At 46.6% G+C, this 72089-nt stretch overlaps 1 protein-coding gene across 1 annotated transcript; it reads left to right on the top strand.

Moving 5' to 3' along the window:
* The first annotated feature begins 16111 nt into the window (after positions 1-16111).
* On the top strand, positions 16112-67990 carry LOC121291712 (guanylate-binding protein 1-like). The gene is made up of 10 exons (XM_041213205.1): positions 16112-16265; positions 20236-20437; positions 25161-25288; positions 29194-29303; positions 31884-32080; positions 34771-35013; positions 35515-35792; positions 37719-37931; positions 55988-56090; positions 66130-67990. Exons 2-10 carry the CDS (start codon positions 20245-20247, stop codon positions 66525-66527), a joined length of 1863 nt encoding a protein of 620 aa, XP_041069139.1. The 5' UTR covers positions 16112-16265; positions 20236-20244; the 3' UTR covers positions 66528-67990.
* The last annotated feature ends 4099 nt before the right edge of the window (positions 67991-72089 follow it).

Below are 72089 nucleotides of genomic sequence, written 5' to 3'. Positions count from 1 at the left end.
AGTTTAAAATTTGAGGTTTGGTTCCTGATAATTTCTCAAAACGGAATTTTCATTTTAAATGGTTTGACAACAATTGGCACTAATTCAAATGCTGCAAGCTTTTGTATTTGTAAATCTGTTCCCAAAATGTGAAACTAAGCTCAAGACCTTGACAAAGTTTGGCAGAAATCCAATTTTTGGCCAAGTAAATGAATCTGGGATAATTCTAAAAGATACGGGTCAGACACAATTTAGTGAGTTACTTTTGAGACAATAAAGTGTTGTTTGAGAAGAAGATCAGGAAAATGTCAATGCCTGATTTCTGTTTTTAAAACTGTTATGAGAATATTTTATTTATTTTAAAGTCTCTCCAGGCAACCTGAACAAGATAAGATGGTAGCAAGTGTAAAATGTTATGAGGCAAATATGAGAAAGAGTTAGGGAAAGAGGACACCATGTACAAACTATTTTAAGGGAAGTGAATTTGATAATCTGGTCATCAACTGAGACATTGGAAATGCACAGGCGAAGATAAGCAAAGATCTAGAGACAGAGATCCTCATTTACATGGAATAGTTAATATGGCCTAAAGAGCAAGGAAACATTATAAACAATTGAGGAAATAGAGAAACTGACCTTAAAAGAATCTTAGGATGATCATGGTCAGGGGAGAAAAAACTTAGAAGTAAAACTATGTGGAATCTGTAGTTCAGAAATTGAAATGTAAGGAGAAATAATACTTAACAACAATTTACCACAAGGTGGATATCGGTAAAGGGAAAGCTGGAAGAAGGCTAAATAGATGTATTACTGATTGTATTAATGTGCCTGCGAGCTACAAAAAGTAAGACAACAGGATTAATACTATGATGACAGACAGTTAAGCAGATCCCAGAGAGAACCATCACTGGAAGTGAAGATACTGAGCCATTGAAAGATAGGATAAGAAGGTGCATTGTGGAGTTGTGTAGGCAGTTTAAGGAATTGAGGTCCAATGTGGGACAGCAGCAGGAGACAGTGGACTGGAAGGAGTGGAGGGGGCCTATCCAGATGGATTCAGATCAGGGAACTCATTTCACAGGAAGAGTCATTAACGACATGTATAAGTTTAAATTTAAACAGAAATTCCACATTCCCTACCAGCCACAGAGCTCGGGGATGGTGGAAAGGATGAACTGAACTTAAAAAAAAATCATCACAAAAGCAATTCAAGAGACAGGGAATAGCCCAATACTTTAATGCGCCTTAGAGCTACCCCAAGCAGGATCGCCAGGTTCACCCCATTTGAAATAATGACAAGGAGAGCAATGCAGTTACCCGAGGGATTCATAGTAGGAGTGGGAGATGTAGGACCACTAAAAGGAAGGAAGTCACAGATCGACAGGTGATTAAGGATATGGAAACAGGCAAATCCAAAGAGCAACAATGGACCAAGTGGGGAATAAGGTGATGGTCAAGGTGAGCCCGCAGCAAACAGGCATGGACCATACCAGGTAATTATGACAGGTGATACATGTGCACTTGTAGATATGAGAATGGGAAGTAAATGGAGGCATTACACACAGTTAAAGATACATGGCTATTGACCAAGCAGTAACCCGGAGAATGGGAGCCGATGTTAATGTCTCCACAGATCTACGATCCAGGTTGTGGCCGTATCAGTACTGGCAACAAGGTCGGGGATCATCACTGCTCATCCCACACCGCAGGAGGAATTTTGGTACAACGCAGACAGTGCCGAATACGACACGCAACAGGGAATGATAAATACGTAACAGTAGGAGAACAAGTGCTTTCAAATTGTAGTAAGGGTTTGCTTCAGATCGAGCATGGGAGGTCCGCTACTACCCAGCTGCCTCCCACCTTTACTTTCACAGTCTGAGTAGAGATAATTGAAACCCCTCAAACCACACTGACTGACCCACCTTGTCCGACTATGCATCCAGGACCGACGAATGGCTTGGTGCTGGTTAATCAGAAGTTTTGTATGATAATGTACACCACGAGCTGGTACCCATAGTCTTGAACATATCTGGAATTGCCCCGCCCCAGTGGTGCTCAACCCATATAGAGCACTATATACGGCTGGAATGGGCCAGCTGACGACTGAAGCATCTCAGTTCGATGGCAAGATGTGATCAAGTTTGGGAGGGAATCACGGTAAGCGCAGCCTGATAAATGATGCCGCTATGATATTCAATACAGGGACATCAGTGGCTAATTCAGAACCTGGCAACTGCTGACCAGAAGGCCCGGACCCTGAGCTTTAAGCTTAAGGAGATTCTAGAGCAGGGACAGGGAATTCATAACACCCAATTAAACACAGACCAGGACGTGACACGGTTAATCCAAAGCCCGGCTACTGTGCTTGAAAGTCATGCGGGGACTATCAACAAACTGATTGAAATAGAGAAAAATATTTCAGACGAAGCGAGGAGAAATGATATTTGCAGCACCTTTGGATCTTGGGCCCTGGAACAAGCGAGAGAATTTAAGACAGATTAATGAAGGGGTAGTTCCCTTTTGAGTAACTAATGAACATTTATTTAATCTTTCATGACTCAAGGATCATGACTTGACCGGTTGCCAGCTCAGAGGTTTAACACGTATATAGAATGAATGTTGAATGTATAGTGAATAGCAATATGCTAATAGGCATTCTATTAGTAATACCTGTCATACCTATGTCAACACCCAGCAGGATGTTATTCAGAATAAAAAATATTGTGGTGATACGGGGGGATTACTATATTAAGTACCACGATATTCCACCATACGCAGTAGACATAGAAGGAAATATAGTTAGCACCACATTAGAAGGGTGTAGTACAGAGGCCACTGTAGTAGTATGTGCACATCCAATATATGAGACAGAGGAAGCGAAGTGTGGATCTAAAGCAGCAGCAAACTGTACAATGGAAACCATATGGGCTGCAAAAGAACCGACCCATGTTGCATATACAGGGAATGGGAGATATTGTATCACCATGTCCTAGTTATAAATTCAACATTCATTCTATATACGTGTTAAACCTCTGAGCTGGCAACTGGTCAAGTCATGATCCTTGTGACATGAAAGATTAAATAAATGCTCATTAATGGCAAGAAAGAATCCAGTACAGGAGCAACTGATTATGCCCCATCCACAATCATTCAGTGCGCCTACGCCCACAGGTCCCAGCAAGGATGGGGAAGGTGGAACTGGCTGAAATATACAAGAGGGGAACGACTACTATTCAGGTCATGGAAAACCTTAAACATAACCTGACACAGTATCTGAACCAGTTCTCGTACGAAATTCCATTATTACCAGAGCACCTAACCGCAATTCGGAGACAGGCTCAGCAGATATACAGAACTTACAATACACTGCAGCAACAGGTTAGAGCCTTAAAGAAGGATATAGACCAAGCAGATTCTTCCACATGGTGGGAGGACCTGTGGAATTGGGTCTCGAACATACAGATACACCCCTGGGTTCGGATTATCTCCCATGCCCTAGTTATACTTCAACTGATATTGTTTATCTATCTAACATACTTGATTCATCGCACCCGTAAGTCACAAAAAATTGTGGCGCTGGGGGAGTTTTAACAGGTGGAGAAGGAATTTGGCAAGTCAGAGGTTTAAATTAACGGACCAGATGATTCAGATGGTCTGACCTGTACTTTTTATGTACCAAAGCTGGATACCTGGCCAGTATCAATGGGTGGCAGTGTGTAAAGAAGGCGGACAGTACCACTGTAGTTGGCTACCTTGGACTAGGACAAGGGCCAAAAGGGGGGACTGTTAGGGGGGAATATAGGGATACATTAAGAACTTATTGAAAGGGAATGGACTACTTAAAATATCCAATGCCTGCAAGTACAGTTAAAGGCCAGACTGGACAGAGAAGAATCTGAACCTTGCACACCCTCAGAGCCTGTGACCATCAGCAAGGCCAGGCTGAACAGAGAGGAATGCAAATACGATAGGCTGGGTGTCTTAGGAGTCAGATTGGAGCCTTAGGTTGAAAAACAACCGAGATTGGGTCTGTTTATAGCAGATAGGGAAAGAACAGATGGTCCTAGTTGAGATGGGAGGGGAGGTCTCTGCTGGGGGTGAAAATAGGGACAAATGATGCCTGTACCTTGGTACCTTTGTTACTAGAGAGATGTCTGTTTAATATAAACCTATATGTTGATGAGATCGGAATCTGGAAACTGTTCTTGTACGTGATCAATAATGTATAAATATGGTGAATACTTGTGGTTTAGTAGAGTGCTATCTCAAGCTGCATTGGGATGGTTCTCTCCTTGCAATGCTCGAATAAACGATCGTGACCAGTACATGAGACTCCTGTGGACCGTTTGTCAAGGTGACCACAAAACTGATCCTTGGATTTGATCGCTCAGCATAAGTGATCCCTGGATTTGGTCTCTGATTGGTTCAGGTGGTGTGTGATCACTTTCTGACTGGTTTCTTAAGGGAGATGGTCATCTACTGAGGCATGTGGCGCTTCTCGCTGTCAAGTGAGGATACAAGCACAAACCAGTCACGTGATGCTAGTGTCCTACATGGATTACAGTTAAGGAGAATAAATATTGGATTAATCGATTAATGCACACATTACTAAACTACAAAAGCAGCCTGAACAGGTCCCTTCCCTGCAATGGATTAGATATCACAATATTCAGGATGTTAAATCATGACAGCGTTCAGGAGTTTCCAATGCACTGAATGTTACGTCATTCAGTGATTTCAGAAAGCTTTAGTAAGTCAAACTGGTGGCCCTTATGGAGAAATGTAGACCAATATCTTATTATTTATGATTTTCAAGTTTCATTTCCCAAGCTCTGACTCTGAGGTGTCTCTCCAAAGCTCCTGTCTAACATTCCAGACAGGAGTTTCGCTCCTCTAGCCAACACTGGGTGATACGGGAGTGGCAGAAGCTGTGTCCACACTCCAATAAAACTGCATCGGGAAGAAATCAAGACAAACTGAACAAATTGAATCCTCTGTAAAGCTCTCGACCTGCTGTCTGGAAGCCGTGTTCACACTCACCACTCCCAGATTCAAATGGCTTTAGTTTCGAGTTTCCTGTATTGCTGAAAGCCACCAGGGCAGTGATTTCCTGATTGTTGTGGGGTCTGAGTTACAGTTGGGTAGGTCTGAAGAAGTCTTAATAGTTATACGTAAGTTAACTGTAAGCCCTTACTGACTCTTAGAACTATTTGTGAATATACAATAAAGGGTATAAGCTCGGAACTGTCTCCATGCTTGCTGGTACACATGGCTCTGTCCAACACGAGATTGATTCTAGGTCATGTGCTCTCTTACATCACTGTGTGGCGGTACTGTACTCAGTTCCACATTAACCCTACATGCACCAGGCTCTAATACAACACTGAAGAAGTTTACTGCAGCACTCAAGGAATTATTAATATAAACTTGGTTCTGTCAGCTTTTACAGAAGGTTTAGAGGACACACGGTGTAGAATTGAAGCTCACTGCATGTCTGCCTTATCAGGAAACGTTAGATACTTTGCACTATGTAAACAGGGAGGCGGAGGGGGAGGGGCTAACCCCTGCTTGACACCCCCTTTGCAAAGTTGGGCTGCCTTCAACACAGCCGGGAAAGAGCCAACTCAGTCCAGAAAATCCTGTTTCACAAGCTGCCTATAACCAAAGGCCTTAAAAATAGATATCAAAATGTGAAGCCGGGAAATGCAGTCAATTTCACTGCAGAGTCAGGAATAGCACCTTGACTTCTCCTGATTGTGAAATCCTTTCCCGATCGCTGGCAACTGGTGACTGGAAGATCAGTGCAGGTAAAGTTCACACTGCTAACATTGTAATCACCAGGAGAGCCGAGGCCATGTAATTGCTGCTCATAATGCAGATCTACATCAGTTTCTAACAGAGAGAGGGAGGGGAAGTCACTTTCTGCAGCAAACAAAAGAGCAAAATTAAACCAACAGCCAAAAACATGCACATTGGCCAATCAGGAGACGGTTTAGAAGCAGGGGGCAGGGCTTGTATTTCCATGGGCTGTTCCAACTCATAACTGCAGGATTATGTCCATCAGGAATCGATGAACAGCCTGGCTCCTCTTTTAACGGATAAAGGGAGCCTAATTATGTGGCCCAATCTTCTTCTTGAGTTCTCTGCCCGACAGCGGGTCTGACCCATAGTGCCGCGACCTCCACCACGGGTGGGACAAGGAGGAAGGTCCTGAGTCCACCCCAGCTGGAATGGGGGCTCGAATCCCACGCGATTGGCACCAATCTGATCCACACCGGTATTCCAGCCAACCAGCCCCCTATCCCCACCCCACTCACAAAGGAGATAGGGACTTGATAGGGGAGACACTGGGAGGTTGTTTCCACTACTAGGACTAGGGGTCACAATTTAAGAATAAAAAGTCTATCGTTTAGGGCAGAGAAGAGGAGAAACCTTTTCTCTCAAATGGTTACTAGTGTGTGGAATTCTCTTCCTGAGGCGCTGGGTCATTGAACTTATTCACGGCTGAGTTAGACAGATATTTCACAGACAAGGGAGTCAAGGGTTATGGGCGGCAGACGAAGGTTTGAAACACAACCCGATCAGCCATTATCTTATTGAACAGCAGAGCAGGCTTGAAGGGCTGAATAGCCAGCTCCTGCTCTTAAGTCCTGTGAGTCCGAGCTGCTATGGCAACATAAACTTTTAAATGCATGGAGCTATGGATAATCATGGTACAAATTCCAAATTCCGTCCATCACATGTCCGATCAGGAACCTCTCCTACTCTTACCACTTGCTATTGCTCTACATTGGAAGGAGTTTTACAAGTTGCTAATCAGCCTGTTTGGCCAAGTTATGAATACATCTTCCTTGGTCATCAAGCCCATTGAATACAGATGACCTGTAAAATATTGTCGACATTAGTAAAAACCTTTTTTTTTGCAGTGAGAGGTTAGGATCTGGAATACTTTGCCTGAGAGTGTGTGGTGTTAATCGAGGCTTTCAAAAGGGAACTGGATCATTATCTGAAGAGGAAAGAATTGCAGAGCCACATGGAATAGGTGGGACTAGGTGAGTTGCTCTTTCAGAGAGCCAGCACAAACATGATGGGCTGAAAGGTCTGCTGGGCAGTAGCCATTCTATGATGAGGAAGGATGGGGGAAGCTGAGATGAAGGATAAAGGCTGACACTGGCTGGTTGGGCCTAAAGGTCTGTTTCTGTGCTGAATATTCAATGTAATTCATTGAGTGAACTCTGACCTACAATTTCATTTGTGAAGTGCAGCCACTTCTAGGTCAGACATGGTTGTTAACCCACCAGGAAAAACTCAGCAGGTCTGGCAGCATCTGCGGAGAGGAACGCAGTTAACGTTTCGAGTCTGAATGACCCTTCGACAGAACTAAAGCAAAATAGAAGAGAGGTGAAATATAAGCTGGTTTAAGAGGGAGTGGGTCAAGTAGAGCTGGATAGAGGGCCAGTGATAGGTGGAGATAACCAAAAGATGTCACAGACAAAAGGACAAAGAAGTGTTGAAGGTGGTGATATAATCTAAGGAATGTGCTAATTAAGGGTAGAAAGCAGGACAAACAAGGTACGATATAATATATATAGCTTTTTCTTTTCTTATTATGTTTCTGCTCTCACTTTCCCAATCCCAGGAATCTGTCAAAGAATAAATACAGCAAATGCAGGTTACTTCAGGAAAGAGTACAATTTATTAAGGGCTGAACTGTACAACAGCCATTGGGAGAGATCATCCAGATCTGCTCGAAGTTACAGTGTTCAACAAGCAGCATTTATACAGTACAATTACATGACTCCAGCATATTTGCACAGTGATCTTATTAACTTGAGTGATCTTATTAGCTTGCCCTTCTTTATTCTCTTATAGTTATATCTGTGTTAGCTAATTAATTTTGTTTACCCATACAGTTTCTCGATCATCCCTTATCTCTTCTAACATTCATTCCATGAAACAACATCTGTTTGTGTTTATTGTGTTAAGCATCCTTTTTATCTACTCTTTGCCTAACCTTTGACCTCAGGTCATTTCGCGTGCCCAGGCTTCTTGTTCTTATTTTTCTGTTCTTGCTTCCCTTTCTCATTTAACCCTTTAGGTGATTTTTCTTCCTCAAATCCCCAGATTTTGGGGGAACAGCAAATAGGATTTTAGGACAGGACTTATTGTCACAACCACACTGCCCCATTTCCACAGCCTATCTCTCAATTCCTCTCTCCTCCACAAACAGCTATTTGTGTCAGTCACCAGCCCCTAAACGCTATATCTCTTTTTGTTAGAAAGCGAATATTGCCTTCCCCTTTCACATCTGACTTCCTCAGTTTAACTTGGCACTCGACTGTTTCATCACAGTAAACAGTGTGCTGGGGATAAAAACAAAAAACTGCGGATGGTGGAAATCCAAAACAAAAACAGAAACAAAAATACCTGGAAAAACTCAGCAGGTCTGGCAGCATCGGCGGAGAAGAGCACAGTTGACGTTTCGAGTCCTCGTGACCCTTCAACAGAACTAAGTAAATATAGGAAAGGGGTGAAATATAAGCTGGTTAAAGAGGTGGCGGGGGGGAGGGGGGGTGGTGGGGTGCGTGGTGGTGGTGGGGTGGGTGGTGGGGCGGTGGGGAGGTGGGGGGGGCGGGGAAGGGGGGGGTGGTTTTATTGGGACAAGCAGCCAGTGATAGGAGGAGATAACCAAAAGATGTCAGACAAAAGAACAAAGAGGTGTTGAAGGTGGTGATATTATCTAAAGGAATGTGCTAATTAAGAGTAGAGAGCAGGAAGCAGGACAAGCAAGGTACAGATAGCTCTAGTGGGGGTGGGGTGAAATAATACTAAAAGAGCATAAAAGGTATAGATAAACAATGGGTGGAAATACATTTAAAAATAATGGAAGTAAGCGGGAAAAGAAAAATCTATATAAATTATTGGAAAAAGCAAAAAGGAGGGGGAAGAAACAGAAAAGGGGTGGGGATGGAGGAGAGAGTTCATGATCTAAAATTTTTGAACTCAATATTCAGTCTGGAAGGCTGTAAAGTGCCTAGTCGGAAGATGAGGTGCCGTTCCTTGCTTGTCCTGCTTCGTGCTCTCTACTATAAATTAGCACATTCCTTTAGATAATATCAGCACCTTCAACACCTCTTTGTTCCTTCGTCTGTAACATTTTGTGATTATCTCCTCCTATCACTGGCTGCTTGTCCCAACAAACCGCACCCCCCCGCCCCCTTAAACCAGCTTATATTTCACCTCTTTCCTATTTTTACTTAGTTCGGTTGAAGGGTCATGAGGACTCGAAATGTCAACTGTGCTCTTCTCCGCTGATACTGCCAGACCTGCTGAGCTTTTCCAGGTATTTCTGTTTCTGTTTTTGTGCTGGGGACAAAAGCCCCTTTATAATCTGCAAAGGTTTAAATCCAATGATTTTGAGAACCCTTGTTTGTTTCTGTAAAAGAAGCTCTGGCTCCTGAACCTTTTCAAGCAACCTTAATTGCTGTATTTCAGGTTGAACTGGCGGTGATGGTTCCACCATTGATAAAATGTTGACTCAGCCACAAGGCTTCATTCTACAATGACCAGAAAATCCAGTTGTTTGCACAATTGATTATAATCCTCCACCCAATTACTGAAGAAGGTTGTGAAATGTGCCTGCGAGTGTTTGAGCCAAACTTTAAATATTTGTGTTGGTAACGTATGAATATTTTCCTGGCTGTTTGTATTTATACACAAGCCACTTGCTCACAGCTGGGGCAGGATTTTATGTCCCTCAGGCAGGTGTCCGCCTGACCTGATTGGGTGTAAAATAGCGCGTGCTGACATCGGGCAAGTGTCCTGACGCCATCGCGCACTTGCACGATATTTTGGTCAGTGGGCGGGTGCGAGAGTTGGCAGTGCGCCCACCGACGATTAAGAGGCTTATTAAGGCCCTTAATCAAGTAACTGAAAGCAATTTTTCGCTGCCCAGCCAACTTTACATTGGACGGGCGAGTGAATCGGCCAGGGTGCCTTGGATTTTTCATGAAGCCTCATCCACGGACGGGATGAGATTTCCAACAGTAATTTAAATAAAAATTTTTTTTACACATAATTTTTAATAAGTTTCTGCTATCGTTACTGAGTTCAAAATCGGGGCATGTTTTTAACATTTTTAAAATGTTTATTTTCCATTTTAAAATTCTTCAGCTTGTGAGGCAGCTCCTTGCTTTCGGGAGGGGGGTGGTGGGTGGGTTTCAGTGCGTGACCCCCCCACTCTGTGCAGGCGCAAATTTTTGCGCTTGCAATCCTCCTGCCCCTACCCAAGCAATTCTTAACTGATCACCAATAATGTTTTAATGGTCAGAAAGTCAAGTGTCAGGGAAGTGGAAATTCCCAATATCCACTTCCTCTGTGTGTGTGTGTGTGTGTGTGTGTGTGTGTGTGTGTGTGTGTGTGTGTGTGTGTGTGTGTGTGACAGAAATCCTGAAGTAAATTCATTGCTTCCCATTGCGTGAAGATTTGTTCCTCTTCTTGCTCTATATCCCATTAACCTATGGGACATGCAGGATGACATCCATTGGAGGTGGGGACTGCTGCCGTCTGCTTCCTTACACAAGCGGCCACTCTTTGTTTACAAGTGTGGACGGTGAAGATCAAACATTTGAGGCCATCTCCCTTCCCCCCCTCCACCCCGGAGTCTACCACAATCACCCAAATGATTGCCTGCAGGACCCTGGCCCACCAGAGAGGTGAGAACAAAGGAACAGGAGGAGGCCATTTAGTCTCTCAATCTGCTCAGCTGTTCAGTGAGATCACGTGAGGGGCAGGTGGGGTGAGACCTGCCAACCCCAGAAACAGATGCTAGTAAGCCAATGGTGGGGGAGTGTGGTGGGGCTGGGACAGCAATGAGGCAGGCTGGTTAAAATACTTTGGCTCAGTTGTTAGGCACACTAGCTTCTCAGCACTCACACTCCCTCACCCCACCAACAAACGCCACATGGTGCCTCATACCCTCCATGCCAAGCCAATGTCAACTAATGCCCTCCACCTACCTTCCATGACCTCACATACCCTTCATGCCATCTCCATAGCCACTCACCCAGTATCCACCATTGGCAGACCTCAGGAGCCATGTGGAGATTAGACAGGCTTCTAAAAATCTAATGTAGCTCTCATGATACACATTTGATACTGACTCATTGACATTCATTCCCTCCACCACTGATGCACAGTGGCAGCAGCGTGTGCCATCTGTAAGGTGTCCTGCAGGAACTCATCAAGGCTAATGAGACAACACCTTCTAAGCCTGTTGCCTCTGCCACCTACAAAGACAAGGGCAGCAGAAACATAGGAACATCACCACCTGCAAACTCCCCTCCAAGCCACTCACCATCCTGGCTTCCAACTATATCACCATTCCTTCACTGTCGCTGGGTCAAAATCCTGCAATTCCTTCCCTAACAGCACTGTGGGTGTACCTACACCACAGGGACTGCAGCGGTTCAAGAAGGCAGCTCACCACCACCTTCTCAAGGGTAACTAGGGATGGATGAGAAATGCTGGCCCAGCCAGCGACACCCACATCCCATGAAAGAATAAAAGAAATCACCCCTTATAATTTTAAATTCAATGAAATAGATACCTAGGTTGTTTAATCTCTCCTCGTAGTTTAACCTTCAGAGTCCATGTATTATTTTAGTAGATCTACTCTGGACTGGTCAGTATAGGTGTGGAGCCCACATCTGCTCACAGTAACTCTGGATGTGGACCAACCAGGACTATTATAACTGAAGCATGACTTCTACCTTCTCTTAATCGAATTCTCTAGATATAAATCATTCCATTATTCTTTTGGATTGTTTCCTGTATGTGGTCTTGTTGTCTGCTATTTCTGCGAGCTTTTTGAAAGTACTCTGCTCTATCCATTTAGATCCAAAGTGTATGACCTCACACTTGCCCATGTCACAATCCACTTGCCACAGTTTGACTCATTCGCTTCATTTATCAATAGCTTTGTTATTTGAAGCTTCCAGTAGCACTGCTTATGATGCTGCCTATCTTTGGATATATGGCTCTCTCTATGCCATCAGGTCGTACAGTGAACAGTTGAGGCCCCAGGACAGATCTTTAAAGAAGATGACTAGACATAACCTGCTAGTTATAATAACTGCCCATCATCCTGATTCGCTGTCTCCTTCACTCAGCGAATTTCCCAACCAGGTTAATAATTTGAATTCCTTGAGATTCCTGTTTTAGGAGGGACTTTATCAAATGCCGTCTCAAAGTCCACATAAATACCATTCTTCAAACCACTGCTTTAGTCAACTCTTCAAAAAAATTCAATTAGATTCATCAGGAAGGATGAATTTATAAATCCATGCTGACTCACTCTGATCATTGGTTACAATGATGTTTCAGTCACTCTATTCTTAATAATAGACTAGAAACTCACTGGGTGGAATTTTGTGTGCCCGCTAGTAGTGGGATTGATAGGTGGCACGTGTGGACAATATGGTGCGGTATGGTTCATGGCAGTGGGAAGGCAGATCATGATCATCCACTCAGCCTGCCGACAGCGGGCTGCATTTCCCGCCAACGGTGGGTGGGGAGCTCATTGTAATACATCAGCATCTCATTAAAGGGCCACCCCGCCAGGGTCTTAGACCCCGCTGGATAGCTCGTCCATGTCAGCGGGAAAACACACCACTGGGTTTCACAACAGCACCCAGGCGACGTGCACTTGGTGGCCTTCAATTTGGGGGAACTGAGGGGAGTGAGCAGCAGCGTTCTCCACAGCTCAGCCAGGGTCACCTCAGGGGCTAGGCCTCAGGGGAGCCGGGTGGGTGGGGCGCGGCGCGGCAGGGTGATGTGCTACCCCGGCCCAGAGGCAACTGCTGCCCTGGTGCTGCATCCCATACGCATGTTTATTGACAATAGTGAACTGTATGTACAATGATTGACACGTGCCCAAGCTGTGCAACTACTTTCCCTTAACTGCCCTAACCCTGTCTTGGTGCTCCCCGGACATCCACAGCAGAGGTGGAGGCAGCCTGCTGACTGTGAGCGTCCTCTGGAGGGCCAAGACTTGGAGGGCCCCAGCCTGCTTTTGGAGGTCCTGCTGTGAGGCAGTGGAACCCTCCCCGGCCTGTGAAGTTGGGTCTGCGGAGGTCACATTTGGATGGGCCGGACACTCCCGGAGTCTCCTGGGTGGATGGCCCCGGGGTGTGCACCGGCTGATCCTCCTCCCTATGGGTGCCCGAGGGCTCCAGGCTGACGCCTTGAGGAGCAGGGACAGCTGGAGTGAGATCGAGCTGCCCGGCACCCCTCTCACATACACACTGTTGGAGGCCAACTCCATCAGTGATGGAGATCAGCCCACGCAGTAGTGCAGGAGCGACGTCCTGGACCAAGGTCTCCATGGCGGCCGCCAACCTGCCAGTGTTGCCCTTGGTGCGTTGCAATGCCAGCGCTATCACCTCAGCCTGAAGGTGGATGGACTCCTCCATCGTGCCTTGCAACCTGAAGAGTGCAGCGGACATCCCTTCCTGATGTTCCCGAGTTTGCCTTTGCAGCTCCAGCAACTGTGACATGGCCGAGTCCAGATGCTCCTCATCTGACTCGAGCTCAACAGGTTCCTGGCCTCCAGCTGCCCTCCGAATGCTGGGGACCTGGGAAGTCCCCGCCACTGCCTGCTGTGGATCAGACTGTGCTCTGTGCTCACCAGTATGTGATCCCGCGCATATTCTAAAGCCAGGTCCCACTGAAGTGTGTGTCTCTGCACTGGTGGAGAGTGTGGGTGAGCGTTGTGATGGAACTTGTAGGGGGACTTCAGATGTGCCTTCCGAACTGGCTCAGAGGCCCTAGGTCATGGGCTCCATCGGCTCTTGGAGTGATATGCCTGAGGAAGCAAGGGGAGATAATTAGTGCATGGCAGTGGCCTGTGAAAGGGGATACATCACTGAAGGCATGTATGTCTGATGGATGTGGCACTGCTAGATCCTCACTGACCTCGAAATGTAATAAATTCTCCAGATACAGGCATTTATTACCCATCCCTAGTTGCCCTGAGAAGATGGTAATAGGCTGTCTTCCTGAACCATTTCAGAGCCTAGTTGGGAGTTAACCAGGTTGGCATAGGGTTGGAGTAACAGGACAGTAATGAACTAACTGGCTTTTATGTGACAACCCAATAGTCACCTGGCCACTTTTACTGGTACCAGTACTTTTATTTCCAGAGTTTTGTTCAACTGGACTCAAATAGACTAGAGTGATGGCTTTGACTCTGTGATGCTCCATTGCTTTGCTGATCTGATCCCTATCTTGCTTCAAAGATACGAAGTCCATCGCATTAGGTTGACCAAATGTTTTGCTAAATTGAATTGCCCGTGTTTCAGGGTAACTTGACACACCCAACCAAATACCCATTCTGAGTTATTTTTCCTTTTCAGTGGTTGCCTGGCAACTAGGCACAGTCGGGGGGGAAATCCTTGGTTAAGGAAGAAGGTCTGATTATTTGGTTGACAGGGCCCTCAGCCATGTCCGGCCCATCTCCCACGCATCCTCCCTTACACCTTCCCCTCCCTCTCAGAGCCATGATAGGGTCCCCCTTGTCCTCACTTATCAACCCACAGCCTCCGCATTCAAAGGATCATCTTCTGTCATTTCCGCCAACTCCATGATGCCACCACCAAACACATCTTCCCTTCATCCCCCCCCACCATTGGCATTCCATAGGGACTGTTCCCTCTGGGACACCCTGGTCCACGCTTTGATCACCCCCAACACCTTATTCCCTTCCCATGGCACCTTCCCATGCAATCACAGAAGGTGCAAAACCTGTCCCTTTACCTCCTCCCTCCTCACTGTCCAAGGGCCTAAACACTCCTTTCAAGTGAAGCAGCATTTCACTTGCACCTCCTTCAATTTAGTCTACTGCATTCGCTGCTCCCAATGCGGTCTCCTCTACATTGGAAAGACCAAACGCAGACTGGGTGACCGCTTTGCAGAACACCTGCGGTCTGTCCGCAAGCATGACCCAGACCTCCCTGTGACTTGCCATTTCAACACTCCACCCTGCTCTCTTACCCACATGTCCGTCCTTGGCCTGCTGCATTGTTCCAGTGAAGCTCAACGCAAATGGGAGGAACAGCACCTCATCTTCCGACTGGGCACTTTACAGCCTTCCGGACTGAATATTGAATTCAACACCTTCAGACCATGAACTCTCTCCTCCATCTTCACCCCTTTTTGAATCCCTTTCTTCCAAATTTATTTTTACTTTTTATCCACTCATTTCTATTTTTATTTATTTTTATTAAATAATTCATTGTTTTATCCTCTTTTTTAATCCCCCCTTTTTCTATCCTTTTTTCCCCACCACCAACCCCTCCCCTACCTCACTCCCACTAGGCCCATCTGTCACTGGTTACATGTTGTTCTTTCCAGAGTGCTTACCCTTGTCCTGCTATTATCACATTCTGCTTTCTTACCTTAATGCCACCATCAGCACCTCCTTTAGCCAGTATCGCAATCATTAACACCCCTTTGCCCTTTTGTCCATGACATCTCTGGCAATCTCTCCTTTGCCCCCACCTATCGCAGGCCTTCTATCTTCACCTGCTCCTCCCACTTAAACAGTATAAATTCCAAAACATAGATAAAAACAAAAACAGATACAGAAATACTTGGAAAAACTCAGCCGTTGCTGTTGAAGGGTCATGAGGACTCGAAACGTCAACTGTACCCTTCTCCACCAATGGCTGCCGGACCTGCTGAGCTTTTCCAGGTATTTCTGTTTCTGTTTTAAATTTCATTCCATTTCTACTGCTCTGTAGCTCTGAAGAAGGGTCGTACGGACTAGAAACGTTATGACTGTTTCTCTCTCCACAGCTGCAGTCAGACCTGCTGAGGTTTTCCAGCATTTTCTGTTGATGTTTCAGATTTCCATCATCGGTGGTATTTTGCTTTTATCTTGGAAATGGCTGGCACGGCTTCACACTGGATTTCTGTTTTAAGGTGCACAAGACCAGTTCGGAGAAGTACCTGTCATTACCAAGTCCGTCTGCGTTTTCCTTCTGGGAACTGGCCCGAGCTGCTCCTCCTGAATTGCACTCTGCTGATGACATGCAAACCTGGTATTTGCTTTGCAGTTTGTACAGAATGACAAACAGGGGAATTTATAGCTGATTAATGAAATCTACTTTCACTTTCATTTTGAGTACATTTTATACTTCCCCCCCCCCGCCCAGTCTATTGGGAACAGCAGACCGTTCGTCGGTGGTTGTCGGATTGAAAGTCTTTTCAGCTCCAGCAGACAGGTAAGGTCTGAATTTAATAAAAGGGGTGATCTAGAATGTTTCAGTTGTTGGTGCTGTTTACCTTCATGCGCCAAGACTGGGTATGGGCTGAAACAATGAAAATTAGTTTTACTAACTGGATTATAAGTTGTTCCCACTTTACAGAAAAAGAATTAACTATTTCTATAGCTTTTTTAATAGACAGTTCAAAGGGCTTTTACAGTCAATGAAGTCATTTGAACATGTAGGCAGCTGGAACAGTAGGGGGATAGTGGTATAGTGGGGGGATGGTGGTGCAGTGTTAACACCATTGGCCTAGTAATCAAGCATCCTGGGTAAATATCCTGTAGGGACTTGGACTCAAATCCCACCACAGCAACTAGTGCAATTTCAGATCAAAAAGAAATCTGGAATAAAAATTAGTCTCAGTAAACAAGATGAGTTTTTGTGACAATCCACAATGATTTCATTTTACTAAGATAAAAGCAAAAAACTGCAGATGCTGGAAATCAAAAACAAAAATACCAGAAGAACTCAGCAGGTCTGGCAGCATCTGTGGAAGGGAGCACAGTTAACGTTTCGAGTCATGAACTCTCGCCTCCATCCCCACCCCCTTTCTGATTTTTCCCCCTCCTTTTTGTTTTTTCCAATAATTTATATAGATTTTTCTTTTCCCACCTATTTCCATTATTTTTAAACGTATTTCCATCCATTGTTTTATCTCTACCTTTTAGGCTTTTTTGATCCATTCACCCCACCCCACCCCCACTAGGGCTATCTGTACCTTGCTTGTCCTGCTTTCTACCCTTAATTAGCACATTCCTTAGATAATATCACCACCTTCAACACCTCTTTGTCCTTTTGTCTGTGACATCTTTTAGTTATCTCCACCTATCACTGGCCCTCTATCCAGCTCTAATTGTCCCACCCCCGCCCCTTAAACCAGCTTATATTTCACCCTTTTTCTATTTTTCCTTAGTTCTGTTGAAGAGTCATGCGGACTAGAAACGTTAACTGTGTTCCTCTCCGCAGATGCTGTCAGACCTGCTGAGTTTTTGCAGGTATTTTTGTTTTTGTCATCTTGTTTACTAATGTCCTTTAGGGAAGGAAACCTGCTGCCCTTACCTGGACTGGCCTACACGTGACTCCAAACCCACAGCAATGTGGTTGACTCTGAAATGGCACAGCAAGCCATTCGGTTCAAGGGCAATTTGGGATGTGCAACAAATGCTGGCCATGCCCGTGCCACCCACATCCCATGAAAGGATGAAGAAATGCAGCAGCCAATTTTGTACTCTACAATCAACAATCAAACAGATTGTCTGTATTCGAGATGCTGATTCAGGGATAAATGTTAGTCTCAGGACATCAGAGAGAGCTTTCCAGCTCTACTGTAAAATAGTGCTGCAAAACCTTTTACATTCATGTGAAAGGGAAAGCCGGTGTCTGGTTAATGCCTTATCAAAAGACGGCACCTCCAACAATGCAGCACTCCCTCACTACTGCACCAGGAGCGTTAGCCTAGATTTATGCTCAAGTCTTTGGAGTGGTGTGTGAATGTATAACTTTCTCACTCAGAAGTGATGGTGTCACCCAGGAGTTGGGGTAATTTTCCAACATTACTTTTTGGATGGGAAGCCTCACATTACTATTCAGCTGGAGTGAACAAGTTGTCAAGAGTAAGGACTAAGATAAAAGCAAAAAACTGCGGATGCTGGAAATCCAAAACAAAAACAAATATACCTGGAAAAACTCAGCAGGTCTGGCAGCATCTGCGGAGAGGAGCACAGTTAACGTTTCGAGTCTGAATGACCCTTCAACAGAGCTAAGGAAAAATAGAAGAGAGGTGAAATATAAGTTGGTTTAAGGGGGGGTGGGACAAGTAGAGCTGGAGAGAGGGCCAGTGATAGGTGGAGATAACCAAAAGATGTCACAGACAAAAGGACAAAGAGGTGTTGAAGGTTATGATATTATCTAAGGAATGTGTAGAAAGCAGGACAAGCAAGGTACAGATAGCCCTAGTAGGAGTGGGGTGGGGTGAAGGAATCGAAATGCTGATTCAGGGAATCCTGTAAGAACTCCATCCCATTCTCTCAGTTCCTTCGCCTTTGTTGCATCTGTTCTGATGATGCCACTTTCAAAAACAGTTCCTCTGCTCAATTTCTGGTGGTAGACTGTGCACCAATATCCATTACAAGCCTACCGACTCCCACAGCTACCTCGACTACAGCTCCTCACACCCTGCTTCCTGTAAGGACTCCATCCCATTCTCTCAGTTCCTTCGCCTCCATCATATCTGCTCTGATGATGCCACTTTCAAAAACAGTTCCTCTAACATGTCTTCCTTCTTCCTTAACCAAGGTTTTCCACCCACGGTGGTTGACAGGGCCCTCAACAATGTCCGGCCTATCTCCCGCGCATCCGCCCTCACACCTTCCTCTGCTTCCCAGAAACATGATAGGGTCCCCCTTGTCCTCACTTATCACCCCACCAGCCTCCGCATTCAAAGGATCATCCCCTGCCATTTCCGTCAACTCCAGCACGATGCCACCACCAAACACATCTTCCCTTCTTCCCCCGGCGGCATTCCGCAGGGATCGTTCCCTCCGGGACACCCTGGTCCATTCCTCCATCACCCCCTGCACCTCAACCTCCTCCCGTAGCACCTTCCCATGCAACCGCAGAAGGTGCAACACCTGCCCCTTCACTTCCCCTCTCCTCACCGTCCAAGGGCCCAAACACTCCTTTCAAGTGAAGCAGCATTTCACTTGTACTTCCCTCAATTTAGTCTACTGCATTCGTTGCTCCCAATGTGGTTTCCTCTACATTGGAGAGACCAAACGCAGACTGGGTGTCCGCTTTGCAGAACACCTTCGGTCTGTCCGCAAGCATGACCCAAACCTCCCTGTCGCTTGCCATTTCAACACTCCACCCTGCTCTCAAGGCCACATGTCTGTCCTTGGCTTGCTGCGTTGTTGCAGTGAAGCCCAACGCAAACTGGAGGAACAACACCTCATCTTCCGACTAGGCACTTTACAGCCTTCCAGACTGAATATTGAGTTCAACAATTTTAGATCATGAACTCTCTCCTCCATCCCCACCCCCTTACCGATCCCCCCTTTTTTTCCAATAATTTATATAGATTTTTCTTTTCCCACCTATTTCCATTATTTTTAAATGTATTTCCATCCATTGTTTTATCTCTACCTTTTGTCCTTTTTCGATTCCTTCACCCCACCCCCACTAGGGCTATCTGTACCTTGCTCGTCCCGCTTTCTACCCTTAATTAGCACATTCCTTAGATAATATCACCACCTTCAACACCTCTTTGTTATCTCCACCTATCACTGGCCCTCTATCCAGCTCTACTTGTTCCCCCCACCTCCCCCCCCGAGCTTAAACCAGCTTATATTTCACCTCTCTTCTATTTTTACTTAGTTCTGTTGAAGGGTCATTCAGACTCAAAACGTTAACTGTGCTCCTCTCTGCAAATGCTGCCAGACCTGCTGAGTTTTTCCTGGTATTTCTGTTTTTGTCAAGAGTAAGGACCTAGCTAACTTCATTATCTCTTCCTCCCAAAGTGTGCTGAAGGTTTGCCACAGATAGGGGATCTGTAGGGAGCTAAAACTTTGTGTGTGGGAACAATGTAATCTGTTTATCTTTAGATGAGGCACAGAATATATTGGGTAGAGTTTGAGAGATCAGCAAACAGAGAGCAGGAGCTAATGGAGCCTTAGGCTGTGTGAATTGGACATTGAATCTATTAAAACACAGCCTGGAGAATAAGCCAAGCCCCTATTGCTGCATTGGTTGAGACTAGCTGTCTCAGTACTGAGTGGGGATTGAAACTGGGATCTTCCTGTTCTGATTTGTGTCAGTGTGACACTGTCTTGGATGTGAGAACAGTAAGGGCAGCTTTTTAGAAACTTCTTTATTGGTCGATATGTTCGATGAAGAGTGCCAAGTAACTGCAGCATTTTTATTATTTCAGGTTGTTAACATGAGTTCTGACACCTACATGCAGAGTCCTGTGTGTCTGATTGAAAACACCCAGAAGGGGAAACTGGTGATCAATGAGGAAGCCCTGCAACTTCTCTCCAATATTAATGAGACGGTGGTGGTTGTATCTGTCGTGGGATTTTACAGGACTGGGAAGTCCTACTTGATGAACCGATTGGCTGGAAAGACTCACGGTGAGATTCATAGCCTGTTACTCCATGAGCTGTTGGTGACAATCTGAGGGGCGACTGTTGTGAGGGAGACGGTACAGTGAGTTAGTGAACTGCTCAATGGATACTTAGATAAATGTGGGATCTTCCTCTTCAGTCTTGATAGGCAAAATTGATCCCCTAGGCATGTGGTGAGGCTGTTGACCAATCAGGTATGGTTACAGCATCCAAAAATTCTTCAGTTCCCATTCCATCACCAGAATTGTAACAGTATGACATCCCTAGTTTGCTGCGATCCCTGTGATTGTGATGGGGGAAGCCACTTGCAGCTTGAGTGGGCAATCTGGTCCTGTTGGCAGTGTTGATGGGTGAGGAGTGGGGGTTCTGGAGTTTCACCTTGCCACAATGTAAAGTTAATGGCTGCTCCAGCCGAAGATGTGGTGAAGTGGTAATATTGGTAGACTAGTAATGCAGCAGCCCAGGCTAATGCTCTGGGAGTAGGGGTTTGAATCCCACCACAGCAGCTGGTAGAATTTAAATTCAATTCATTAAATCTGGAATTGAAAACTAGCCTCAGTAATGGTGACCATGAAACTATTGCTGATTGTTGTAAAAACCCATCTGGTTCATTAATGTCCTTTAGGGAAGGAAATCTGCCGGCCTTACCCGGTCTGGCCTACATGTGACTCCAGACCCACAGCAATGTGGTTGATTCTGAAGTGGCTGAGCAAGTCACTCAATTCAAGGGCAATTAGGGATGGGCAAAAAATGCTGGCCTTGCCAGTGATGCCCACATCTCATGAAAGAATGCATTTTTAAAAAAATCAACGATTGGATAGATTTTGTGGGATTCAATGTGATGTTTCCCTGAATGCAATTGATTCCCACTTAGAAGCTGATATTTCAGTATTTGTGGGCCTCATTTCCACCAAATGTTGCCTGTTTCTTAAATGTAGTTAGAATTCTGGATAATAGAGGTGGAACTGCTGGGATTTTTTGCACTGATCCCGGTGATTTACTTCTCATCCTGCAACGGTTTCCTGGTGTTCACTGCTCTTGGTCCTCAGGTCTCAGTTCTCTGTCAATATAAGGTCCACTGGAGCACAATATTAACCTGAGGCACCTCCAGTGGACCCCTTGATCAAATCTCGGCCGTCTCTGCTCCTCCATTTCTACTTGACCCTCTGATTTCACTGGACAATCCCCGGCTGTCAGATTATCGTAAAATCCCAATTGGATCAGCAATGTCCTTCAGGAACTCTTCTGCCCGTACACTATCTGATGTCCATGTGACTCCAGTACCTCGCAATGTAGCTGCTTCTTAGCTACCCTCTGAAGTGGCCTAGCCAACCGCTGAGGCACAATAAATGCCTGACTTGCCAGAGATGCTCACATCCCCATAATGAATTGTCTCTGTGGTTTCTTCCTCTGCTCCTCTTGCATCCTCTGCTTTTGAGGAGCTCAGCTTGTTACACCTCTCTAGCCTCTTCTTCAACGCCCTGGATATCTACAAGAGTGCAGGTGGTGGCATAGTGGTATTCCAGAGACCCAGGGTAATGCTCTGGGAATCGGGTTTTGAATCTACACAGTCGTTAAGAAACAGCTACATTGACGAGGTACTGGAGTTCGATGGAGGAATTTGAATTCAATGAAAATCTGCAATTAAAAGTCTGATGATGACTACGAATCCATTACCGATTGTTGTATAATCCCATCTGGTTCACTAAATCTGCTGTCCTTACCTGGTCTGATCTGACCCACAGCAGTGTGGTTGACTCTTATAATGCCCCCTGAACAAGGGTAGTTAGGGATGGGCAATTAATGCTGGCCTGGCCAGTGATGCCCATATCCTATGAATGAATAAAAAAAAGTACCAAGATTCTTACTGAGATCATCATCACTGCTTTCCCCCCTCAGCCTCTGCACTGAGTGACTTCTCACCCTCGATGGTTTCAACCTCCATGTCAACTCACCTTGCCTCCTCTCCTGTGAGTTCAATACAAAATAGGAGCAGAAGTAGACCATTCGGCCCCTCAAGCCTGCTCCACCATTCGATAAGATCATGATTGAAGTTCCGCATTCCCATCTAGCCCTCTTAACTTTTGATTCCCTTGCCTAACAAGAATCTATCTATCTCGGCCTTAAAAACATTCAATGACCCCGTCTCCACCGCCTTCTGAGGCAGAGAGTTCTAAAGTCCCACAACCCTCTGAGAGAAAAAAAATTCTCCTCATCTCTGAGCTAAAAGGGCGATCCCTAAATTTAAAACAGTGCCACCTAGTCCTGGACTCATCCACAATATGAAACATCCTTTCCACGTCCACCTTGTCAAGGCCGTTCAGGATCTTGTATGCTTCAATCAAATCACTCCTCCCTCTTCTAAACATGGTTTTTTATTCATTCATGGGATGTAGGCGTCGCTGGCTGGGCCAGCATTTATTGCCCATCCCTGGTTGCCCTTGAGAAGATGGTGGTGAGATGCCTTCTTGAAATGGTGAGTGACTTGGAGGGGAACCTCCAGGTGGAGGTGTTCCTATCTATCTGCTGCCCTTGACCGTCTAGGTGGTAGTGGTCGTGGGTTTGGAAGGTGCTGTCGAAGGAGGCTTGGTGAATTCCTGCAGTGCATCTTGTAAATGGTACACACTGCTGCTACTGTGCGTCAGTGGTGGAGGGAGTGAATGTTTGTGGATGTGATGCCAATCAAGTGGGCTGCTTTGTCCTGGGTGGTGTCAAGCTCCCTGAGTGCTGTTGGAGCTGCACTCATCCAGGCAAGTGGAGGGTATCCCATCACACTCCTGACTTGTGCCTTGTAGATGGTGGACAGGTTTTGGAGAGTCAGGAGGTGAGTTACTCAACACATGAATCCTAGCCTCTGAACTGCTCTTGTAGCCACAGTATTTATATGGCTGGTCCAGTTCAGTTTCTGGCCAATGGTAACCCCCAGGATGTTGACAGTGGGGGATTCAGTGATGGTAATGACATTAAACGTCAAGGGTTGATGGTTGGATTCTTTCTTGTTGGAGATTGTCATTGCCTGACACTTGAGCGGCGCAAATGTTACTTGCCACATTTCAGCCCAAGCCTGGATATTGTCCAGGTCTTGCTTCATTTGGAAATGGACAGTTTTAGTATCTGAGGAGTCGTGAATGGTGCTGAACATTGTGCAATCATCAGCGAACATCCCCACTTCTGACCTTATGATGGAAGGAAGGTCATCGATGAAGCAGCTGAAGATGGATGGGCCGAGGACACTGAGGAACTCCTGCAGTGATGTCCTGGAGCTGAGATGACTGACCTCCAACAACCACAACCATCTTCCTTTGTGCTCGGTATGAATCCAACCAGCGGAGAGTTTTTCCCTGATTCCCATTGAGTCCAGTTTTGCTAGGGCTCCTTGATGGCACACTCAAATGCTGCCTTGATGTCAAGGGCAGACACCCTCACCTCACTTCCGGGGTTCAGCTCTTATGTTCATGTTTGAACCAATGCTGTGATGAGGTCAGGAGCTGAGTGGCCCTGGTGGAACCCAGTGAGCAGGTTATTGCTAAGCAAGTGTCGCTTGTAGCACTGTGGATGACCCCTTCCATTACTTTACTAATGATCAAGCGTAAATGGATGGGGCAGTAATTGGCTGCAGCATAAGCTGGCTATGAAGTTTCAGTAATGCATAGAGGAGTTTAACCCAAATACATTAACGAATCCAACACTAATGATGCATCCATGAAAAAGTTGCTAGCCAATTTACTCCATATAGGAGAGAATCTCTTATCATTGTCACATCACAGTAGGACTAATGGAACCATTCACCTCACCACACGGTGTGTTTGCAAATCTGGTTCAATAACATCTCTTTTTCAAGAACACCATGGTCCCTTTAACACTTTCTCCTTCCCAAGTCCCTGTCATTACGCCCTCCTCTGCCCCCCTCCCCCACCTGCCCCCACTCTGCTTCTGTGGTGTGCTGTGATAATAAATAAATTTAGGAGTAAAGAAGCTGCAGTTGTGTAGAGCCTTGGTGAGACCTCACCTGAAGTGTTGTGTACAGTTTTGGTCCCTTTATCTAAGGAGGGATATACTTGCCATAGAGGGAGTGCAAGGGGTTTCACCAGATTAATCCCTGGGATGGCGAGATTATTTTATGAGGAGAGATTGGGGTCTGTACTCCCTAGAGTTTCCAAGAATGAGAGGTGACCTCATTGAAATGTACAAGATTCTTACAGGACGTGACAGGGTGGATGTAAATAAGAAGTTTCTCCTGGCTGGTGAGTCCAAAACCAGGGGACATAATCTCAGAATAAGGGGCAGGCCATTTAGGACTGAGATGAGGAGGAATTTCTTCACTCAGAAGATGGTGAATCTTTGGAATTCTTTACCCCAGATGATTGTGGAAGCTCAGTCATTGAGTATGTTCAAGACAGAAATCCATAGATTTCTGGATATTAATGACATCAAGGGATATAGAGATAGTGAGGGGAAGTAGTATTGAGGTAGATGATCAGCCATGATCTGTTCAAATAGCAGAGTAGGCTCGATGGGCTGAATGGCCTTCTCCTGTTCCTATGCTGCGTGAGGTGGCTGAGTGTGGTTTAACATGACATTCATTTTCCGATGTGGAGAAAAATAAATGTTGGCAGCAAGTGAGACAGGTGGTTTGTAGTTAGTGACACTGTACAGGACCATTCATTCTATATGGTTGAGAATCTCCCAACCTGTCAATTAATCTTTGTGATTGTAACTGTGGTTCCAGGTTTCTCTCTCGGATCAACTGTCCAATCCCACACCAAGGGGATCTGGATGTGGTGTATGCCTCATCCTAAGAAGCACAATCACTGCTTAGTGCTCCTGGATACAGAAGGTCTGGGTGATATTGAGAAAGTAAGGAGATTTCATCATTTCCATTCAAAACCTTTTAACTGGTGAACTAAGTGAGGTGATCAGGTGACTATATATACACATCCACCTGACACAGGTGTCAGTCTTGGCTCAGTGAGTGACACTCTTTTTGTTGTGATATGTGCCTGCATGCATTGTAATGTAAAGGTGCTCAAGCATATAATTGTGGTAATCTGATGTGTATTATACCTTTAAGAAGAATGTTATAATAGAAGATCGCATGATCTTATTATCCAATGACGGAGTAGCGTTGGCTACCTCAGTGGTCTGTAGCCTGTAGTTAGTAGTCTAGAGTAAGATTCTGTAATGTAGATACAGGGTTTGAGTTGAAAGCACACAAGTGTAGCTGCTGAGTTCCTTTGTAAAGAAATAGAATGTGTCCTACATAAGAACTGTCTACTGATCTGCTTTGTCTATGGTACAAACTTGATCATCCCGAAACAAGTGTGTAACCTGGATCCATCAGTCTAACTGAACTAGTGACAAGGATCCAACAAACTGGCGACGAGGTGAGAGTGTGTTTAAAGAAACAAAAGTGCACCTTCCAAGTGAAAGTTGGACAGACATCCTATACCAAAAATTGAAGAACTTGTTTGGTGTGCGGTATAAATAAAGATTCGATTCAGAAGGGATTACTCTCTGAAACAAGTTTGGATTTCGGAAGTATTCGGAAATATTACTGGCCGTGGAAAGCACAGTGAGGAACTCCAAAGCCATACAGGAAGCGCAAAATGGCGCCATAAGACCATAAAACATAGGAGCAGAAATTAGGCCACTCGGCCCATCGAGTCTGCTCCGCCATTCAATCATGGCTGATAAGTTTCTCAACCCCATTCTCCTGCCTTCTCCCCGTAACCTTTGATCCCCTTACTAATCTGTCTCATGTTGCAGGGACTGTCTCATGTTGTAGTTTATTTAGATGACGTTCTAGTGACAGGACTCAACGAAAAGGAGCATTTGGCAAACTCGGACAAAGTTTTGAAGCGTTTTTCACAGGTGGGAGTATGTTTAAAGAAACAAAAGTGCACCTTCCAAGTGAAAGAGGTAATCTATTTAGCTCACAGGGTAGATTCACAGGGCCTAGCCAGGCTGAAGAAAAAGTGAGAGCCATTAGAGAGACCCCAGCGCCAAGGAACACCCCTTTGAGCTCAAATCTGGGGCTGATCAATTACTAAGCACGCTTTTTTGCCTAATTTGTCGACAGTACTGGCATCGCTGTATTACCTACTCAAGAAAAACCATTGTTGGTCTTGGCAAACACCACAAAAAGAAGCTTTCGCAAAGGTGAAACAACTGCTACACTCATCCACCCTATGAGTACATTTTGACCAAAGAAACAAGTTAGTTTTGATATGTGAGACATCTCCTTGTGGAGTGGGAGCAGTGCTCTCCCATCGAATGGACGATGGCTCAGAAAGGCCTATTGGATAAGTATCAAGAACACTCAACACAATGGAAAAGGGACACTCACAGATAGAAAAAGAAGGCTTGAGAATCATCTTTGGTGTCAAGAAATTTCATCAGTGTGTACGTGGTCATCGTTTTACTATTGTTTTGGACCACAAGCCTTTGCTAGCATTGTTCAGCAAGGACAAGGCTATACCACCCATAGCCTCAGCAAGAATACAGAGATGGGCAATGATCCTGGCAGTGTATGAGTATACAGGCCCGGGATTGCAAACACTGATGCACTTAGTCATTTGCCTTTGAAAGAAAATGATGAGGATGTTCCAGCTCCTCAAGAACTTGTTTTATCATTGATTTTCTCAGATTCATCACCGGTATGTGCTAGACAGATTAGAGACTGGACAAGTCGAGACCCAATCTTATCCAAAGTTTGAGAACAAGTTCTTCACGGTTAGTCACAAGAACAGGAATCTGACAAAATGAATCGGTATTTTCACAGCAGATATGAGATAACCAGCCAGGATGGTATCTTATTGTAGGGGGGCTCGAGTGATTGTTTGTCCAAAAGGGCAAAAGTCTTTGTTAACTGAATTGCAGAGTGCACATCCAGGTATTTCCCGAATGAAGACCATAGCACACAGCTTGGGATGGATGGAGAAATCGGGAGTTTAATGAAAAGTTGCATGCAGTGTCAGCAAGTGCAAAAATTACCTCCTACAGCTCCGTCACACCTATGGTAGTGGCCAGGAAGGCCATGGGTACAATTGCTATTGACTGTGTGGGACCTTATATGGGAACAATGTTTCTCCTTATTGTTGACTCTCACTCGAAATGGATGGACAGATATGAGGTAAAGTCACCAACATCTTTGGCTACAATAGACAAGCCATGCCAAAGTTTCACCATTAACAGACTACCAGAAGTGGTCGTATCAGATAACGGCACAGCATTTACGAGTGCTGAATTTCAATGGTTTATCAGTCTCAATGGTATCACTCATGTAAAAGCTTCACTTTACTACCCACCTTTGAATGGACTGGCTGAGCGAGCAGCTCAAACATTCAAAACTGGTATAAAGAAATTAACTGGACACTCCATAGTGACCAAGTTAACACGTTTCCTTTTCCACTTTAGAACCACCCCTCATACAGCAGCAGGTGCCACACTTGCAGAATTGTCAATGAATCGCCATATCAGAATGAGATTGAGCTTAGTAACGCCAAAGTTAGTTGGAAAGGAGTCAGGGAAGTCAGAAAATTGTACATGATTGGCATTGTCCTGACAGAAATTTCACTGTGGGAGAGGTGTTATATGTGAAGGACCTACATGGCTATCAGGTGAAACATGTGCAGAGACTGGACCTCTTTCTTACCATGTGAAAATAGAAGATCGAGTCATATAAGGAGGAGAGAAACAAAGTATCAGGAAATGATTCCTCCAATGTTTATGACTGCATCAACATCTCCTGTGGAAAGAACTCAACTGAGTACAGATGTGTTTGAAGGATTGGCTGTACCTGCAAGAATTGAGGAAACAGATTTGCAGGTGTCCACCAAAGAACCTGATGTTCGGGCAGCACCAAGAAAGGAAGTTCCTGACAGAACATCTGAAGCTGTATACGCATAAGAAAAACCCCAGAAAGACTGAATTTGTAAATTACTTATCTGTGTAGATAATTGATATTTTGAGAAGAATTGTAATTATAATTGTAAACTGTATTTCTGAGTAAAGGGGGAGGAATGTGGTAATCTACTGTGTAATATACCTTTAAGAAGAATGTTATAATAGAAGATCACATAATCTTATTATCCAATGACAGAGTAGCGCGGGCTACCTCAGTAGTCTGTAGTCTGTAGTTAGTAGCCTAGCGTAAGAATCTGTAATGTGGAGACAGGCACACAAGTGTAGCTGCTGAGTTCCTTTGTAAGTAAATAGAATGTGTTCTACATAAGAACTGTCTACTGATCTGCTCTGTCTATGATACCAGCTCGAGCATCCCGAAGCAAGCATGCAACCTGGATCCATGAGTCCAACTAAACTAACGACAAGGATCCAACAATAATCCAGGCTGACACTGCAGTGCCGTACTGAGGGAGTGCTGCACTGTCGCACATGCTATCTTATGGATGCGATCTTAAACTGAGGCTGCACCTGCCCTCTCAGGTAGACTTAAAAGATCCCATGGACACTATTTCCCTGGTGACCTAGGCCAAAATTTCTCCCTTAACCAACATCAATAATGCAGATTATCTCGTCATCTCCAACATTGCTGCCTGTGAGGTATTGCTGTGCACAATTTGGCCACCATGTTTCCAACATTATAACAGTGACTACATTTGGCTGTAAGGTGCATTTGGGACACCCTGAGGTTGTGAAAGGTGCTATAGAAATGCATGTTTTTCATTCCTGTTTGTACAGTTCTTCATGTTATTGACAGTGAGATGAATGGTGTGTTTCTCATTATGTTCGTGTCCTAACAGGGTGATCAGAAGAACGACTGCTGGATCTTCTCTCTGGCTGTGCTCCTGAGCAGCATGTTTGTGTACAACAGCATGGGAACCATTGACCAGTATGCAGTGGAGAAACTCCAGTATCTTTTTATCTTGTTCCAACTTTCAGGAGAAACGTCATCACTCAGAAAGTGACGAGAATGAGAAACTCACTAACATGTGGAGCGGCAGGGGTAAAAAGTGTCAACGTATTTAAGGGAGAAACAAGATAAGAAGATGAGTGAGAAAGGCAAAGCTTAAAGCTCCACACTGTGGGAGGCAATCTGAACTGTGGGTTACTCCTCAACTTTCTGACTGACCGACTCCCTGTGGATCAGGTCAATAACATTCCTCCCCAGTGATGGAGTTAGGAGAGAGAATTTATAAACTTGGGCCAGCTAGTGGTTTGTGCCCATAACTGCATGAGAACAATCGATGGCAAAACTTAAAGGGAAATGTCAATCTCGTAATTTACAGTAAATGTCAAAGAGTGTCCTGACCTTGGGGCATTGGGAAGTTGGCTTTGTAAACGAGATGTCTGCTACTTCACACAACTGCTACACCACTGAAGGAAGCCAATCGTGGTTCTCCAAAGGAGCAAATTACCCAGTTCCACTCCCCACCTTCTCCACATAATCCTGCACATTCTTCCTTTTCAGATAACAGTATAATTACCTTTTGAACCCTGGGCAATGACCTTGTCTCCCCCACACTCTCAGACAGTGCATTCCAGACCCTAACCACTCGATTGACCCTGTCTCCACCACACTCTCAGACAGTGCATTCCAGACCCTAACCACTGGACTGACCTTGTCTCCACTACACTCCCAGACAGTGCATTCCAGATCCTAACCTCTCGATTGTCCCTGCCTCCACCACACTCTCAGACAGTGTATTCCAGATCCTAACCACTCGATTGTCCCTGCCTCCACCACACTCTCAGACAGTGCATTCCAGACCCTAACCACTCGACTGACCTTGTCTCCACTACACTCCCAGACAGTGCATTCCAGATCCTAACTACTTGCTGCATGGAGAGGGTTTTTCTCATATCACTTTTTCTCCTTGCCCTAGAATTTTAATAATCCAAAAGAGGATGTAGTTTGTGGTTACAATCATGTATTTCACCCCTTTTGATCATCTGGAATCTTTGTAGGTTCCTCCTTTCCTCCATCGTGTTTGGTGTTTATATATTTTGTTGCTCTAAGTTGACAGACACGGTGGTTCCTCTCTTTCCTCTTGATTTGTTTCTATGTTTCAGTATGTGGATATCCCTTTAGCTCTACCTTGTGTCTGGTCAGTTTCTCCTGTTAGGCTGTAACTTCTGGGCTCCCCAGCATCAGATTGTGGGGGGTGTGGGAAAGATGCACTGGGGAATTCCTCTCGGAACTGCACAGGTAAGGGTTTACACGGCAGTTGCCCAGAAGTTCAAACTTCCTCTGGGCAATTGCCCTACTCCTGGAACCATCCGAAAATGCAGTTTAAATCGCAAACCTTGGATGATTCCCAATAACCCATAGTTACCCAGAAAAATTTAGGATTAAATCCTTTTGTAACATCAGGGTAGCTGTTGTAAAGACCCAGACTCTCCCCATCTGCTCCTTAATGTCTGAACCCCCCGCTTCCCCTCCTGAAAGTGTGACCGACACCCCACCCACCCCCCCCGCCCCCCACCCCCACTAGCCCCCACCCCTGCACAGTACTCCCCATAAGCCCCCAGCACCCCAGGGACTTCCCCCAACCTTGACTAACCACCCCCCCCATGGTATTTTCCCACCCCCAAAACCACCCACAGAACCCCTCACCTAATCCCCCAAGCTTCCCTGGGGGCCTGACTCTCACCCCCTGAGCCGACCGAGTTCCCCAACCCACAGGCCCAACCCGAAACCCCTACCCCCCACCCCTGAGGCACAACTAGACACTCACCCATTCCAATGTCCACCCCCCCCCAACTCCCAGAATGTCTGACCCTCCACCTCATCTTGATGTCTGACACCCTCAGCCTCCCCTGATGTCCGACCAGCTCAACCCCCTCCCGATGTCTGAAATACCCCACTGAGTTTCCCATGCCCCCAGCCCCCCTTGAGTTCGACATCTCCCAGTCCCCCCAACGCCCCAAACGTCCAACCCCCACCCCCTCCCAAGAGACTGACTCCCCCACCCCCTTCTGATGTATGACACCTCCCACCTCCCCCAGAATGACCGATGTCCGAAAACGCACGCCCACAAATCCTATCCACTTACCTTGGCAGCTAGTGCCGTAAAAAAGAGGTCATGTCCTCCTTCAATTCAACGGTGCTGGGCTGCGATGCTGGACTTCAGGAATAGGTGCGCTGTCTGGATCTTGCCCACCCTAAGTTGGAAGGTCGGGTGAGACAGGCATGGAACAAATTTGGCGTAGGTAAGTGGGCACGGGGGTTCCACCTCCTCTTCAGTCAGTTCACCTGAATCTTTCCTTTCCCAACTGCAGACCTTTCACCCCCTGAAACTCCACCAAGTCACTCCTGATCAGATTTGTTCCACTTTCTGGAATTTGCTCCCTTGGAATAACAGGTGCCCGATCTCTGAGCCGACTTATTATTTCAACAGCAACTATTTGTTGGCAACCATCACCTACAGTGTTTTAAAGTAATTGTCTGGTGCAAAAGACTGTAGTCAGTCATTTCCTTAACAGAATGCAGTTTTATTTCCAATCTGACGGAGCTCATCAAGGTGAAGTCCAATGAAGGAGATGATGATGATGATGAAGAGCTAGACTTATTGAAGATCTCTCCGGCCTTTGTTTGGACAGTGCGGGATTTCACCCTGGAACTGAAAATCAATGGCCAGGATGTCACGGCAGATGAGTATTTAAACCATGGGCTTCAACTCAAAAAAGGTAATTGCACAACTACAGATATCCAATATCTTTCACCCATGTGAGATTGTGTTCGACTTTACGCTATTGTGTTATAATCAGTACTTTCCACTCTGTGCCAAAACACTTCTAGAATGACACAGCTCAGGAAGAGACCAATCAGCCCATCATGCCTATGCTGGTTCTGTGACCGAGCTCACCAAGTTCTAGTTCCTCTTTCCTTTTTCCATAAGACCTGAAAATATCTCCACTTCAAATAGTTATCCAATTCCCTTTTGATCGAATCTGCATCCCTCACCCTTTTAGACACTGCATTCCAAATCATAAAAACTCATGGTGTAAAGAATATTCTCCTCATCTCCCCTCCAGTTCTGTTACCAATTACCCTAAGTCCGACCCATCTCCTGCACCTCTGCCCTCACACCTTCCTCTCTCTTCCAGAACAATAATAGAGTCTTCTTTGCCCTCACTTTTCACCCCACCAGCCTCTGACATTTCTGCCAACTCCAGCATGACGCCACCATCAAACACATCTTCCCTTCACCCCGCCTCCCCCCGTCAGCATTCCATAGGGACTGTTCCCTCCAGTACAACCATGTCCACTCCACCATCAGCTCAAACAACTCATCTCCCTCCCAAGGCACCTTCCCATGCAATCGCAGAAGGTGCAACACCTGCCCCTTTACCTCCTCTCTCCTCACCGTCCAAGGGCCCAAACACTCCTTTCAAGTGAAGCAGCATTTCACTTGCACTTCCTTCAACTTAGTCTACTGCATTTGCTGCTCCCAATGTGGTTTCCTCTATATTGGAGAGACCAAACGCAGACTGGGTGACCACTTTGCAGAACACCTTCGGTCTGTCCGCAAGCATGACCCAGACCTCCCTGTCGCTTGCCATTTCAACACTCCACCCTGCTCTCATGCCCACGTGTCCGTCCTTGGCTTGCTGCAATGTTCCAGTGAAGCTCAATGCAAACTGGAGGAATAGCACCTCATCTTCCGACTAGGCACTTTACAGCCTTCCGGACTGAATATTGAATTCAACACCTTCAGACCATGAACTCTCTCCTCCATCCTCACCCCCTTTATATCCCCTTTTTTCAATATTCATTCCCAGTTCATAATTTTTTAATTTTTATTTTTATCCACTTATTTTTATTTAAATTCGTTTTTATTCATTGTTTTATCCTACTTTCTATCATTTTTCCCACCAACCCCTCCTCCCACCGCACCCCCACTAGGCCCATCTGTCACTGGTTACATGTTGTTCTTTCCAGAGTACTTACCCTTGTCCTGCTATTATCACATTCTGCTTTCTTACCTTAATGCCACCATCAGCACCTCCTTTAGCCAGTATCGCAATCATTAACACCCCTTTGCCCTTTTGTCCATGACATTTCTGGCAATCCCTCCTTTGTCCTCACCTATCACTGGCCTTCTATCCAGCTTCACCTGCTCCTCCCACTTAAACAGTATAAATTTCATTACATTTTACTTCTCTTTAGCTCTGAAGTAGAGTCATAAGGACTCAAAACGCTAACTCTTTTTTTTTCTCCACAGATGCTGTTGGACCTGCTGAGTTTTTTCTGCATTTTCTGATTTTGTTTCAGATTTCCAGCATCTGCAGCATTTTGCTTTTGCCTTATATTTGTGCTCTCTGGTCACTGAGCCCCTTGCTAGTGTCTCTTTATTTACTCGATCAAAACCCCCTTATTGCTTTATTAAATTTCCCCATTGCTTTCTCTGCTCTAAGGAGATCAATTCCATCTTCTCCAGTCTCTCCAGGGAACTGAAGTCCCACATCTCTGGTATCATTCTTGTAAATCTACTCGGCATCCTCTCTAAATCTCGACTGCCTAACAGGACTCCTATCAGCCTTGGAGCGGGTGCAGCTCAGATTCACCGGAATGATACCAGGGCTGAATATTGAGGACAGGTCACATAAACTTGCCCCGTATTCCTGTGCATTTAGAAAGTCGAGTGGAGATCCAGCTGAGGTTTTCAAAGTGATGAAGGGATTCAGTCGGTTATAAAGAGAGAAACTATTTCCTCTGCTGGAGGAATCCAAAGCAGGGATTATCAACAATCTTAAAATGAGAGTCAGTTATTCAGGAGTGAGCCCAGAAGGTAGTTTTTCACACAAAGTGGTGAAAATGACTAACTCTCCTCAAAAATTAAGGGTGAATTAAAATTTTCCAAGATTGAGACGGATGGAATATTGTTGGTATCAAGGGATTTTTTAAAAAAAATTCCTTCATGGAAGGTGGGTGTCACTGGCTAGGCCAACATTTATTACCCATCCCTTGTTCATGAGGGCATTTCAGAGTCAACCACATTGCTGTGGGTATAGAGCCACATGTAGGCCAGACCGGGTAATGACAGCAGATTTCCTTCCCTAAAGGACATTAGTGATCCAGATGGGTTTTTAAAATTAAAAAGAAGACAATGGTTTTACACTCATCATCAGACTTTCATCAAATTCACATTGTCATGGTGGGATTTGAACTCCAGTCTCTGAAGTATTACCCTGGCTCTCTGGAATATTACTGTGGTGACACCACTCTGCCACCCTCTCCCCTTAGGTGGGGCTATGGAATAAAGAGGAGGAAATGGATTTAAAGTACTCCAGGGCTTTTAATTGATGTTATTCTGAATTCTTGTACTGGCAGCCAAAGTGGATTTGGTTTTGTTTTCTCTTTCTACCGAATTCAGGTTTCTCCAGAAAAGTGTTGGAACACAACCAGCCCCGTGAGTGCATCAGGAACTATTTCAGGTCTCGCAAGTGTTTCGTGTTTGTTCAGCCAACGACCAGTTCGAATCTAAACCAGGTGGAAAAGCTCCCGGAAAGTCAGCTTGACCCCAAATTTGTTGACATGTGCCATGAGTTCTACCAGTACATCCACCTTGAATCACAGCCTAAGACAATCAAAGGTGGTCACAGGATCAATGGTAGAAGTAAGTGCATCACAATTGGACAAGTATGTGTGTCAGCTCATTGAAGTGTTGATGGCTGTTGTTATATTCAACAAACTCTCTAATGGCTCTGACACTGAAGTGTTGAGTCTAACCGGGTCTCTCTTTTCTCCTCTCTAAGTTTGCTGCTTAGAGATGAGGGACATTAGTAGTGAGAAAAGAGACACTTTCCGATTCAGGCACTCAGTTTCCCACCTGAGTGTTCACATCGAACACTTCCAGGTCAACAATAAATGAACTAAGGCTCCTTCATTGATGTGTTTGTCAAAAGCTCATAATGTTGACTCTTATTACACACTGTGGCAATTTCCAGTTTTACATCCTGAGTCCAGCTTTAGTCTCTGAATAACATTAGCAATTTAATGGCAGTCAGTGCTGGATTGGAGTTGGTGTTCTTGAGAGTTCCAACCTCACTAAGAGGATTTGATCCTCCATATTTATTAATGTTCTGTAATGAACGGTTTGTCCTGTCCTTTGTTGCAGAGTTGGCAATCTTAGCTAAAACCTACGTTGAAACTATTGCCAGTGGGATGGTACCTTGCATAGAGGATGCTGTTAGCAGCATGGCTAAGATTGAAAATACAGCTGCCCTCAAAGATGGCCTCGCTCACTACAAACAACAGATGGACCTGATAATGAAGATACCAAGTGAAACTGAAGAGCTGGCAAAGATGCACACACAGTGTCGGAAAGAGGCCATTGACCTCTTCATGAGGAGGTCCTTCAATGACCAAGATCAGGCTTATTACAAGCAGATGGTGGTGAGGGTCTAAACTACGTTTCAAAAATAAAATGAGGACACTAAAATAAGCATGGAATTGGAATGGCCATTTTAAAGACCTGCCTTTCCCACAGACCTTGTGCAAACAACTTCAGCATGGACTCTTACCTTGACCTTTTCATCTCATGATCAAAATGCTCCCTGATTCCCTAAAGATGATCAAATAGTCATTCATCCTTACATTTTGCACTGCTCAGGCCTAACTTGTTGTTTTTCTAGACAATCTTTACCCCGACTGACATTCCCCTCACAGCACACCCTCCCCCCCACCGCCGAACTGCCCTCCCCTCCCCATTGCCTCAACACCACCCCCACACACAAACAGCACACGAATGTCTATCCTTGGGGTTAGGGTGCAGTCACATACTGATTATGGCCGGGATGTTCCACCCTATCGAAAGTCAATGGGCTTTTGCCTGGCTTGCCACAAACCCCATGGAGATTCCTGTTCTGGCGGGGCCAGGAAATCCTGCCCCATATTACTGGACTAGTAAATCATAAATCAAAGTATTGAGTATAGGAGTTGGAATGTTATGGCGAGGTTGTATAGGGCATTGGTGAGGCCAACTTTGGAGTATTGTGTGCAGTTCTGGTCGCCTAACTACAGGAAGGATATCAGTAAGATTGAGAGATCTACTAGGATGTTGCTGGGCCTTAAGGAGTTGAGTTACAGGGAAAAGTTAAACAGGTTAGGACTTTATTCCTTGGAGCGTAGAAGAATGCGGGAAGATTTGATAGAAGTTTACAAAATTATGAGGGGTACAGACAGAGTAAATGCGAGTAGGCTCTTTCCACTTAGATTAGGAGAGATAAACACGAGAGGACATGGCTTTAGGGTGAAAGGGGAAAGGTTTAGGGAGAACATTAGGGGGAAGTTCTTCACCCAGAGAGTGGTGAGAGTGTGGAACGAGCTGCCATCTGACGTGGTAAACTCTTAAGTTTTAAGAATAAATTGGATAGATACATGGATGGGAGAGGTCTGGAGGGTTATGGACTAGGTGCAGGTCAATGGGATGAGCGGAATATATTTTGGCACAGACTCGAAGGGCCGAATGGCCTGTTTTCTGTGCAGTAGTGTTCTATGGTTCTATGGTTCTAGTAACCCAGAGGCCTGCGGTAAATTCAATTCACTGGAGAAATCTGACATTTTTCTCTTAAAAAATAACTAGTATCAGTAATGGTGACTGTGTCGCGAGGGGGTGCAAATGGCACAACTAAAGAAATAAAAGATGTGTCGAAGGAGGTGTCCATCTCGCGCCCCCCTCTCCCCAACACCATTTTCCCCTGGCTCTGCGCTTAGTTAACCTGCCATTTGTCCAACTCCTTCCAGTTCTGATGAAAGCTCATTAACCTGACATATTTACATCATGTAACCAGCCATCCTATTCCTAACCCAAAACTAATCCACCTTCTCAGCTTCCACTGCAGACTTGCATTTACAGTTGGTTTCTGCTTTGCAAATTTCCACCTGTTTTTCCCACGGGTTTATCGATCACTAACGTAGTGATTTGTACATTATATTTTGTAAACTAGCATGGCCAAGAGCTGAGATGATTCCATAGCTGGCCTAACTACCTCCTGTTTCCTTTCAAACAGGTTACAGAGTATCACCTTCTCCATTCGTAATTGGTCTATTCGTTGTTTGCACTTGCCTCTCTCCTCTCCTTCCCTCCACACCCGTGACCAATATATGCTTATTTTGTTCATGTTGAATATGTTTAATGTCTGATTACGCTATATTGTTCTCTCTGTAGATGCTTACCGACCTGCTATGTATTTCTCAGCATTCACTGTTTTTAACAAGGTTCTGAGTATTTTCAGGCTAACTTGACACAGCCAATCAGATACTTGCTCCGATGTTGTCACCAGGCCTGGTTACACGATCTGGACTTTCTGTCATTGTCAGGCCGATGTGCAAGCACATTATTTGGAGCTTTGTGGCAAGAATGAAGCTGCTTCCATGGAGGCGTGCACCAACCTGCTGGAGACCCTGTCCACCGAGATGGAGGAGAAACTGCGAGAGGGACTTTATGCTCAGCCCGGTGGCTATCGAGTGTATGAAGAGGATCGCCAGAAGATGATTCTGCAATTCCACTCCGCCCCTGGAAAGGGGAATAAGGTAAATACTTCTCCTCCATTTGGCCAAGCTTTCAGCAGGGAATCGATTGCAATTTTACACGAAATGAAACCCTCTTCAAATTACCTTCATCATGTCTCCATCTTGCCTCTCCTTAGCAATAAACCAGTGAGCACTCCTGCCCCCAACGGTACAACAGGTTTACAGAGTAATGGACTAGAGCACTCCTGCCCCCAACGGTACAACAGGTTTACAGAGTAATGGACTAGAGCACTCCTGCCCCCAACGGTACAACAGGCTTTACAGAGTAATGGACTAGAGCACTCCTGCCCCCAACGGTACAACAGGTTTACAGAGTAATGGACTAGAGCACTCCTGCCCCCAACGGTACAACAGCTTTACAGAGTAATGGACTAGAGCACTCCTGCCCCCAACGGTACAACAGGTTTACAGAGTAATGGACTAGAGCACTCCTGCCCCCAACGGTACAACAGGTTTACAGAGTAATGGACTAGAGCACTCCTGCCCCCAACGGTACAACAGGTTTACAGAGTAATGGACTAGAGCACTCCTGCCCCCAACGGTACAACAGGTTTACAGAGTAATGGACTAGAGCACTCCTGCCCCCAACGGTACAACAGGTTTACAGAGTAATGGACTAGAGCACTCCTGCCCCCAACGGTACAACAGGTTTACAGAGTAATGGACTAGAGCACTCCTGCCCCCAACGGTTACAACAGGTTTACAGAGTAATGGACTAGAGCACTCCTGCCCCCAACGGTACAACAGGTTTACAGAGTAATGGACTAGAGCACTCCTGCCCCCAACGGTACAACAGGTTTACAGAGTAATGGACCTAGAGCACTCCTGCCCCAACGGTACAACAGGTTTACAGAGTAATGGACTAGAGCACTCCTGCCCCCAACGGTACAACAGGTTACAGAGTAATGGACTAGAGCACTCCTGCCCCAACGGTACAACAGGTTTACAGAGTAATGGACTAGAGCACTCCTGCCCCCAACGGTACAACAGGTTTACAGAGTAATGGACTAGAGCACTCCTGCCCCCAACGGTACAACAGCTTTACAGAGTAATGGACTAGAGCACTCCTGCCCCCAACGGTACAACAGCTTTACAGAGTAATGGACTAGAGCACTCCTGCCCCCAACGGTACAACAGCTTTACAGAGTAATGGACTAGAGCACTCCTGCCCCCAACGGTACAACAGCTTTACAGAGTAATGGACTAGAGCACTCCTGCCCCCAACGGTACAACAGGCTTTACAGAGTAATGGACTAGAGCACTCCTGCCCCCAACGGTACAACAGCTTTACAGAGTAATGGACTAGAGCACTCCTGCCCCCAACGGTACAACAGCTTTACAGAGTAATGGACTAGAGCACTCCTGCCCCCAACGGTACAACAGCTTTACAGAGTAATGGACTAGAGCACTCCTGCCCCCAACGGTACAACAGCTTTACAGAGTAATGGACTAGAGCACTCCTGCCCCCAACGGTACAACAGGTTTACAGAGTAATGGACTAGAGCACTCCTGCCCCCAACGGTACAACAGGTTTACAGAGTAATGGACTAGAGCACTCCTGCCCCCAACGGTACAACAGGTTTACAGAGTAATGGACTAGAGCACTCCTGCCCCCAACGGTACAACAGGTTTACAGAGTAATGGACTAGAGCACTCCTGCCCCCAACGGTACAACAGGTTTACAGAGTAATGGACTAGAGCACTCCTGCCCCCAACGGTACAACAGGTTTACAGAGTAATGGACTAGAGCACTCCTGCCCCCAACGGTACAACAGGTTTACAGAGTAATGGACTAGAGCACTCCTGCCCCCAACGGTACAACAGGTTTACAGAGTAATGGACTAGAGCACTCCTGCCCCCAACGGTACAACAGGTTTACAGAGTAATGGACTAGAGCACTCCTGCCCCCAACGGTACAACAGGTTTACAGAGTAATGGACTAGAGCACTCCTGCCCCCAACGGTACAACAGGTTTACAGAGTAATGGACTAGAGCACTCCTGCCCCCAACGGTACAACAGGTTTACAGAGTAATGGACTAGAGCACTCCTGCCCCCAACGGTACAACAGGTTTACAGAGTAATGGACTAGAGCACTCCTGCCCCCAACGGTACAACAGGTTTACAGAGTAATGGACTAGAGCACTCCTGCCCCCAACGGTACAACAGGTTTACAGAGTAATGGACTAGAGCACTCCTGCCCCCAACGGTACAACAGGTTTACAGAGTAATGGACTAGAGCACTCCTGCCCCCAACGGTACAACAGGTTTACAGAGTAATGGACTAGAGCACTCCTGCCCCCAACGGTACAACAGGTTTACAGAGTAATGGACTAGAGCACTCCTGCCCCCAACGGTACAACAGGTTTACAGAGTAATGGACTAGAGCACTCCTGCCCCCAACGGTACAACAGGTTTACAGAGTAATGGACTAGAGCACTCCTGCCCCCAACGGTACAACAGGTTTACAGAGTAATGGACTAGAGCACTCCTGCCCCCAACGGTAACAACAGGTTTACAGAGTAATGGACTAGAGCACTCCTGCCCCCAACGGTACAACAGGTTTACAGAGTAATGGACTAGAGCACTCCTGCCCCCAACGGTACAACAGCTTTACAGAGTAATGGACTAGAGCACTCCTGCCCCCAACGGTACAACAGGTTTACAGAGTAATGGACTAGAGCACTCCTGCCCCCAACGGTACAACAGGTTTACAGAGTAATGGACTAGAGCACTCCTGCCCCCAACGGTACAACAGGTTTACAGAGTAATGGACTAGAGCACTCCTGCCCCCAACGGTACAACAGGTTTACAGAGTAATGGACTAGAGCACTCCTGCCCCCAACGGTACAACAGGTTTACAGAGTAATGGACTAGAGCACTCCTGCCCCCAACGGTACAACAGGTTTACAGAGTAATGGACTAGAGCACTCCTGCCCCCAACGGTACAACAGGTTTACAGAGTAATGGACTAGAGCACTCCTGCCCCCAACGGTACAACAGGTTTACAGAGTAATGGACTAGAGCACTCCTGCCCCCAACGGTACAACAGGTTTACAGAGTAATGGACTAGAGCACTCCTGCCCCCAACGGTACAACAGGTTTACAGAGTAATGGACTAGAGCACTCCTGCCCCCAACGGTACAACAGGTTTACAGAGTAATGGACTAGAGCACTCCTGCCCCCAACGGTACAACAGGTTTACAGAGTAATGGACTAGAGCACTCCTGCCCCCAACGGTACAACAGGTTTACAGAGTAATGGACTAGAGCACTCCTGCCCCCAACGGTACAACAGGTTTACAGAGTAATGGACTAGAGCACTCCTGCCCCCAACGGTACAACAGGTTTACAGAGTAATGGACTAGAGCACTCCTGCCCCCAACGGTACAACAGGTTTACAGAGTAATGGACTAGAGCACTCCTGCCCCCAACGGTACAACAGGTTTACAGAGTAATGGACTAGAGCACTCCTGCCCCCAACGGTACAACAGGTTTACAGAGTAATGGACTAGAGCACTCCTGCCCCCAACGGTACAACAGGTTTACAGAGTAATGGACTAGAGCACTCCTGCCCCCAACGGTACAACAGGTTTACAGAGTAATGGACTAGAGCACTCCTGCCCCCAACGGTACAACAGGTTTACAGAGTAATGGACTAGAGCACTCCTGCCCCCAACGGTACAACAGGTTTACAGAGTAATGGACTAGAGCACTCCTGCCCCCAACGGTACAACAGGTTTACAGAGTAATGGACTAGAGCACTCCTGCCCCCAACGGTACAACAGGTTTACAGAGTAATGGACTAGAGCACTCCTGCCCCCAACGGTACAACAGGTTTACAGAGTAATGGACTAGAGCACTCCTGCCCCCAACGGTACAACAGGTTTACAGAGTAATGGACTAGAGCACTCCTGCCCCCAACGGTACAACAGGTTTACAGAGTAATGGACTAGAGCACTCCTGCCCCCAACGGTACAACAGGTTTACAGAGTAATGGACTAGAGCACTCCTGCCCCCAACGGTACAACAGGTTTACAGAGTAATGGACTAGAGCACTCCTGCCCCCAACGGTACAACAGGTTTACAGAGTAATGGACTAGAGCACTCCTGCCCCCAACGGTACAACAGGTTTACAGAGTAATGGACTAGAGCACAGTTTACAGAGTAATGGACTAGAGCACTCCTGCCCCAACGGTACAACAGGTTTACAGAGTAATGGACTAGAGCACTCCTGCCCCAACGGTACAACAGGTTTACAGAGTAATGGACTAGAGCACTCCTCCCCCAACGTACAACAGGTTTACAGAGTAATGGACTAGAGCACTCCTGCCCCCAACGGTACACAGTTTTTACAGAGTAATGGACTAGAGCACTCTCCTGCCCCCCAACGGTACAACAGTTTACCGAGTAAGGACTAGAGCACTCCTGCCCCCACGGTACAACAGGTTTACAGAGTAATGGACTAGAGCACTCCTGCCCCCAACGGTACAGCAGGTTTACAGAGTAATGGACTAGAGCACTCCTGCCCCCAACCGGTACAACAGGTTTACAGAGTAATGGACTAGAAGCACTCCTGCCCCCCAACGGTACAACAGGTTTACAGAGTAATGGACTAGAGCACTCCTGCCCCAACGGTACAACAGGTTTACAGAGTAATGGACTGAGCACTCCTGCCCCAACGGTACAACAGGTTTACAGAGTAATGGACTAGAGCACTCCAGCCCCCCAACCGGTACATACAGGTTTACAGAGTAATGGACTAGAGCACTTCCTGCCCCCCCAACGGTACAACAGGTTTACAGAGTAATGGACTAGAGCACTCCTGCCCCCAACGGTACAACAGGCTTTACAGAGTAATGGACTAGAGCAACTCATGCCCCCAACGGTACCACAGGTTTTACAGAGTAATGGACTAGAGCACTCCTGCCCCCCAACGGTACAACAGGTTTACAGAGTAATGGACTAGAGCACTCCTGCCCCCAACGGTACAACAGCTTTACAGAGTAATGGACTAGAGCACTCCTGCCCCCAACGGTACAACAGGTTTACAGAGTAATGGACTAGAGCACTCCTGCCCCCAACGGTACAACAGGCTTTACAGAGTAATGGACTAGAGCACTCCTGCCCCCAACGGTACAACAGGTTTACAGAGTAATGGACTAGAGCACTCCTGCCCCCAACGGTACAACAGGTTTACAGAGTAATGGACTAGAGCACTCCTGCCCCCAACGGTACAACAGGTTTACAGAGTAATGGACTAGAGCACTCCTGCCCCCAACGGTACAACAGGTTTACAGAGTAATGGACTAGAGCACTCCTGCCCCCAACGGTACAACAGGTTTACAGAGTAATGGACTAGAGCACTCCTGCCCCCAACGGTACAACAGGTTTACAGAGTAATGGACTAGAGCACTCCTGCCCCCAACGGTACAACAGGTTTACAGAGTAATGGACTAGAGCACTCCCTGCCCCCAACGGTACAACAGGTTTACAGAGTAATGGACTAGAGCACTCCTGCCCCCAACGGTACAACAGGTTTACAGAGTAATGGACTAGAGCACTCCTGCCCCCAACGGTACAACAGGTTTACAGAGTAATGGACTAGAGCACTCCTGCCCCAACGGTACAACAGGTTTACAGAGTAATGGACTAGAGCACTCCTGCCCCCAACGGTACAACAGCTTTACAGAGTAATGGACTAGAGCACTCCTGCCCCCAACGGTACAACAGGTTTACAGAGTAATGGACTAGAGCACTCCTGCCCCCAACGGTACAACAGGTTTACAGAGTAATGGACTAGAGCACTCCTGCCCCCAACGGTACAACAGGTTTACAGAGTAATGGACTAGAGCACTCCTGCCCCCAACGGTACAACAGGTTTACAGAGTAATGGACTAGAGCACTCCTGCCCCCAACGGTACAACAGGTTTACAGAGTAATGGACTAGAGCACTCCTGCCCCCAACGGTACAACAGGTTTACAGAGTAATGGACTAGAGCACTCCTGCCCCCAACGGTACAACAGGTTTACAGAGTAATGGACTAGAGCACTCCTGCCCCCAACGGTACAACAGGTTTACAGAGTAATGGACTAGAGCACTCCTGCCCCCAACGGTACAACAGGTTTACAGAGTAATGGACTAGAGCACTCCTGCCCCCAACGGTACAACAGGTTTACAGAGTAATGGACTAGAGCACTCCTGCCCCCAACGGTACAAACAGGTTTACAGAGTAAATGGACTAGAGCACTCCTGCCCCCAACGGTACAACAGGTTTACAGAGTAATGGACTAGAGCACTCCTTGCCCCCAACGGTACAACAGGTTTACAGAGTAATGGACTAGAGCACTCCTGCCCCCAACGGTAACAACAGGTTTACAGAGTAATGGACTAGAGCACTCCTGCCCCAAGGTACAACAGGTTTACAGAGTAATGGACTAGAGCACTCCTGCCCCCAACGGTACAACAGGTTTACAGAGTAATGGACTAGAGCACTCCTGCCCCCAACGGTACAACAGGTTTACAGAGTAATGGACTAGAGCACTCCTGCCCCAACGGTACAACAGGTTTACAGAGTAATGGACTAGAGCACTCCTGCCCCCAACGGTACAACAGGTTTACAGAGTAATGGACTAGAGCACTCCTGCCCCCAACGGTACAACAGGTTTACAGAGTAATGGACTAGAGCACTCCTGCCCCCAACGGTACAACAGGTTTACAGAGTAATGGACTAGAGCACTCCTGCCCCCAACGGTACAACAGGTTTACAGAGTAATGGACTAGAGCACTCCTGCCCCCAACGGTACAACAGGTTTACAGAGTAATGGACTAGAGCACTCCTGCCCCCAACGGTACAACAGGTTTACAGAGTAATGGACTAGAGCACTCCTGCCCCCAACGGTACAACAGGTTTACAGAGTAATGGACTAGAGCACTCCTGCCCCCAACGGTACAACAGGTTTACAGAGTAATGGACTAGAGCACTCCTGCCCCCAACGGTACAACAGGTTTACAGAGTAATGGACTAGAGCACTCCTGCCCCCAACGGTACAACAGGTTTACAGAGTAATGGACTAGAGCACTCCTGCCCCCAACGGTACAACAGGTTTACAGAGTAATGGACTAGAGCACTCCTGCCCCCAACGGTACAACAGGTTTACAGAGTAATGGACTAGAGCACTCCTGCCCCCAACGGTACAACAGGTTTACAGAGTAATGGACTAGAGCACTCCTGCCCCCAACGGTACAACAGGTTTACAGAGTAATGGACTAGAGCACTCCTGCCCCCAACGGTACAACAGGTTTACAGAGTAATGGACTAGAGCACTCCTGCCCCCAACGGTACAACAGGTTTACAGAGTAATGGACTAGAGCACTCCTGCCCCCAACGGTACAACAGGTTTACAGAGTAATGGACTAGAGCACTCCTGCCCCCAACGGTACAACAGGTTTACAGAGTAATGGACTAGAGCACTCCTGCCCCCAACGGTACAACAGGTTTACAGAGTAATGGACTAGAGCACTCCTGCCCCCAACGGTACAACAGGTTTACAGAGTAATGGACTAGAGCACTCCTGCCCCCAACGGTACAACAGGTTTACAGAGTAATGGACTAGAGCACTCCTGCCCCCAACGGTACAACAGGTTTACAGAGTAATGGACTAGAGCACTCCTGCCCCCAACGGTACAACAGGTTTACAGAGTAATGGACTAGAGCACTCCTGCCCCCAACGGTACAACAGGTTTACAGAGTAATGGACTAGAGCACTCCTGCCCCCAACGGTACAACAGGTTTACAGAGTAATGGACTAGAGCACTCCTGCCCCCAACGGTACAACAGGTTTACAGAGTAATGGACTAGAGCACTCCTGCCCCCAACGGTACAACAGCTTTACAGAGTAATGGACTAGAGCACTCCTGCCCCCAACGGTACAACAGGTTTACAGAGTAATGGACTAGAGCACTCCTGCCCCCAACGGTACAACAGGTTTACAGAGTAATGGACTAGAGCACTCCTGCCCCCAACGGTACAACAGGTTTACAGAGTAATGGACTAGAGCACTCCTGCCCCCAACGGTACAACAGGTTTACAGAGTAATGGACTAGAGCACTCCTGCCCCCAACGGTACAACAGGTTTACAGAGTAATGGACTAGAGCACTCCTGCCCCCAACGGTACAACAGGTTTACAGAGTAATGGACTAGAGCACTCCTGCCCCCAACGGTACAACAGGTTTACAGAGTAATGGACTAGAGCACTCCTGCCCCCAACGGTACAACAGGTTTACAGAGTAATGGACTAGAGCACTCCTGCCCCCAACGGTACAACAGGTTTACAGAGTAATGGACTAGAGCACTCCTGCCCCCAACGGTACAACAGGTTTACAGAGTAATGGACTAGAGCACTCCTGCCCCCAACGGTACAACAGGTTTACAGAGTAATGGACTAGAGCACTCCTGCCCCCAACGGTACAACAGGTTTACAGAGTAATGGACTAGAGCACTCCTGCCCCCAACGGTACAACAGGTTTACAGAGTAATGGACTAGAGCACTCCTGCCCCCAACGGTACAACAGGTTTACAGAGTAATGGACTAGAGCACTCCTGCCCCCAACGGTACAACAGGTTTACAGAGTAATGGACTAGAGCACTCCTGCCCCCAACGGTACAACAGGTTTACAGAGTAATGGACTAGAGCACTCCTGCCCCCAACGGTACAACAGGTTTACAGAGTAATGGACTAGAGCACTCCTGCCCCCAACGGTACAACAGGTTTACAGAGTAATGGACTAGAGCACTCCTGCCCCCAACGGTACAACAGGTTTACAGAGTAATGGACTAGAGCACTCCTGCCCCCAACGGTACAACAGGTTTACAGAGTAATGGACTAGAGCACTCCTGCCCCCAACGGTACAACAGGTTTACAGAGTAATTTGACTAGAGCACTCCTGCCCCCAACGGTACAACATCTTTACAGAGTAATGGACTAGAGCACTCCTGCCCCCAGACGGTACAGAACAGTTTTACAGAGTAATGGAACTAGAGCACTGCCTGCCCCCAACGGTACAACATTATCACAGAGTAATGGAACTAGAGGCAACTCCTGCCCCCAACGGAACAACATGTTATACAATAGTAATGGACTAGAGCACTCCTGCCCACCAACGTACAACAGGTTTACAGAGTAATGGACTAGAGCACATGCACTCCTGCCCCCAACGGTAACAACAGGTTTACCAGAGAAATGGACTAGAGCACTCCTGCCGCCCAAAACGAACAACAGTTATTACCGAGTAATGGACTAGATCACTCCTGCCCCAACGGTACAACAGGTTAACAGAGGTAATGACTAGAGCACTTCCTGCCCCCACGGTAAAACAACAGGTTTACAGAGTAAATGGACTAGAGCACTCCTGCCTCCCAACGGTAACAACAGGTTTACAGAGTAACTGGACTAGAGCACCTCCCTGCCCCCAACGGTATACAACAGGTTTACAGAGTAATGGACTAGAGCACTCCTGCCCCCAACGGTACAACAGGTTTACAGAGTAATGGACTAGAGCACTCCTGCCCCCAACGGTACAACAGGTTTACAGAGTAATGGACTAGAGCACTCCTGCCCCCAACGGTACAACAGGTTTACAGAGTAATGGACTAGAGCACTCCTGCCCCCAACGGTACAACAGGTTTACAGAGTAATGGACTAGAGCACTCCTGCCCCCAACGGTACAACAGGTTTACAGAGTAATGGACTAGAGCACTCCTGCCCCCAACGGTACAACAGGTTTACAGAGTAATGGACTAGAGCACTCCTGCCCCCAACGGTACAACAGGTTTACAGAGTAATGGACTAGAGCACTCCTGCCCCCAACGGTACAACAGGTTTACAGAGTAATGGACTAGAGCACTCCTGCCCCCAACGGTACAACAGGTTTACAGAGTAATGGACTAGAGCACTCCTGCCCCCAACGGTACAACAGGTTTACAGAGTAATGGACTAGAGCACTCCTGCCCCCAACGGTACAACAGGTTTACAGAGTAATGGACTAGAGCACTCCTGCCCCCAACGGTACAACAGGTTTACAGAGTAATGGACTAGAGCACTCCTGCCCCCAACGGTACAACAGGTTTACAGAGTAATGGACTAGAGCACTCCTGCCCCCAACGGTACAACAGGTTTACAGAGTAATGGACTAGAGCACTCCTGCCCCCAACGGTACAACAGGTTTACAGAGTAATGGACTAGAGCACTCCTGCCCCCAACGGTACAACAGGTTTACAGAGTAATGGACTAGAGCACTCCTGCCCCCAACGGTACAACAGGTTTACAGAGTAATGGACTAGAGCACTCCTGCCCCCAACGGTACAACAGGTTTACAGAGTAATGGACTAGAGCACTCCTGCCCCCAACGGTACAACAGGTTTACAGAGTAATGGACTAGAGCACTCCTGCCCCCAACGGTACAACAGGTTTACAGAGTAATGGACTAGAGCACTCCTGCCCCCAACGGTACAACAGGTTTACAGAGTAATGGACTAGAGCACTCCTGCCCCCAACGGTACAACAGGTTTACAGAGTAATGGACTAGAGCACTCCTGCCCCCAACGGTACAACAGGTTTACAGAGTAATGGACTAGAGCACTCCTGCCCCCAACGGTACAACAGGTTTACAGAGTAATGGACTAGAGCACTCCTGCCCCCAACGGTACAACAGGTTTACAGAGTAATGGACTAGAGCACTCCTGCCCCCAACGGTACAACAGGTTTACAGAGTAATGGACTAGAGCACTCCTGCCCCCAACGGTACAACAGGTTTACAGAGTAATGGACTAGAGCACTCCTGCCCCCAACGGTACAACAGGTTTACAGAGTAATGGACTAGAGCACTCCTGCCCCCAACGGTACAACAGGTTTACAGAGTAATGGACTAGAGCACTCCTGCCCCCAACGGTACAACAGGTTTACAGAGTAATGGACTAGAGCACTCCTGCCCCCAACGGTACAACAGGTTTACAGAGTAATGGACTAGAGCACTCCTGCCCCCAACGGTACAACAGGGTTTACAGAGTAATGACTAGAGCACTCCTGCCCCCAACGGTACAACAGGTTTACAGAGTAATGGACTAGAGCACTCCTGCCCCCAACGGTACAACAGTTTACAGAGTAATGGACTAGAGCACTCCTGCCCCCAACGGTACAACCGGTTTTACAGAGTAATGGACTAGAGCTCTCCTGCCCCCAACGGTACAACAGATTTACAGAGTAATGGACTAGAGCACTCCTGCCCCCAACGGTACAACAGGTTTACAGAGTATGACTAGAGCACTCCTGCCCCAACGGTTACAACAGGTTTACAGAGTAATGACTAGAGCACTCCTGCCCCCAACGGTACAACAGCTTTACAGAGGTAATGGACTAGAAGCACTCCTGCCCCCAACGGTACAACAGGCTTTACAGAGTAATGGACTAGAGCACTTCCTGCCCCAACGGTACAACAGGCTTTACAGAGTAATGGACTAGAGCACTCCTGCCCCCAACGGTACAACAGGTTTACAGAGTAATGGACTAGAGCACTCCTGCCCCCAACGGTACAACAGGTTTACAGAGTAATGGACTAGAGCACTCCTGCCCCCAACGGTACAACAGGTTTACAGAGTAATGGACTAGAGCACTCCTGCCCCCAACGGTACAACAGGTTTACAGAGTAATGGACTAGAGCACTCCTGCCCCCAACGGTACAACAGGTTTACAGAGTAATGGACTAGAGCACTCCTGCCCCCAACGGTACAACAGGTTTACAGAGTAATGGACTAGAGCACTCCTGCCCCCAACGGTACAACAGGTTTACAGAGTAATGGACTAGAGCACTCCTGCCCCCAACGGTACAACAGGTTTACAGAGTAATGGACTAGAGCACTCCTGCCCCCAACGGTACAACAGGTTTACAGAGTAATGGACTAGAGCACTCCTGCCCCCAACGGTACAACAGGTTTACAGAGTAATGGACTAGAGCACTCCTGCCCCCAACGGTACAACAGGTTTACAGAGTAATGGACTAGAGCACTCCTGCCCCCAACGGTACAACAGGTTTACAGAGTAATGGACTAGAGCACTCCTGCCCCCAACGGTACAACAGGTTTACAGAGTAATGGACTAGAGCACTCCTGCCCCCAACGGTACAACAGGTTTACAGAGTAATGGACTAGAGCACTCCTGCCCCCAACGGTACAACAGGTTTACAGAGTAATGGACTAGAGCACTCCTGCCCCCAACGGTACAACAGGTTTACAGAGTAATGGACTAGAGCACTCCTGCCCCCAACGGTACAACAGGTTTACAGAGTAATGGACTAGAGCACTCCTGCCCCCAACGGTACAACAGGTTTACAGAGTAATGGACTAGAGCACTCCTGCCCCCAACGGTACAACAGGTTTACAGAGTAATGGACTAGAGCACTCCTGCCCCCAACGGTACAACAGGTTTACAGAGTAATGGACTAGAGCACTCCTGCCCCCAACGGTACAACAGGTTTACAGAGTAATGGACTAGAGCACTCCTGCCCCCAACGGTACAACAGGTTTACAGAGTAATGGACTAGAGCACTCCTGCCCCCAACGGTACAACAGGTTTACAGAGTAATGGACTAGAGCACTCCTGCCCCCAACGGTACAACAGGTTTACAGAGTAATGGACTAGAGCACTCCTGCCCCCAACGGTACAACAGGTTTACAGAGTAATGGACTAGAGCACTCCTGCCCCCAACGGTACAACAGGTTTACAGAGTAATGGACTAGAGCACTCCTGCCCCCAACGGTACAACAGGTTTACAGAGTAATGGACTAGAGCACTCCTGCCCCCAACGGTACAACAGGTTTACAGAGTAATGGACTAGAGCACTCCTGCCCCCAACGGTACAACAGGTTTACAGAGTAATGGACTAGAGCACTCCTGCCCCCAACGGTACAACAGGTTTACAGAGTAATGGACTAGAGCACTCCTGCCCCCAACGGTACAACAGGTTTACAGAGTAATGGACTAGAGCACTCCTGCCCCCAACGGTACAACAGGTTTACAGAGTAATGGACTAGAGCACTCCTGCCCCCAACGGTACAACAGGTTTACAGAGTAATGGACTAGAGCACTCCCTGCCCCCAACGGTACAACAGGGTTTACAGAGTAATGGACCTAGAGCACTCCTGCCCCCAACGGTACAACAGGTTTACAGAGTAATGGACTAGAGCACTCCTGCCCCCAACGGTACAACAGGTTTACAGAGTAATGGACTAGAGCACTCCTGCCCCCAACGGTACAACAGGTTTACAGAGTAATGGACTAGAGCACTCCTGCCCCCAACGGTACAACAGGTTTACAGAGTAATGGACTAGAGCACTCCTGCCCCCAACGGTACAACAGGTTTACAGAGTAATGGACTAGAGCACTCCTGCCCCCAACGGTACAACAGGTTTACAGAGTAATGGACTAGAGCACTCCTGCCCCCAACGGTACAACAGGTTTACAGAGTAATGGACTAGAGCACTCCTGCCCCCAACGGTACAACAGGTTTACAGAGTAATGGACTAGAGCACTCCTGCCCCCAACGGTACAACAGGTTTACAGAGTAATGGACTAGAGCACTCCTGCCCCCAACGGTACAACAGGTTTTACAGAGTAATGGACTAGAGCACTCCTGCCCCCAACGGTACAACAGGTTTACAGAGTAATGGACTAGAGCACTCCTGCCCCCAACGGTACAACAGGTTTACAGAGTAATGGACTAGAGCACTCCTGCCCCCAACGGTACAACAGGTTTACAGAGTAATGGACTAGAGCACTCCTGCCCCCAACGGTACAACAGGTTTACAGAGTAATGGACTAGAGCACTCCTGCCCCCAACGGTACAACAGGTTTACAGAGTAATGGACTAGAGCACTCCTGCCCCCAACGGTACAACAGGTTTACAGAGTAATGGACTAGAGCACTCCTGCCCCCAACGGTACAACAGGTTACAGAGTAATGGACTAGAGCACTCCTGCCCCCAACGGTACAACAGGTTTACAGAGTAATGGACTAGAGCACTCCTGCCCCCAACGGTACAACCAGGTTTACAGAGTAATGGACTAGAGCACTCCTGCCCCCCAACGGTACAACAGGTTTACAGAGTAATGGACTAGAGCACCTCCTGCCCCCAACGGTACAACAGGTTTACAGAGTAATGGACTAGAGCACTCCTGCCCCCAACGGTACAACAGGTTTACAGAGTAATGGACTAGAGCACTCCTGCCCCCAACGGTACAACAGGTTTACAGAGTAATGGACTAGAGCACTCCTGCCCCCAACGGTACAACAGGTTTACAGAGTAATGGACTAGAGCACTCCTGCCCCCAACGGTACAACAGGTTTACAGAGTAATGGACTAGAGCACTCCTGCCCCCACACGGTACAACAGGTTTACAGAGTAATGGACTAGAGCACTCCTGCCCCCAACGGTACAACAGGTTTACAGAGTAATGGACTAGAGCACTCCTGCCCCCAACGGTATACAACAGGTTTACAGAAGTAATGTACTAGAGCACTCCTGCCCCCAACGGTACAACCTGGTTTACAGAGTAATGACTAGAGCACTCCTGCCCCCAACGGTACAACAGGTTTACAAGAGTAATGGACTAGACGCACTCCTGCCCCCAACGGTACAACAGGTTTACAGAGTAATGACTAGAGCACTCCTGCCCCCAACGGTAACAACAGGTTCTACAGAGTAATGGACTAGAGCACTCCTGCCCCAACGGTACAACAGGTTTACAGAGTAATGGACTAGAGCACTCCTGCCCCAACGGTTCAAACAGGTATCACGAGTAATGGACTAGAGCACTCCTGCACCCAACGGTACAACAGGTAAGAATGACTAGAGCACTCCTGCCCCACGAAAGGTACAGGTAATGGACTAGCGCACTCCTGCCCCCAAACGGTACAACAAGGCTTTACAGAGTCAATGGACCTAGAGCACTCCTGCCCCAACGGTACAACAGGTTTACAGAGTAATGGCTAGAGCACTCCTGCCCCCAACGGTACAACAGCTTTACAAGTATTGGACTAGAGCACTCTGCCCCCAACGGTACAAACGAGGTTTACAGAGTAATGACTAGAGCACTCCTGCCCCCAACGGTACAACAGGTTTACAGAGTAATGGACTAGAGCACTCCTGCCCCCAACGGTACAACAGGTTTACAGAGTAATGGACTAGAGCACTTCCTGCCCCAACGGTACAACAGTTTACAGAGTAATGGACTAGAGGCACTCCTGCCCCAACGGTACAACAGGTTTACAGAGTAATGGACTAGAGCACTCCTGCCCCCAACGGTACAACAGGTTTACAGAGTAATGGACTAGAGCACTCCTGCCCCCAACGGTACAACAGGTTTACAGAGTAATGGACTAGAGCACTTCCTGCCCCCAACGGTACAACAGGTTACAGAGTAATGGACTAGAGCACTCCTGCCCCCAACGGTACAACAGGTTTACAGAGTAATGGACTAGAGCACTCCTGCCCCCAACGGTACAACAGGTTTACAGAGTAATGGACTAGAGCACTCCTGCCCCCAACGGTACAACAGTTTACAGAGTAATGGCACGAGAGCACTCCTGCCCCAACTGTACATACAGGTTTACAGAGTAATGGACCTTGAGCACTCCTGCCCCCATCGGTACAACAGGGTTACAGAGTAATGGACCTAGAGCACTCAGCGTACTAACAGGTTACAGAGTTTGGACTAGAGCACTCCTGACCCCAACGGTACAACAGGTTTTACAGAGTATGGACTAGAGCATCTCCTGCCCCCAAACGTACAACAGCTTTACAGAGTAATGGACTAGAGCACCTCCTGCCCCCAACGGTACAACAGGTTTACAGGAGCAATGGACTAGAGCACTCCTGCCCCCAACGTTACCAACAGTTACAGAGTATTGGACGAGAGCACTCCTGCCCCCCAACGGTAGGGACAACAGCTTTACAGAGTATTGGGACTAGAGCACTCCTGCCCCCAACGTACAACAGGTTTACAGAGTAATGGACTAGAGCTCTCCTGCCCGCCTACGGTACAACAGGTTTACAGAGTATTGGACTAGAGCACTCCTGCCCCCAACGGTACAAACAGCTTTACAGAGTAATGGACTAAGCACTCCTGGCCCCCAACGGGTACAACAGGTTTACAGAGTAATGGACTAGAGCACTCCTGCCCCCAACGGTACAACAGGTTTACAGAGTAATGGACTAGAGCACTCCTGCCCCCAACGGTACAACAGGTTTACAGAGTAATGGACTAGAGCACTCCTGCCCCCAACGGTACAACAGGTTTACAGAGTAATGGACTAGAGCACTCCTGCCCCCAACGGTACAACAGGTTTACAGAGTAATGGACTAGAGCACTCCTGCCCCCAACGGTACAACAGGTTTACAGAGTAATGGACTAGAGCACTCCTGCCCCCAACGGTACAACATGTTTACAGAGTAATGGACTAGAGCACTCCTGCCCCCAACGGTACAACAGGTTTACAGAGTAATGGACTAGAGCACTCCTGCCCCCAACGGTACAACAGGTTTACAGAGTAATGGACTAGAGCACTCCTGCCCCCAACGGTACAACAGGTTTACAGAGTAATGGACTAGAGCACTCCTGCCCCCAACGGTACAACAGGTTTACAGAGTAATGGACTAGAGCACTCCTGCCCCCAACGGTACAACAGGTTTACAGAGTAATGGACTAGAGCACTCCTGCCCCCAACGGTACAACAGGTTTACAGAGTAATGGACTAGAGCACTCCTGCCCCAACGGTACAACAGGTTTACAGAGTAATGGACTAGAGCACTCCTGCCCCCAACGGTACAACAGGTTTACAGAGTAATGGACTAGAGCACTCCTGCCCCCAACGGTACAACAGGTTTACAGAGTAATGGACTAGAGCACTCCTGCCCCCAACGGTACAACAGGTTTACAGAGTAATGGACTAGAGCACTCCTGCCCCCAACGGTACAACAGGTTTACAGAGTAATGGACTAGAGCACTCCTGCCCCCAACGGTACAACAGGTTTACAGAGTAATGGACTAGAGCACTCCTGCCCCCAACGGTACAACAGGTTTACAGAGTAATGGACTAGAGCACTCCTGCCCCCAACGGTACAACAGGTTTACAGAGTAATGGACTAGAGCACTCCTGCCCCAACGGTACAACAGGTTTACAGAGTAATGGACTAGAGCACTCCTGCCCCCAACGGTACAACAGGTTTACAGAGTAATGGACTAGAGCACTCCTGCCCCCAACGGTACAACAGGTTTACAGAGTAATGGACTAGAGCACTCCTGCCCCCAACGGTACAACAGGTTTACAGAGTAATGGACTAGAGCACTCCTGCCCCCCAACGGTACAACAGGTTTACAGAGTAATGGACTAGAGCACTCCTGCCCCCAACGGTACAACAGGTTTACAGAGTAATGGACTAGAGCACTCCTGCCCCCAACGGTACAACAGGTTTACAGAGTAATGGACTAGAGCACTCCTGCCCCCAACGGTACAACAGGTTTACAGAGTAATGGACTAGAGCACTCCTGCCCCCAACGGTACAACAGGTTTACAGAGTAATGGACTAGAGCACTCCTGCCCCCAACGGTACAACAGGTTTACAGAGTAATGGACTAGAGCACTCCTGCCCCCAACGGTACAACAGGTTTACAGAGTAATGGACTAGAGCACTCCTGCCCCCAACGGTACAACAGGTTTACAGAGTAATGGACTAGAGCACTCCTGCCCCCAACGGTACAACAGGTTTACAGAGTAATGGACTAGAGCACTCCTGCCCCCAACGGTACAACAGGTTTACAGAGTAATGGACTAGAGCACTCCTGCTCCAACATGTATAACGGATTTAATTCTCAGTAATAAGTCAGTGAGCACTCCTGCACCAACATGTCTTTTTGTCAGTGTTAAAGCAGTGTGAAGTCCTGCCCAAATGTATTTGCCTTCCAGCTATTTCTTTAATTGTATTTTAAATCCCCCACTCCCACAGGCCGAAGACGCCTTGAACAAGTTCATGAAACGCAAAACTCCGGAAGCTGACTCCGTGCTGCAGGCCGACAGGATGCTGACAGACAAGGATAGGGAACTGGCAGGTAAGCTAGTTCCAGTAACTTTTGTTGGTGGAAGGAATAAAAGGCTTAAGTGCAAAGGAATTTAATGCACAGGAGCTGCAGCTGTATAAGAGAGAGATGGAAAGGCAGTAGATTTAATGACAATGTGAAGATTAGCAATGCTTGAAGTGCACGACAGCTTAACACAGAATGAGAAGGTAAAAATGTAGGTGCATAAAAAATAGGAGCAGGACTAGGCCATTCAGCCCCTCGAGTCTGCTCCACCATTCAATTGGATCACAGCTGATCTGATTGTGGCCTTAACACCACTTTCCTCCCTATCCTCCAAAACCCTTGACTATCTTGTCAGTCAAAAATTTGTGTAACTCAGCCTTGAATATATTCAGTGATCCAGCCCCCACTGCTTTCTGGGGAAGAGAATTCCAAAGTCTAATGAACATCAGAGTGAAGATATTCCTTCTCTTCTCTACCTTAAATGGGATTAAAAACTCTGTCCCCTAGTTTTAGATTCCTCCATGAGAGGAAACATCTTGTCAGCATCTACCCTACCAATCTCCCCCCTCAGAAACATTTTATTTCAATAAGATCACTTCTCATGCTTCTTAACTGCAATGCGTATAGACCCAACCTGGTCTACCTTTCCTCATAAGACAAATCCTTTGTCCCAGGAATCTGCCTGTGGACCTTCTCTGAACTGCTTCCATTGCAAATATATCTCTCCTTAAGTAAGGAGAACAAAACTGGACACAGTACTCTTGATGCAGTCGCAACAATACCCTGTAGTTATAGCAAAACTTCCCTACATTTGCCTTCCTAATTACTTGCTGGACCTGCATGTTAAATTTTTGTGATTCATGCACAAGGACACCCAGATCCCTCTGTACTGCAGCATTCAGCAGTCTCTGTCCATTCAAATAATATTCTGTTTTCCTATTCTTCCTGCCAAAGCGGACAGTCTCACATTTTCCCACAATTTACTCCATTGGCCAAGTTTTTGCCCATTGACTGAACCTACCTATATCTCTTAGCAGACTCTTTGTGTCCTCCTCACAACTTGCTTTTGAATCCACAAAACACTTAGTCCCTTTATCCAAATTATTAATGTAAATTGTACATAGTAACTGGGTTAATATTTCAGTTGCAAACCCTTCATCAGAATCATCTTAACCGTAGAGAGTATCAGAGCTGAACCCAGTCATGTTCACCTTCAACATTTACACACATGTACTTTACAGGAGGGAGCATTAGACAGTGAGGAGGAAGTTATCTCCTTCTTTGATTCATTGTCCAGGTTATTTATTCTTTAAACAGCCTGGGACATTGTTAAAGACACTACATAAATGTGTGCAGTACTAGTAATAATACGAGTAGCATTGCATTAGTTACATCTAGTACCAGCAGCATCAGTAGTATCAGCCATAGCAGCAATGCAGTAGTAGTTGTAGCATTCACAATAATCAGTAGCTTTAGCAGTAGCAATACCAGCAGTAACAGTAATGATGGGATCTATCCCAATGGTAGGAGCAATAGCAGGAGCAGCATCAATAGCATTAGGATCATAGGATCATACAGCACAGGGGATGAAAGGATTGTCCAATGATGGGAGGTTGAGTAGAGTGAACCTATACTCTGGAGTTTAGAAGAATGAGAGGCACTCTCACTGAAACATGTAAGATTCTGAAGAAGGGTAGATTCTGAGAGGGTGTTTCACCTGATGGGAGAATCGCAAATGAGGGAGCAACTAAAGGATTGATAATTTAAGACTGAGATGAGGAGAAAGTTCCTTATTCAGAGTATTATGAATCTCTGAGGCTGTAGATGCTCAGTCATTGAGTATCTTCAAGGCTGAGATGGATTCTAGGGATATCAAGGAATATGGGGATTGGGCAGGAAAGTATAACTGAGATCACCAATCAGCCGTTGCAGGCTCAGGGGGCCTAATGGGGGCTACCCCAGCTCCTATGTCTTATGTGTTAGTTCCTCCGTGCGTACATGTGTCTGTGTGTGTGTTTGCGTTGTGTGTGCCTCTGTATGTCTGTGTGTGTCTGTGCATGTGCATTATTCAAAATTCATTCATGGGATGTGGGCTTTGCTGGCTGGGCCAGCATTTATTGCCCATCCGTAACTGCCCTTGAGAAGGTGGTGGTGAGCTGCCTTCTTGAACCGCTGTAGTCCATGCGGTGCAGGTACACCCACAGTGCTGTTAGTAAAGGAGTTCCAGGATTTTGACCCAGTGACAATGAAGGAACAGCGATATATTTCCAAGTCAGGATGGTAAGTGGCTTAGAGGGGAATTTCCAGGTGGTGGAGTTCCCATCTATCTGTTGCCTTTGTCCTTATAGATGGTAGTGTTGTGGATTTGGAAGGTGCTGTCTAGGAAGCCTTGGTGAATTCCTGCAGTGCATCTTGTGTATAGTACACACTGATGCTACTGTGCATCGGTGGTGGAGGGAGTGAATGTTTGTGGATGTGGTGCCAATCAAGCGGGGCTGCTTTGTCCTGGATGGTGTCAAGCTTCTTGAGTGTTGTGGAAGCTGCACTCATCCAGGCAAGTGGGGAGTATTCCATCACACTCCTGACTTGTACCTTGTAGATGTCTGTAGATTACCAAAAAATGTCTAACTGGCTTCACAATTCCTTGGTGGGGTCTTGTTTGCTTTGGCATTGTTTATTGTCACTGGACTGGTAAGGTAATCCAGAGAACCAGGGTAATGCTCTGGGGACCTGGGTTTGAATCCCACCACAGCAGAAGGTGCAGTTTGAATTCAATAAACATCTGGAATTAAAAGTCTAATGATGACTGTGAAACCTTTGTTGATGGTCACAAAAACCCATCTGGTTCACTAATGTCCTTTAGGGAAGGAAATCTGCCGGCCTTACCCGGTCTGGCCTACATGTGACTCCAGACCCACAGCAATGTGGTTGACTCTTAAAAATGCCCTCTGAATAAGGGCAATAAATGCTGGCCTAGCCAACAAAGTTCACACCCCACAAATGAATTTTTTAAAAATCTTGAAAGGTGTCCTTGCGCTTTAAAACAGTTTTCTCTATCTCATTTCCAAGTTCAGACATCAGATGACCCATGGTGGCCATCATTATTGTCTTTTAAAAAGGATCCCCTTTAAACAGTCCAGTATGTTTTTGGTTAGTTGGTGATATTACCAGTTGATATCACTCAAGTGATATCGAGTGACTTTACATTAGTCACAATTTTCCTTCATTGTGGCACCGTGTAAGTGTGCGTGTGTGTATGTGTGTATGTTTGTGTGCACTATGTGTGTGTATGAATGTATGTGTTTGTATGTCTGTGTGTGTACGTGCATCTGTGTGTGTGTGTATACCTGTGTGTGTGTACCTGTGTGTATATATGTGTGTGTATATCTGTGTATGTGTGTGTGTACATATGTGTTTGTGTCTGTGTGTGTGTGCGTATCTATGCGTTTGTGTGCGTGTGTGTGTTTATGTGTGTGTATTTATGTATGTGTGTGTATCTATGTGTGTGTATGTTTGTGTGTGTATGGCTGTATGTATGTGTGTGTGTGTGTGTGTGTGCGTCTCTTTGTGTTTGTGTGCTTGTGTATTTGTGCTTGTTTGTGTATCTATGTGTGTGTGCGTGTGTGTGTATCTATGTGTGCATGTGTGTGTATCTATGTGTGTATCTATGTGTGTGTGTGTATCTATGTGTGAGTGCTTATCTATGTGTGTGTGTTTCTCTATGTGTGTGTGTGTGTGTGTGTATATCTATGTGTATCTGTGTGTGTGTGTATCTATGTGCGCACGTGTATCTATGTGTGTGTATCTATGTGTGTGTATATCTATGTGTGTGTGTGTGTGTGTATCTATGTGTGTGTGTATCTATGTGTGTATATCTATGTGTGCGTGTGTATCTATGTGTGTGTGTGTGTGTATCTATATGTGTGTGTGTATCTATGTGTGTGCGTGTGTATCTATGTGTACGTGTGTATCTATGTGTGTGTGTATCTATATCTGCGTCTGTATCTATGTGTGTATGTGTATCTATGTGTGCGTGTGTATCTATGTGTACGTGTGTATCTATGTGTGTGTCTGTATCTATGTGTGTGTGTGTATCCATGTGTGTGTGTGTGTATCTATGTGTGTGTGCATGTGTATCTATGTGTGCGTGTGTATCTATGTGTACGTGTGTATCTATGTGTGTGTGTATCTATGTGTGTGTCTGTATCTGTGTGTGTGTATGTGTATCTATGTGTGTGTGTGCGTGTGTATCTATGTGTGCATGTGTATCTATGTGTGTGTGTATCTATGTGTGCGTGTTTATCTATATGGGTGTGTGTGTATCTATGTGTGCACGTGTATCTATGTGTGCGTGTGTATCTATGCGTGTGTATCTATGTGTGCGTGTGTATCTATGTGTGCGTGTGTATCTATATGGGTGTGTGTGTATCTATGTGTGCACGTGTATCTATGTGTGCGTGTGTATCTATGCGTGTGTATCTATGTGTGCGTGTGTATCTACGTGTGCACGTGTATCTATGTGTGCGTGTGTATCTATGCTTGTGTATCTATGTGTGCGTGTGTATCTATGTATGCATGTGTATCTCGTGTGTGTGTGTGTGTGCGTGTGTATCTATATGTGTGTGCAGCTTGCCGGGGTGGGGGGGGGGGGGTGGGGGGGTGGTGTGGAAGAGGCTGGAGGACAAAGGCTTGACTGGGGGAGGAGGCAAAAGTGTGGAAAGTGCACACAGACACATGAGAGGGGAGAGAGGGAAATCAGTTGGGGCCAGAAGGCATAGGCAGTCCTGTGGCTCAGTGCCACACTTTAGAGGGCTGAGCTTGGAATGACCCTCCTTGTCCCAGTCCAGGAAGGGGGTGTGGGGTGGGGGTTTGTCAGTCCTGTGTCAGTCGTGTCCAGTACAGTGTGCGCAGGGATTGGTCACTGCCTCACATCAGTCCTGGGGGTTTCTGGCTTCATACTGGGCTGCAGATAGAACAGTTACAGTCAGAGGGAGGCATCTACAGCCTGTAGATGGGTAAGAGGTAATGTAAAGTCACTCGATCGTCCCGCAGTGGGGAGGGTGGTCTCTGTCGGTCACTGTGAAATTGGGATTCCCACGGTCATGGGTGTTGGGGCTGGGTGGCTGGTGAGCAGCTGGTCTGGTGGTAGAATGTCAACTGCACTATTTGCCCAGCCGAATCTTTGCTGAAGGGGAGGTCTCTCAAGGCCTGTGGGAGGAGTCAGCTACTGCACTTGTGGGTTGGCTAATTCCTGCTTTTCCAAATGGAGTGGAAGGCACAGCTGGGACATGTTAGGAACAGTCGAATATCAATTCAGGGAATGCCGCACCTTAAAGCGAGAGTATAACTCCAATTGGAGCCATTGCAAAGACCCTTTGTCCCACTCATGGGAAATCCCAGGTATCAGAAAGAACCAATTGAAAAAGGGTCACAGGCTGAGGTGCAGATGCTTAGTGGCCCTAAGACCTCTGAACCTTTCAGCCTGGTGGTCCGCCACATTCCATTCCCTTGAGACATCTTAGCGGTTTGATGCAACTGAGTGGCTTGCTGTGGGTTTGGAGTCACATGTAGGCCAGACCAGGTTAAGGACAGCAGGTTTCCTTTTGCACTGATGTGCTGGGCTCCCCCATCATTGAGGATGGGGATGTTTGTGGAACCTCCTCCTCCAGTGAGTTGTATAATTGACTGGATGTGGCAGGACTGCAGAGCTTAGATCCGATCCGTTGGTTGTGGGATCGCTTAGCTCTGTCTATCACTTGCTGCTTATGCTGTTCGGCACGCAAGTAGTCCTGTGTTGTAGCTTCACCAGATTGACACCTCATTTTTAGGTAGGCCTGATGCTGCTCCTGACATGCTCTCCTGCACTCTTCATTGAACCAGGCTTGATGGTAATGGTAGAGTGGGGGATATGCTGGGCCATGAGGTTACAGATTGTGTTCAAGTACAATTCTGCTGCTGCTGATGGCCCACAGCGCCTCATGGATGCCCAGTCTTTAGCTGCTAGATCTGTTCAAAGTCTATCCCATTTAGCACGGTGGTAGTGCCACACAACAGGATGGAGGGTGCCCTTGAGCTCAAGGTGGGACTTTGTCTCCACAATGACTGTGCAGTGGTCACTCCAACCGACACTGTCATGGACAGATGCATCTGCAGCAGGCAGGTTGGTGAGGATGAGGTCAAGGATGTTTTTCCCTCTTGTTGGTTCCCTCACCACCTGCCGCAGACCCAGTCTAGCAGCTATGTCCTTTAGGACTCGGCCAGCTCGGTCTGTGCTGATGTTACTGAGCCACTCTTGGTGATGGACATTGACGTCTCCCACCCAGAGTACATTCTGTGCCCTTGCCACCCTCAGTACTTCCTCCAAGTGGTGTTTAACATGGAGGAGCACTGATTCATCAGTTGAGGCGGGTCAGTACATGGTAATCAGCAGGAAGTTTCCTTGCCTACATTTGACCTGATGCCTGATGTTGAGGATTCCTAGGGCAACTCCCTCCCAACCGGATTCCAACATGCCACCACCGGCAGGACAGGCCCAGGGATGGTGATGGTGGTGTCTGGGACATTATCTGTAAGATATGATTCCATGAGTATGACTGTGTCAGGCTGTTGCCTGACTAATCTGTGGGACAGCTCTCCCCATGTTGGCACTAGCCCCCAGATGTTAGTAAAGAGGACTTTGCAGGGTTGACCGGGCTGAGGTTGTTGTTGTAATTTCCAGTGCCTAGATCGATGCCGGGTGGTCTGTCATATTCCGTTCCTTTTTAGTGGTTTGATACAACTGAGTGGCTTGCTGTGGGTTTGGAGTCACACGTAAGCCAGACTGGGTAAGGGCGGCAGGTTCCCTTCCCTAAAGGACATTAGTGAACCAGATGGGTTTTTACAACAACCGGCAATGGTTTCATGGTCATCATCAGACTTTTAAATTGCAGATTTTTATTAAATCCAAATTTCACCATTTGCCGTGGTGGTGTTTGGATTACCCGGAGTGTCTGGATTACTCGTCCGGGTACAATACCACTACGCCACTGCCTTAGGAGTTGTGTGCAGAGGCTGTAGGTGGCTCACAGGAGACAGTGCTGGAGCATAAGAGCTGGTTAGCATCTCATGACATTAGCCCTGCCCCTGCTCTCAGATGGGCAATCGAGATGGTTATTCACAGCTAACATGGCATCAGTCTGCCTGCTTTGTGTGTGCAGATGTGAGACTGTTGGGATGAAATGTTTAGCCCCAAAATGGGACCAGAGCGAGGCTGCAGTACATCTGATGTGTGTCCTTTATTACCAGCGATTTGGGCCCTTAAGGGCTGGACAGGGTGTCAGCATTTTGGGGAGCACAAACGCCACAGCATGGCATCAGGGGAAATTGGGAGACTCCACACGGAGAGATGCTCATGAGTGGCAGGCAGATATCCAGCTCCTGAAGTTTTCGAGGTCCATTGAAAAGTGAGGTGAACTGCAGCCTCACATCCTTCACTGAGAGTTACAGATGACTGTGTCCTGATTCTGGGGACTGAGTGAGATGAGGAGGCACCAACACTTGACTTGCATGAATGATTGGCAATGGGGAAAAAGCGCAGTTTGGAATTGGAATCGACCTCACACATGAAGGTGATATCCACTGAGTGAAGATTGACCTCCGTGAGGCACCTTGCCACACTGCAGGCATACTGCCAGGAGTGCACTGAGGATTGCAGTGTTGCTGCAGCCTCTCGTAGGCTGCCATAGGCAGTGCAATGTTGGTGAGATACTTGAAGAGGCTGCACCCACTCAACTGTGCTGACAAAACTGCCTATTGCAGTTATTATCAGAAAGGCCACATGCTCCCGAGGCTGCCCTTACCATCCAAGGATGTGCATATTGTGACGCTAGAGTGTAACTACTCATTCAGAGATTGAACTGATGCATTGAGATGAGGGGGATAGCACCGAAGGTGGTAAAGTGGACCCAACACGGAGGGCCCTGGTGAAAAAGGATACTAATAGCTAAACGTCATCAGATATATTGCAGCCTCACTCTGATCCCATTTTGAGGCTACACATTTTCACCCCAACGGTCTAACATCTGCACACACAAAGCAGGTATACTGATGTTATTGCAGTTGCAAATAACTATCCCGATTGCCCATCTGAGAGCTGGGAGAGGGCTAATGTCAGGAGATGCTAACCAGACCTTATGCTCCAGCGCTGTCTCTTCCCAAGCCCCATGTCAGCCAACTGCAGCCTCTGTACACAACTCCTAGGTCGCAAGCTTTTAACCATCTAGCAGGAAACACAAGAACCAACATGTGCCAGTGAGGTTGAAAGCTGAAGAACGTAGAGATGGGAAGGTTTGGCACTAATCTTGGGGTGATGTACACATGAACATGCGGACGTGACCTAACATTGAAGGCAGACAGGAGTACATAAGAGCTCAGAGTTTGGGTTCACAGGTAAAGCACACTCAAGGCTGACAGAAAGTACAGGCAGGACAATGAAAGATGCCCAGTCACCATGTGCACCAGCATTTCATCATCTAGAATACACACTGAGCACTCTACAATACAGAAGCATCGGGGGACTAAAGCAGCTTCCAGGTTCTACACTCATGGCTCAACAGCAGATGAACCTCTGAAGCTGAACTCAGAGATACCTTGGCTAAGCACAAAGTGCTTTGAGGCTGACGCTTCACTGATGTTGATATTGAGCAGAGAATGGACAGAAACTGTTATGAGATGGCTCGACACACCAAAGAGCTGAGGTACATGATGGGGCATCTTCAAGGATGGGGAGGGGGACCTGTGACACTCGAATGACCACAAGGCATATCATCAGATAGAAGAGGCATACACAAGGTGCGGAGTGGAATGAGTGGAAATCTATTTACATTTATGCAAACTCCATACAGATTGTGAACACCCAGGCAACCTTTGTGCTCCTATTATTTCTTATGTTTCCTAACTCAACTATCTTGGTGCATCTCCGGCATCCACAGCAGAGGTGGAGCCAGCCTGTTGACTGCTACACCCTGTTGTCTTCATGACCTTGGCTTGCGTCCTCTGGAGGGCCGGTTCGTGGAGGGGCTGACCTACTCCTACTGTGGGGCTGAGGCACTCTCCTTGGTCTGTGGAGCCGTAGCTGATGGGGTCACAGGCAGAGGGGATTGGGATCGGCTGGACACTCTCGGAGTCACCTGGGTAGATGGCCTCAGGGTGTCTAGCTGCTGGTCCTTGTCCATTTGGGTGGCTGAGGGCCTCTGGCTGGGTCTTTGAGGAGAAGGTGCATCAGCGTTGAGGTGTCCTGTCCCCCTGTTGCTTAACCACTGATGGATGCCAGCTATGCCTACAGCAACGGAGTAGAACTCCTGGCGCACATGAGGCTCAATGTCCTGGACCAAGGTCTCCATGGCGGTCGCCATTCTACCAATGTTGAGCTCAGATCGCTGGCATGTAAGCACAATAACCTCAGACTGAACATGGGCAGACTCCTCCATCATCCATTGCAATCTGTTGACTACACCTGACGACCCTGCCTGATGTCCCCGTGTCTGTTGTTCCAGTTCCAACTTAGGAGGGAGTCCAGAGGCTCATCATCTGACTGGGACTCCGCAGCATCCTTGCCTCCAGCAGTCCTCCACGTGTCAGAGACCTTGAATGTCCCTGTCTCCGCCTACTGTGCACCAGAATCTGTCCTGTGCTCACCAGATTGTGACCCCGAGCCTACTCTGCAACTAAGTTCTACCTAGTTAAGTCTTTATGCTGGTGGAGGGTGCGGGTGAACGCTATGATGACTGTACATCCTCAGGATCCTCATCTTGATGTTATCATCGTGTTCTTGGGCTGGGGCTCAGTTGGCACTGACCCAGGCTGGAATGGAATGGAAGATCCCGCTGATAGGAGGGGCCATAAAATTCCACCTTTCGTCACCAGAGCGGAAAAATCTACCCTGTCTGTGTATTCATATGCGTGTGTGTGTATGTGTGTGTGTGTGTGTGTGTGTGTATGTGTGTGAGTGTTTGTCTACCTATAAGTATGCATATTCACAATGGCATGTAAATGTCAATATTGATGAGTTTCTTTTCTACTTTTGCAGCTGAGCAGCAGAGAGTCACTGAGGCCAAACAAGAGACAAAGGCACAGGAAGAGGCAGTGAAAACCCTGGAGAAGATGAGGGACAACGAGAGGATGTTTCATCAAGAGAGTGTCAAACACCTGAAGCTAAAGATGGAAGAAGAGAAAGAGAACTTGCAGAGGGAGCAGAAGATAGCACTGGAAAGCAAATTGAGAGAACAGAAGGAACTAGCAGAGAAGGAGTTTACAATGAAAGCTGAGATGATGGAGGAACAGATCAAGGCACTAAAGGGGCAACATGAATCTGATGACTCAATCTCTAAATATGAAAGGATTGCTAGGATAGCTCAGAGCTTTCTAGAAACTATGGTTAATGCTTATTCATCGCACAAAACCTTGAAACTGTTGGCCAAGAAATAATCTTCAAGTGCATAACCCCGCTGTTTCAGGGTAGGTACAGTTCTGACACAGGATTTCTTGGAATAGGATTTAGCCGACACTGGTTGGCTAGTAATTATCTGACGATTGGTGGGTGGGTGTGCGGGAGCATTATGGGGGGGTGTAAACCCGATCACATGGCCTTAATAGAACTTGCTTCATCTTCATACTGCTGGGAAAAAACAGTCAAACAAAGCACTAGGCTTTATTTCTAGAGGAATAGAATTGAAAAGGAGGGAAGTTCTGCTGAGCCTGTATCAAACCTTGGTTAGATCACAGCTCTGACCACCATATTATAACAAGGATATAGAGACACTGGAGAGGGTTCAGTGTAGATTTACAAAGACAATCCCAGAAATGTGAGGGTATACATATCAGGAAAGGATTGACAGGATGGGTCTCTTCTCTCCTGAAAAAAGTAGGCTGAGTGGTGACCTATGTTTTACATAGGATTACATATACTTCACATAAACAGGAAATTTGGCTCAACCAGTCTGTGCCAGTGTTTATACTCCACTTGAGCCTCCTCCCATCTTTCCTCATCCAAATCCATCATCGTAACCCTTTATTCCCTTGTCCCTCATATCCTTGTCTAGTTTCCCTCTGAAATACACCTACACTATTCACTCCAGCCACTCCCTGTAGTAACAAGTTCCACATTCTCACCATTCTCTGGGTAACGAAGTTTCTCCTGAATTCCCTATTGGATTTCCTGGTGACTATCTTACATTGATAGTCTTTAGTTATGCTCTTCCCCACAAGAGGAAACATTCTCTCTGTATATCTCTGCTAAGGTGAAACATGTACTGGTTGATGTAACCAACATAATTATTTCTTCAAAAAAGATAGGCTTGATGCAGAATAATAGAAATCTATCCTTAGCAAATGCCTCTCATAATTGTTAGCCATTGCACCAAATATGAAAATTCTCACAGTGAAGGCAATCACACTTTAATCTGGTGCAAAAAGCTGGTGTAGGCCTGACTTTGGCTGAATACAGCAGAGCTTTGTAAATCAGTTAAAAATAGGGGATTAACATGGTGCAAAGTATTTATCATTCTGCTCCAAATAGCTGGTGCATTTAATATGTTATAAACTGTGCTTTTACAATTGAGGTAATGTTGGACACTTCACATGATTTGCCTGATGTGGCGGGTGCTTATGATAAGTGTGGATGGTGTAAGTGGTGGGGACTGTATTTCAAAACATCCTTGCTTCCTGTAGCAAAGTCACAGCTCAGAGTATCCATTTCAAATTGTCTATGTTTGGCTGTTAATTATAGCAAGAATTCCTCTTGTCAATGTGTATCGCTTTCCCTGTTTTCTGTAAAAAATTGACTGCACATTTTCTCTGATTCTAACTTTATTGTAGTTCAACCCTTTCGTTCAGTTAGTTACAATTTCACTCCATTGATATTACAAAATAAAACATATAAACTGACAAAACTTGATTATATGTGTGTTTTACTTCTTGCAGGTCAGTATTGTCCGCAGTGTGCCTTCGTCGGTATGATCATTCTCCACTTAACAGATACGATACTTAGACTGCTTTTAACCAGACTCGTCAGGTGGGAATCCCATGGGATTGGTTGGAACCTTAATTTTACACCCACCTAATATCACTCTCTATGGATTAAAACTGCACGGGCTGTACAACCAGCATCACACCCGCTCCTGTCAGTTTACTGACTAGTGAGTTAGGTTAAAATAATCCCAGTGAACCTGCCTTTTGAGAGTGGGGTTGGGGAGGTTCCAACCTTAGCCCTTTCTGTTTTTAGATCCAAGCACTTTATGCTGAATCAGAGTGATCAGTGTGCTGGAGCCTGCTGGGCAAGCAGAGCAATGGTATCTGAGGTTCGAGGGCCCAGTCCCAAGTCCTCTCTGCTGAGTGTGTGTGGGATGACTGGAGTGAGTACACTCACCTCTCTATGGGTTAAACTGGAGTTGAGATCTGATAACATTGGCATCAGGCGATGGATTGGGAGGTCGAGCCTGTTTCAGTGTGGGCTGGGTAAGGGTGTCATGAAGAGATAGCAATGTCTATAATGTTACTGGAAATTATTTTTAAATTGGAATTGTAGTAGGGTCTGTGTCTATGTGTGTATCTGGCTTAATTGGATTAGCAGTTAGCTTGAGTGTAATTATGTAAAGTAGTTTTGAGATGTTAATTCAATAAACATAAGGAAGTTAAAAGGTGAAGTGCAATTTGCATTTGTTGAATAAACCATTCAAAAGAATCAATAAAATCTTGCACCTAACTGGGAGATTCTAAGCAATGTGCTTATATTACGAATAAAATTGGTGGGGTGAAAGGATTATGGTTAGGAGGGGTGAAATTTAAAAAATCTAGTAATACAATGGAAAACTTACATTCAAAGGGGAAACTAGGTACAAACAGAAAGGAGCTTGTGTGTATAAGGCAGAGGCATTTAAGATCTAAGCAGCCTGTTAGCCCTACAACTGTGTCTGCAAAGGAATCAAATTACAAAGGACCCCATTTTGAATTTTTAAGGTCAATTGTGCTTTGCCTGGTGTTTGTTTAAAGTCTATGGGTTATTGTTGCCTTGGTGAAGATTTACCTGGGAGTGATTAATTTGGGGATTTGTTTAAAAGTTATTATGGTAGTAATTTGTAGACATGCCTATGTTTAATTTGTTGTTAAATTAATAAATGTTTAATTTAGTTTTATACAAAAAAACCTTTCGAGGCTCAGTGGTCTTATTCCTGAATTCAGAGCTGCATCTCAAACATACCAATTGAAAATATAGGTTATGACAGTTGTTCAAGTTTCCCTCTGGGATTTAAACATCTCAACCTTTACCCACTGCTGTGTCATAACAAAGGGGCAGCAGCGTATTTGGGTTTGGATTTTGGGGGGATCTGGGAATACGATGAATGATTACTTGGTGACGGATCTTCTTTGTTTCTCCAGTAGGTTCTTTGAGCTAATCTTTGAGCCAGATTGTGAATGAAAGTCACCAAAATGTTAGCTTTACAAACATTTCTGTTGTAGATGCCAAATGCAGTCTTCAAATAGCAAAACACGAAAACCAAAACTGTAAATGGCGGAGATTGGAAACAAAAGCAGTAAATGCCAGAAAAACTCAACAAGTCAAATGGCATCTCTGAGAGAAAAGGCAAGTTAATCTTCATTGTGAAAATCCTTCGTCAGAAATAGACTCCAAAGATCATTGTTCTGGAATCCCAGGGATGTTTAAAGGATATTTTGGGGATTTCAAAAAATTATCGAATTCTAATATCTGTGAAAGGGGCTGTACATTTTGAGATTGTTTAGATTATATTAGGAACAGTCCCTCAAGCCTGCTCCATTATTCAATTAAATCATTACTGACCTGAACTCCATTGAAGGACCTTTGCTTTATATCCCCGAGGGAGGCAATGGTGTAGCCATTTTATTGCTGGACTAGTAATCCCAAAACCCAGGGTAATTCTCTGGGGACCCAGGTTTGAATCCTACCACGACAGATGGTGGAATTTGAGTTCAATAAAAATCTGGAATTAAAAGTCTAATGATGACCATGAAACCATTTTTGTAAAATCCCATCTGGTTCACCAATGTCCTTTAGGAAGGAAATCATCTGGTCTCCATGTGACTCCAGACCCACAGCAATGAGATTGACTCTTAAATGCCCTCTGAAGAAAGGCAATTTGGGATGGGAAATAAATGCTGGTCTAGCCAGTGATGCTCAGATGAATGAATTTTAAAAAAATCCTTATCAACAAAAATCTATAAATCTCAGTCTTTCATACTGTTTAGGGGGAGAGGATTCTAGAGTTCTACCACCCGCTGTGTGAAAAGTGCTTCTTGGCTCTAATTTTAAGATCAATTTAAAGACCCCTGTTCTTCATTACCCCATTGGAGGAAATGGTCTCTCTGCATCTACCCCATCAAACCCCTTAAACATTTTAAACCCATCAATCACATCACAATCGCATCTTCTATACTTAAGAGAATACAAGTGAAGAGATGTAAACCATTTAACCACCCTCTTCCCCCCGCCAGGTCCCCTAGATTATTCAGTCACTGGGAGGTTGTTTCTCCTGGTCGGGGAATCTAAACCTTGGGGGCACAATCTCAGGATGATCATTTAGGACTGAGGTGAGGAGGAATTTCTTCACTCAGAGGGTTGTGAATCTTTGGAATCTTCCACCCAAGAAGGCCGTGGATGTTCTATTATTGGGCGGAATAATATGGGGGAACGGACAGAAACCATATCAGCATGGAGCTGACATGCTCCACATTGACCCGTCCCACCGCAATAAAGCACTGCAGGGCTCATTAGCGAGGACCAAGGTGGGACTTCCACACCTCTTTGGGGCAAAGTCCCACCCTCCGGATTGGCCAGCAGCTCCATCAGCCCCGGCAGCGCCAGGAAATCTTCAGTGGCAGCTGCCGGAACTGCAGCTCAGTCGTGGAGTCCAAGGCCTAGAATCCCTGGAGCAGGTAAGTCTCGGGTCTTGGGCCGGTAGGGTTAGGGGAGGTTGGGAGAGGGGCAGTGTGGGGGAAGGGATGGGTTGATGGGAGGGGCAGGTAGGAAGGAAAAGGGGTTCAGTCTAAGATTGGTAAATCGTAGCCCCTGAATAGTGACACACCTGCCCGCCCCACTTTCTCCCTGCCCTTTTACCATTTCAGGTTAAAAATTGGGCTTCCCACTCTCTCCCTGCTGCCTCCATGGGCAGCGTATCATCAAGGTCTGTCTACAAGAATGACCCAAACCTCCCTGTAGCTTGCTATTTTAACACTCCACCCTGCTCTCTTGCCCACATGTCTGTCCTTGGCTTGCTGCATTGTTCCAGTGAAGCTCAACGCAAACTGGAGGAACAGCACCTCATCTCCTGACTAGGCACTTTACAGCCTTCCGGACTGAATATTGAATTCAACAATTTTAGATCTTGAACTCCCTCCTCCATCCCCACCCCCTTTCTGTTTCTTCCCCTTCCTTGTGTTTTTTCCAATAATTTATATAGATTTTTCTTTTCCCACCTATTTCCATTATTTTTAAATCTTTTATGCCCTGTTAGTCTTATTCCACCCCACCCCCACTAGAGCTGTACCTTGAATGCCATCCATTCTTAATTAGCACATTCGTTTAGATAATATCACCACCTTCAACACCTCTTTGTTCTTTTGTCTGTGACACCTTTTGGTTATCTCCTCCTATCACTGCTTGCTTGTCCCTACAACCACACCACCCCCCACTTCTTTCCCCCAAGCCCCCACCTTAAACCAGCTTATATTTTACCCCTCTCCTAATATTACTCAGTTCTGTTGAAGGGTCATGAGGACTCAAAACATCAACTCTTCTTCTCTGCCGATGCTGCCAGACCTGCTGAGTTTTTCCAGGTAATTCTGTTTTTGTTTTCAATTTCCAGCATCCGCAGTTTTTTGTTTTTATCATCAAGGTCAATTGGCTTGAAAACATGCCTAACTGACCCTTCAGTGTTCATTTTATTATGGCGGGCTGCTGATTTCAATGCCCTTCCACCCCACTCTCGCATATTATAGGGGAGAGCTTGGAGTTGG

The sequence above is a fragment of the Carcharodon carcharias genome, chromosome 19 (assembly GCF_017639515.1).
Source record: "Carcharodon carcharias isolate sCarCar2 chromosome 19, sCarCar2.pri, whole genome shotgun sequence".
Taxonomy (NCBI): Eukaryota; Metazoa; Chordata; class Chondrichthyes; order Lamniformes; family Lamnidae; genus Carcharodon; species Carcharodon carcharias.
The sequence above is the reverse complement of the archived record's forward strand: the minus strand, read 5'-3'. Positions and strand labels throughout refer to the sequence as shown.

What these genes read in the sequence shown, in the direction of transcription:
- LOC121291712 (XM_041213205.1), top strand. Translation starts at nt 20,245, where the DNA reads ATGAGTTCTGACACCTACATGCAGAGTCCTGTGTGTCTGATTGAAAAC. An exon ending in ATTGGCTGGAAAGACTCACG is followed by an intron (nt 20,438 to 25,160) that starts GTGAGATTCATA and finishes CTGTGGTTCCAG; the next exon opens with GTTTCTCTCTCGGATCAACT. An exon ending in TATGCAGTGGAGAAACTCCA is followed by an intron (nt 29,304 to 31,883) that starts GTATCTTTTTAT and finishes AACAGAATGCAG; the next exon opens with TTTTATTTCCAATCTGACGG.